The sequence below is a fragment of the Saimiri boliviensis genome, chromosome 2 (assembly GCF_048565385.1).
Source record: "Saimiri boliviensis isolate mSaiBol1 chromosome 2, mSaiBol1.pri, whole genome shotgun sequence".
Taxonomy (NCBI): Eukaryota; Metazoa; Chordata; class Mammalia; order Primates; family Cebidae; genus Saimiri; species Saimiri boliviensis.
In genome coordinates this window covers 61,004,459-61,076,547 of record NC_133450.1, presented here as the reverse complement: position 1 = coordinate 61,076,547, position 72,089 = coordinate 61,004,459, and the positions used below count along the sequence as shown (strand labels likewise).

Here is a 72,089-nt window from a genome sequence, read left to right as displayed (position 1 = left end):
TTTTAGGGATTCTGCTGCCTGATTTTCTGATACTATGCCCATATTAAAAAGTCCTACTTCTGGAGAAATGACAGTTGAAGTCTTTTCAGTTATGTAAACTATAAATCAAAGGAAATTCTTTTCTGAGAAGAACTTTATTGGGAGAAGTTGGGAAAATCAGACAACATGAGGTCCTGAACTGGGGAAAGAAGGGGTGGAAATGGGACTTAAAAAGGGAAAAGGGAAAAAAAGACAGTCTTGAAGTTCTATTTCACCAATGCCTAAGAAGTTCCTTTTGTTTAATTAGTGTGTGTGTGTGTGTGTGTGTGTGTGTGTGTGTGTGTTTGTGAATTTTAGGTACCAGAGTTTATATATAGGGAGACTTGAAAGTCTTTTGAAAAAGACATACAGACATCATTTTGGTTTGTTAGTTACAGTGGCTCATTGGACATAAAAGAGAATGTTTAACTTAATTATTGACTTTGAATAGACATTTTGCCACTGCTAATAAGATTAGCTAGATTAATAAGTTGTTAAGGGTTGTAGAGACAGAAAGAACAGAGAGCTATTATTCATCAATATTTGAACATCCTTTCCCAGAATAGCTAAGTGATGCGTGCTGTTGTAAAATATCCTGCTTGCCTATCATGTCTTGTTTTTTTTGTTTTTTGTTTTTTGTTTTTTCTATTTTTAAATTTAAGTGAAGTATTAGTTGTCTTTAAAAATAGGTATTATTTTTTGAAAGTCAGAACTGTTTTTGTACATGGTATTCTACAGTGACCTGCTCTATATAACATGTCTTCCTTTAAGTAGAATCTAGCATTTAGTAAGTCTTTGTATTCTTAAATTTGTAAAGCTGGGAATACTTGAAATCTTCCTTGTTAACATTTCCAAGGGTGTGCCAGAGTTAAAACTTCAATGAAGAGTTAATATGGTAGCTGACAGCATTTCCCGTTTTTCATTTCCTTTGCTATTTCTTATCCACTCAAAATTGAAGACTTAGATTAACCTGGCTTAAAGAGGTGTTTATTTTTAAAGTTTTAAGTTCTTTATTACTCCAGAGTTCTGGTAACATGCCTGTAGTCTCAGTCTTAAATGAGTATAGTATTTCTGGCTTTTGGCTAATCAGATTGAGCTTAAGTTATGTGTATTATAAAGTGAACACTCTACCAAATTCAATGATTTTATTTAAAATTCTATCTTTTCTTTGATGATGCTCCTGTCTCCCCAACAGTATGATAAGCAGGCATTTTGATATTTTAATTCTAACTGGCTCATTCAGTTCATAGGCCTCCTCAACTTCATCATACCTGCAAAGCCCCTTCCTTTCTAGTTTATATCAGAAGCTAGGCTGTATTTGATCATTTCTAAGACAGTCCTTTTATAAGTATGCTCACTATAATATGCAGTCTCCAGATATTTACAAAATAATAAATGATCACTTACACTATCTCTGTACCTGCCTTCCCCTTGGGAAACCATGTCACTTCAACAATGTTGAAACTGTCTGCCTTCTTTTGAAGCCAACAAACTGAAATTTTTTAAATGAAAAGCAAGATATCCATCTGAGTATGTGAAAGAGGTTCTCATTAGCTCTAAGTTGTGTGGTCCAATAAGAGAGAAACATAGACTTTGCAATACTGTGTTTTGTAAGCACCCACCACTGTTACGTGTGTTACAAGCAAAAGGTAAATGAACATCTATCAATTAGTTTAATACCACACTCTGATGTGGTATGTTGGAATAAAAACAGGTATGAGCAAAATTTTCAAAACAGAATCCCATTGCTAAAGTGTTTTTCAAAGCAGTATAAATATGACATCTCTATTATTTGTTTAAAATAGTTTGGAAATATATTATCATTTTCAAAGTGAATCATCTATACTGTTCTCCAATGAAACTCTTGCCGTTTTTCTCAGGTCAAAATTACATGTTCAACATTGTTGTACATGGTCAGAGTTAAAATAGATAAGAAATCAAAGGTTTTCAAATGTCATCCTTTTCTGTGGGTATTACATAAGAAGATGGCCTGGGAAATGCTACTCTTGGAACACAACGTCACTTATAAGAAAGATAATAATTCACAGACACTAATGCATTTTAACTTTTTCTATAAATCATGTTTCATTTTAGTCTCTCTCCCTGAGGAGGGGCTCATTACATTAGGATAGGAGAGGACCTGACTCCAACTTCTAGGTAATACAAACATGCTTAGAAATCAGGTAGGTGTGTGTTCAGGGGAGGAGCAGGAGGGATTGCTAAATACTTTTTTCCTGCTACAGCACACCGAGGGCTAAGATTGAAGGACTCAAATACTGTGATGTTCCTCTAGTATAAAGGTGAGGTGGGAGAGTAGAATTTTTTTTTTTTTTTTTTTTTTGAGACGGAGTTTCACTCTTGTTACCCAGGCTGGAGTGCAATGGCGCGATCTCGGCTCACCGCAACCTCCACCTCCTGGGCTCAGGCAATTCTCCTGCCTCAGCCTCCTGAGTAGCTGGGATTACAGGCACGAGCCACCATGCCCAGCTAAGTTTTTGTATTTTTAGTAGAGACGGGGTTTCACCATGTTGGCCAGGATGGTCTCGATCTCTTGACCTCGTGATCCACCCGCCTCGGCCTCCCAAAGTGCTGGGATTACAGGCTTGAGCCAAGAGTAGAATATTTTAATAAGTAAGGTCGACAAAAGTAAAGACGGATGAAGAAGACCTGAAATCCACAGAAAAAAGAGAGGCACAATCAGACCAAGCAGATTCTAAGGGTTGCTAGTGTACAGCCACTGAGGTCCCCTGTAGTCACTGAGCCAAGAGTTTCACCATGCGGCCTCTGTGGCAGGGTGAGATCACTCCTCAGCAGAGGCTGGGGGACACCACTGAACTGGTATCGGAGTCTTAGAAGACTTGTGAAAGCCGCAGTCCACAGGAACTGCAGTACAGGCTTCCCCAAGCTGAGAGGTTGATTCACAGGCTCTGATAGCTGCAGATTTCAACAAACTGCAGCCAGGAAGCAGACAGGTAGACAAAGGACCTGGGCCCAGTGAGCAAAAGGAAGAGAGGGCCCCTTTCCCAAGGACTTGACCTTATTCCTTCCTCCACTAGCATGCATAAAGCCTCCTCTTCATATTCATTCTAAAGCCATTTTAGAGATATCAGAAGAGAAGGAGGAGGCTGGTTGAGGGACTGTCTAAACTTACTTAAACGAAATTTTTAATTTTTTAATGGCCATTTAAATTATCCAGCTCAACTAGATGCCTGACTATCTGTTTAATTTTTCACTCAGCTAATGTGTTGGAAGGGGCTTGGAATACCAAATGACAAAATGTGTTTTCTCTGCACATCTAAGTTATGAGTTTAATTTGCCACCTTGCTGCAGCTTTTAAAAATAATAAAACAGACTTGCATAGTGAGAGAAAAAAATAATAAAAATGACAAAAGTCCAGCTATCCCTAATCCTATTGTGATGATGTGTAGAACCATATAAAGCACAGAGTCACAGGGTATTTGAAGGCATTGAACTCTCCATCCCCAACTCTGCTTCTGGAATCACTGCTATTACCTGCTTGGAAAATATTCCTTTTTGTTCATTTTGATATGAAAATAAAACTGCTCTAAAAAGATCAAATCTGTTAAAAACAAACAAACTTCCCTAGTGATTTCCTACATTCTCTAGGGATGGATATGGCCATCACTGAACAAAGCAGAAAATAAGTCCTTCTCTTATGTCAAAATCTGATTTTTCTGTTTTTTTTTACTCACTGCCTTCTGGGACATGTTTAAGAGCTAGTTTTCTCTTCCCATTATCTTTCCTCATGATATAAATCAGCAGTTACCTAGCTCTCAAAACAAAGTCTGAGTTTATAAGTGAGAGTAGACGTAATTTAATCTGTGAGAGATTAAGGTATCATCCAGTTAGTTTGCTGACAACAGAGTGTAAATGAGTGCACTGGTTTCTATTCATCCTGGCTTAACTTTTTCTTCTTTCTCTCTGTTCCCCCCTCTTTCCTTTTTTGAACTAGTAGAGTTTTCTTTTTAAGAAAATAATTCAGGATATAACCACAAACTTGGTAAAATTCCCAAAAGTATTCTGAAAACTTTCTTCTTCAAATCTAAGTGAAACATAAGGCAACTAAGCATGTGTGTGTGTGTGTGTGTGTGTGTGTGTGTCTGTTTCCAAGTAATCCATTGAAATAGTGAAATTCAAATAGCAAAGGCAACTTGGAACAGCATAATACATCTGTTTATTTAGTTAATATTACAATGGTAACAGGTTAAGAGCACTAAATTTATATCCTCTTAGAAGGATAATGATGAAGATTTTGATTTGTAAATTTCACAGTTCTTAATAATCAAATATCTATTTTCCAAAGGAGTAATAATATATATATATTAAGGGATAGATCTAAACTTTCTGACTTAGGACCCAAAGCCTATTTGTTCATTAGTTTAAACAAAACATTAGGGATATCTTAACTCTTGGTTACCGCTTTCAGGAAAGCACAAAGTTGTTGAAGCAAATATACACAAAACACATTTTTCAATAGTGATTTCAACCATTGTATATCATGTCAATGAGTGAACCTGAGAACCTCAGATTTAGTATCTCCAGATCATTGTAAAACACTCTGGCTTACAAATCAACCAACAAACATGTATTTAGTGCCTACGATGTACAAGCCAGCATACTAAAGCAATGCAGGAAATACAGAGAATTAAAATTACTGGTCCTCACCCTGCTCAGGCTTCCAATGTAGTTGATAAGATTAAACACAGACACAAATTATTCTACTTTCAATGTCCTCAAAAAAAAGTGATGATGTTAACTGGATCATATGTAAGAATCCCCTCTGCTGGAACCTAGAGGAAGCAGGGGCATCTTCAGCAGTGATTGAAGTCTCTGTCTGAATTAGATTCCTCTGCTCCAGGTTCGAGTGCTGCTTGAACTCCTGAAACTGAAAGTGTTCAGCCAGACTCACACCTGTCACCACTAGTGGCTATACTTAGACTCATGGACTTATGACAATGGAGCAGATAAACAAGTATATATATGTCCACATCATATATGTATTAATATATATACACTCAAATAATATATAGGGTGATGTTCCCTTATATATGTCTCCTGGAAAGCCAGGAGTTCAGAACTTTCCATTGTGCATTGAGAAGAGGATAACCCACATTATCATTTATTATTCTAACGAGACAAAGAAGAGACTATAATAAGAAAAGTATGAAAAATCTCCAAATTTCACTCAACACAATCAAAAATAGAAAAGCTGGAATAAAGGATAAGACAAAAGGGCCCAGCGAAGAAGAGTGGCTTTGAAAAGCCCAGGAAGTGTGGGAGAGATTGCCCCGACTTCCACTTCCGTGCCCACCCCAGGGTCCCAAAGAAAAGACCTGGGCCTAGGCAAGCAGAGAAAAGGAAAGCAGAGACACATTTTCCAACATCACAAATAAATTAATAAATACGTATGTTAAACAAGAAAATAACTTCTTAGGCACCGCTTGAAAGGCAGCAACCCTCAGAGGCCAGACAGGCGGCACTCTGGAGCCTGCAGGTTGCGGCGTCACAGCCAACACTGGCGGACTCTGAAGACGTTGCCCCTAGGTCCCCCTTCCCGGGTGCCGGGCGCCGGGTCTTTTGAGATACACCAGAGCAGGAAACCCGTTTCTTGTTACTTTTAAGTCTGCTCCTCCAGAAGCTTGGGTGAGAGAGAAAGCCAAGCCGAGCTGCAGCCCCCGCAGCCAAACCCCGGGGAAGGGGAAGGTGCGCCCTGCACTTCCCTGCCTCGCAGGTAGCAGAACAGGCACGCCCCCAGAGCGCAGGTCTTTGAAAACGCCCAGCAGGAGGGTGATTCCTATTACAAGCCCCCAATCCGATCCCGCAGACTAATAAAAACTCCTCCTGCGACTTGCTCTCAGCTCCTTTTTGCTCCAAAGGAGGGCTTGGATGGGGATTCCAGAAAGTCTGGGGTTCAAAGCGCGGGACCTATTTACGAAGCACCTGGCTCCACTCTGGGTGGAGTGAGAGTGGTGGGGAGCGGGCAGGGAAGGGTGCGCCTTCACTCAAGAGTAGGAGAAATGACCAGCTGCCTAGATCTTTCTCAAGTACGACTTTCCTTAAGGTAGGGCTGCGCGGTCATTCCCGAGACTCCAGTAGGGGAACCAGGCAGAACCCGGACGCGGCCCAGCATGGCTAGGCGGGGCTGAAGGAGAGCTAGGGACTAACCCCGAGGGAAACCCATGGCGGTATTCCTGGCCCAGCTTAAACAAGCAAATAACGTCTGGAGGAGCCGAGGATCGGACTGAGTTGGTAATGAGTTCGTGATCTGCACTGGCGGGACGGTGCGAAGAAAGGATCGAAGTTGCAGGGTGGGGAAAATAGAGTGTCAGAGGAGTAAGCGCAGTGGAGGAAGGAACCGAAAGAGGGAGATCCAGAAAAAGGTAGCCTGAAAGTCTTCCCAGTTTATAAGTAAAACTCTCACTTATACCATTGTTGCGCGCCTTTCCTGGGTCCTTCCGCCAGAGGCACCCGGCCTTCCCTGCTCTTCGGGCGCAGGGCCCCTGCGTGGCCCTGGCTCAGAGTGTCGTGATCCGGGACGTGCAAGTACCATTACGGAAGACGCCGCCGGACTCCAGGTTCTCAGGTTGGAAGTCTTCCACGCTGTAGGCACGGCTCTTGAGTGCGGTGGCATAATAGTCAACCGGCTCCTCCGCGGCGTTGTCCATCCAGCTGAGGCACAGGATGCGTTGGAAAGAGCGCTTGAAGTTGTCTGAGAGAAAGCCGTAGAGGATGGGGTTGGCGCAGCTGTTGGCATAGCCGAGGATAACCGACAGCTGGCTCACCGTGGCGTCGTCCTGCTCAGCAAACACGTTAACCAGCTGCACCACATAGAAAGGCATCCAGCAGATGACAAACACCATCACCACCATCATCACCATTAAGGTGATCTTGCGCTCCGAGCGCTTGCGCTGCTGCCATCCGGCCTTGAGGGCCACCATGCGCATCTTGGCAATGATGAGCACGTAGCACAGGCAGATAGCCCCGACGGGCAGCAGGAAGCCCATGAGAAAGGTGTACAACACGAAGCCCACCAGCCAGCGTTGAGCGGGCTCTGGCATGAGCATGTTACAGGCCACCGTGCCGTCGCTGTTGGCCGCGGTGCGAGAGAAGACCACGATGGGCAGGATGACGAGCAGCGATAGCACCCACACACCCAAGTTCACTACCTTGGCTACGGTGGGCCGGCGGTAGCGGGCCGCTTTGATGGGATGCACCACGGCCACGTAGCGGTCCACGCTAAGCACAGTCAGACAGTAGATGCTAGTGAACATGTTGACCGCGTCCACGCTGAGCACGAGGCGGCAGAGCAGCGCACCGAAGGGCCAGTGGTGCAACAGCGTGGATGTGACCAGGAAGGGCACGCTGAGCATGAGCAGCTCGTCAGCAATGGCCAGATTTAGGATGTAGATGTTGGTGGCCGTCTTCATCTTGGCATAGCGCAGGATCACATAGATGACCATAGAGTTCCCACACAGTCCCACCAGGCACACCACAGAGTAGATGAAAGAGATGAGGATGGCGCTGCCCTGGCCCTCGCTCAAAGTCCCATTCTGGGACGCATTTCGCCCCGGCTCCTCCATGCCGTCCGCAGCGCCAGCCCCGGGACCCCTGCTGCCGCTGCCTTCGCTGCAGCTGCCGGGGCTGGGGCTAGGAGAGGAGGAAGGAGAGGAGGCGGTGCCATTGGGGAACATCCCAGCTGAGGGGGGCCAGTGGGGCTGCCAGGGCTGGGGCGCTCTCCTTGCGCCCCCGCTGCCTGCACCCTCCCTCCGCACCCAGCGGAGCCTGCAGCCCACAGCCGCCCAGCGCCTATGGATAGAGCGCAACTGCTGCAGGCAGCGCGGCTCCTACCGGCGCCAGCGGGGCGCGCAGCCCAGCGGTTGCCTGGGCGCTGCCGTTTGCCGCTCTGGTTGCCTGGGCACACAGGACGGTGGAGAGGGGAGGCCAGGATGCAGGAGCCCCTCGCGGCACAGCCATTAACTGGCGCGGCTCTGGGCTGGTGAATGATTAATAGGCACCACCAGCACGTCAGCAGCTACGAAAAAAGGGGGTGGGGTGGAGAAAGAGAGGGAGGAGAGCACCTAGGTGGCATGTCCCTCCTCCTCCCTTTTTTTTCCTTCCCAGTCCTGCACACTGCTCAACTAAAGTGGCTGCTTCCGGGGCTCCTTCACAGCACCGTCTGCCTTTCTCTCAGAGGAACCAGGGGGTTCCTCGGCCTTACTGGAGGGTGGGCGGGAACCAAAGGTATAGATTCTGTCCCATCCCACTCCTCTCCTACTGAAAGCAAAGACTCAAAGGGACCCATGAACATGGATGTCTGGAGTTCATCTCAGTTTTCTTCCGTTGCTGCCCTTTTCTCTGGAGACCCCAGCTCCTTTCCAGTCCCTCAGTCCAGAACCTTAAACTCCCGTCGCCGCTTGCCCTGCAGCTCAGACCCGCCGGGGAAGCTCTGGTTCCTCCTTACCGGGAGCGCGCAACCTCCAGACTGAGGCTTAGATGGCTGGTGCAAAGGGCATGTGCAGTCTGGTAGCAGGCTGACGTTCTTCGTACAGTCCAGCTCCCCTCTTGGGGTCTGGCCCCAGAACTGGTACCCACGCAATTACTCTCAGAGTCGCGGAAAGTGACCCTAAGCCTCGAGCCTTAAGGGAAGAAGCGGCAACCACCCTGCTTTACGGGCTTCTGCGCTGTAACACCGCAGGCAGCTTAGGGTGTTGGGAGTATTCAGGGACCCGAGTGAACCACTGCAAATCTCTTAATAAAGCTCGTAGCGCTCAGAGCCCCCCCGCGTCTCCCACAGGAATATCGACTGCAGAAATGAGGACGCCCGGCAGGGAGCTCTGGAGGAGCTTGAGACTCCCTCCAGAACATGCCAGGTGCGGTGTTGGAAATCCACCTAGGTATTCACTCGAGAAAGATAAGGCTTTCCCGCTTAGAAGGGCTCCGCCCGCGTCCCTGCTGTACTTTGTACCCTGGAGAGTTGGCAGGCTCAGGGAGAGGAGAGTTAAAGTCTCGGGCGGGCGGGACAACAGCTCTTCTAATGGGGGTTGGGGAGTGGCGCCTTGCATTGATCAGACCTGTCACCAACCCCAGGTAGCAGGGCGACATGCGAATTTTTCCAGGAAGTGCTAGGATGTCAGCTTTCTCTGAAGCTTGGTGTGTGACCTGGCGCTGGTTGTCATGCCCAAATCATTAAGATGGATCAGTGTAGGCAAGCCTGAAGCTCGCTGACTTCATTTAGTAATCAAAATGGTAAGAAAGAATGGATGTTCGATTATCAGGATTTTAAACAATCCCTGGGACTTCTCATCATTCCTACCCTAGGCTCGCTATGGCTTTCCAACTGTTCCTGTGGAAGGAGGAATCACACTTCTTGCAACTCCCTTGTTCCTTTTCAAAAACGCTGCTTTGCTGGGTAAGATCCCTGCAAATCTTTACCTGAAACTTGCCTGTTCACAGGAAGACTGACCCGCAGGAGCTTACTGCTCTGCCTCCTTCCAGCTTTGCCTTCTCGGCTTCTCCTTTTCCTCAACCAGGCTGAGCCTGCCCGCTGTACTATGAGTCTCTCTTTCCCTCCTCTCAGTAGCTTTACTGCAAGGAGAGGTTAAACTCCTCATGAAGGCTATTTGTACCAGTCTAGAATGAAGAAATGGATGCAGAAATTAAAAACAAAAAAGTATAATTCCTAATGCCCTAGTGCTTTATCCGGGTAATCACTTACATATAATGTATGTGTTCTAGTTCTTGAAACTGTCTTGAAAAGGAAATAATAACTTCTGTAGTGTGTTGATGATAGCAATCAAATATTAAAATAAATGACGACAGACATAGGAATGTCTGCAAGGGACACTTAATTATTAATGAGAAATGTACTAGGACGGAATTTGAAGTTTCATAAGGCTCAAACTGTTTTAACCCATTGTGTTACCTGAACAAATTGCCTTCTTTAAAGTAGAATGTAGAGTTGGTGTTTAGTTATATTTATTTTTCCTTTACAAACTCACCACATAAGTAGAGAAAATAAATGTTCATTATTTTCAAAAAAGGACGTGAGTATTGCCCCAGAATCCCAGAAGAGCAGTTTACTAGCCAAACCTCATATAATGGTTTAGATGCCTCTGCCAGTCACTGACTGAAGACAACTATCTGTACCTCTGGGAGCTTGCATTTCAAAAGTCATTATTTAGATGTCTTGGCTTTGATCATGGTTGCTCTTTGGCGAGTCTGATGGGAGTCATTGAAAAGTAGCTCTGTTGTTCAGAATTTCATTAAGTTCACTTGTAGCTCATCTTAGGGAAAACTTCTCTCAATTTTGCGGCCTCATATACAAAACATATACAAAACATATACAAAACCTTAAGAAAACTTAAGACCTGAGGTGAGAATGCTTTTTTTGTCTTTCCTTTTGCAGTGGTTTCTATGATGGATTATTTACCCGTACAAAGATACTAACAATGAGATGCTACATTTCACCCATTAGCATGGCTATAATAAAATTTTTAAAAGCAGAAATTAAATGTTAGTGTGAAAGTGGGGAAATTAGAACACTCATACGTTGTTAATGGGAATAAGAAAATGATGCAGCAAAAAAAAAAATTTGGTGATTCCTCAAAAAATTTAAACTAGAATGACTATAAGAGTCAGCAATTCCACCTCTATTTGCTCCTCAAAATTGAAAACATATTTAAACCAAAGATTGTGCATGAACATTTGTAGCAGCACTATTTACAATAGCCAAAAATTAGAAACAACCCAAATATCCCTCAATTGCTGAATTAATAAAATGTGGTATATCCATGCAATGGAATAGTATTCAACCATAAATAATGAAGCACTAATACATGCTTCAACATAGATGAACCTTAAAAACATTATGCAAAGGAAAGAAGCCAGACACAAAGGGCCATGTACGGAATGATTCCATTTATATGACATGCCCAGGGTAGACAAATAACATAGAGACAAGGTAAATTAGTGGTTACCAGGGGCTGGGGTCAGAGGGGAATGAGGAAGGACTGCTAATGGGTATGAGGTTTCTTTTTTGGGTGATGAAAATGTTCTTAAATTAGATAGTGGTTTTGATTGTGTAACACTGTGAATATGCTGAAAATCCCTGAATTGTATACTTTAAAAATGATTAAAATTATGAATTGCATATTATGGAGTTTTACTTCAATCTTAAAAAGCACAAGAGAAAGACAGAAAGAGGGACCGAGATGGATATAAGCTATGCAGCATTATTACATTTTTCAGTCATATATTTATTTTTTTATTAAAAAATTTTTTTTGAGACAGGGTTTTGCATTGCCACCCAGGCTGGAATGTAGTGGCACTATAACAGCTCACTGTAGCATTGATGTCTCAGGCTCAAATGATCCTCTCACTTTCGCCTCTGGAGTAGCTGGGGACTACAGGTGTGCACCACAATGCCTGGATAATTTTTAAGGTTTTTGTAGAAATGGGGTCTTCCTATGTTGCCCAGGCTGGTTTGGAATTCCTGGGCTCAGCCTCACAAAGTGCTCATATTACCAGTGTGAGCCACTGTGCTCAGCCCAGTCATGTATTTCTAATCATTGTATATGTGAACTAATCTATGAACAACAAAACCAACCAAACAAAAACGGTGGCATTTCTGAACCACCAAGAGGGTGGATTGGGTTGCAGCTATTTTCAAATTATATTAAAAGCAGAAGGGCAGTTAGAGAGCTCTTTTCCCCTCGGATCTAAATTTTTAATTTTTTTATTATCCTTTAAGTTCTGGGGTACACGTGCAGATCGTGCAGGTTTGTTACATAGGTATACACGTGCCTTGGTGGTTTGCTGCATAGATCCCCCCCCCATCTACATTAGGTATTTCTTCTAATGTTAGCCCTCCCCAATACCCCTATCCCCGTGCTATCCCTCTCCTAGTTCCCCCCAACCCCCAACAGGCCCCAGTGTGTGATGTTCCCTTCCCTGTGTCCATGTGTTCTCATTGTTCAACATCCACTTATGAGTGACAACATGCGGTGTTTGGTTTTCTGTTCTTGTGTCAGTTTGCTGAGAATGATGGTTTCCAGCTTCATTCATATCCCTGCAAAGGACATGAACTCATCCTTTTTTAAGGCTACATGGTATTACATGGTGTAAATGTGCCACATTTTCTTTCTCCAGTCTGACATTGATGGGCATTTGGGTTGGTTCCAAGTGTCTGCTATTGTAAACAGTGCCACAGTAAACATACGTGTGCATGTGTCTTTATAATTAAATGTTTTATAATCCTTTGGTATATACCCAGTAATGGGATTGCTGGGTCAAAGGCTTTTTCTAGTTCTATATCCTTGAGGAATCGCCACATTATCATCCACAATGGTTGAACTAATTTACACTCCCACCAACAGTGTAAAAGTGTTCCTATTTCTCCACATCCTCTCCAGCATCTGTTGTCTCCTGATTTTTTAATGATTGCCATTCTAACTGATTTTGTATCCTGAGACTGTGCTGAAGTTGCTTATCAGCTTAAGGAGATTCTGGGATGAGGTGATGGGGTCTTCTAAATATATAATCATGTTAGCTGCAGATAGAGACGATTTGACTTCCTCTTTTCCAAATTGAATACTTTATTTCTTTTTCTTGCCTGACTGCTCTGGCCATAACTTCCAATACTATGTTGAATACAAGTGGTGAGAGGCGGCATCCTTGTCGTGTGCCAGTTTTCAAAGGGAATGCTTCCAGCTTTTGCCCATTCATTATGATATTGGTTGTGGGTTTGTTCTAAATAGCTTTATTATGTTGAGGCATGTTCCATCGATAGTACCTAGTTTATTGAGACGTGTTTTTTTTTTTTTTTTTTTTTTTTTTTTTTTTTTGAGCCTCAGTCTTGCTCTGTTGCCCAGGCTGGAGTGCAATGGAGCGATTTCAACTCACTGCAACCTCTGCCTCCTGGGTTCAAGTGATTCTCCTGCCTCAGCCTGCCATGCAGCTGGGACTGCTACCTGCTTTAGCCTCCCAAAGTTCTGGGATTATAGGCATGAGCCACCATGCCCAGCCTGTTGAGTTTTTAGCATAAAGCCCTGTTGAATTTTGTCGAAGGCCTTCTCCACATCTATTGAGATAATCATGTGTTTTTGTATTTGGTTCTGTTTATGTGATGGATTACATTTATAAATTTGCATATGTTGAACCAGCCTTGCATCCTAGGGATGAAGCTGACTTGATCATGATAGATAAGCTTTTTGATGTGCCATTGGACTCGGTTTGCTAGTATTTTATTGAAGATTTTTGCATCAATGTTCATCCATTACCAATATTGGCCTGATATTTTTTTTAGTTGTGTCTCTGCTAGGTTTTGGTATCCGGATGATGTTGGTCTCATAAAATGATTTAGGGAGGATTCCCTCCTTTTATATTGTTTGGAATAGTTTCAGAAGGAATGGTATGGTACCAGCTTATCTTTGTACCTCTGGTAGAATTCGGCTGTGAACCCATCTGGTCCTGGACTTCTTTTGATTTGGTAGGCTATTCATTGCTTCCCCAACTTCAGACCTTGTTATTGGTCTATTCAGGGGTTAAACTTCTTCCTTATTTAGTCTTGGGAGGGTGTAAGTGTCCAGGAGTTTATCCATTTCTTCTTGATCTACTGGTTTATGTGCATAGAGGTATTTGTAGTAACCTCTGATGGTAGTTTGTATTTCTGTGGAATCAGTGGTGATATCCCCTTTATCACTTTTTATTGCATCTATTCGATTCTTCTCTCTCTTCTTTTTTATTAGTCTGGCTAGTGGTCTATCTATTTTGTTGATCTTTTCAAAAAACCAGCTCCTGGATTTATTGATTTTTGAAGGTTTTTTTTGTGTCTCTATCTCCTTCAGTTCTGCTCTGATCTTAGTTATTTCTTGTTTTCTGTTAGCTTTCGAATTTGATCTTGCTCCTCTAGTTCTTTTAATCATGATGGTAGGGTATTGATTTTAGATCTTTCCTCACTTCTCATATGGGCATTTAGTGCTATAAGTTTCCCTCTAGACACTGTTTTACATGTGTCCTAGAGATTTTGGTAAGTTGTGTCTTCGTTCTCATTGGTTTCAAAGAACATCTTTATTTCTGCCTTCATTTCATTATTTATCCAGTAGTCATTCAGGAGCAGGTTGTTCAGTTTCTATGATGTTATGTGGTTTTGAATGAGTTTCTTAATCCTGAGTTCTATTTTGATTGCCGAGAGACTGTTTGTTATGATTTCTGTTCTTTTGCATTTGCTGAGGAGTGATTTACTTTTGATTATGTGGTCGATTTTAGAGTAAGTCCAACGTGGTGCTAAGAAGAATGTATATTCTTTGGATTTGGGATTAAAAAAAAAAAAAAAAAAAAAAAAAAAAAACAGGAAAACTGATACATGCATGAGATCACTTAAATTTGCAAAAACCACAGCCAGTGAGTAGTCTGGATTCAACAATCTTCCTGTCTTATTAAAAACTTTTTTTTTTTTTAAGTTGACATATCTCAAACCTTGAAAAGATTAGGAAGAGCTTGTTTGCTCAGTCCTCTTTGGTTACCATCTTTCCTATGCCTCTGTGATATCAAAAGAAGAAAGGAAATGTTTTCCTGAGAGGAAGAATGAAATGTTCCAATTTAGGAAGTTGGAGATTCTTAAGCCAACTGATTTTCTTCCCTCATTGTAACTTTCTCCTACAAGCTATACTCCCCTGTGCTATCATGTACCAGGTGCACACTTTGATTATTATATTCATCACACTGTACTGTGACTTTTTGTGTACTTGTCTGTACCCTCTTATAAATTTGTAAGCTTGCAGAGACCAGGGGCTTATATTTTATTTATTTTTCTATCTCCAACATCTAGTGCAATACCTGCAAAATTGCCCCAAATCACCCTGTTGTATTTTGTCAAGGCATCCCATGGATAGTACTTTCCTCTTTTCTGGATCATAAAATGTAGATGCAGAGAAATGAACTGTGGGCTCCTTATAAGTAGAGCTTTAATAACTGAGGAATATTGTCATGTATAAGAATTCCTTATACAGTTAAATTATTCTATATAATTTCCATTTGCATGTCCTGTATCAACAATTATCGTGCTGATGACTCATTCATTGATCATTCTTGGTCTTAAATTTCTTGGCAGAGAAAGGGCTCTGGAAAATGCGTAGTACATGCGTTAGTAGCTAATGATGGTTATTTAATAGTATCATACAGTGTGAAAGTCATCCAACGTGGAAGATCATTTCTTTTTAATCGTAATTTTGAGTCTCTGTTGGTTTCCTGGAATAGTAATTATCAGGAGCTCAACTTCTGCTTATGTCAAAATTGTTACAAATGTGGTTTCTCCAATCAGAGCCTATGTTGATCCTCAGATGAGCTCCTCTATTCCATGCCAGTGATAAAGGACTTGCTAGGGCCAGGGATTAAAGGATACATTTCCTGGAACATTCTCTGCAGCAGTAGAATCAGAATCAGGTTTACAAACACCTGTTTGGACAGATGGGACCAAGCTGAGTGTAAGGGGCTCGCACCACTCAGCAATATGGCCCACAGCAAAGGTTGTGTCACTTAAGGACCATCTGCAACTAAGCAGTTAACATGATGGCGATCTAATGAGAAAGTTACCAGAGCACAAAAGTGGCTATAGGGCTAAGAAACAATCCTGGACTTCAATTCTCAGGGATACCCAATCACAGCAGCCTTGGTAACCTGAGGCTTCGTTCATAAGCAGCTTCAGCAAACTCACCCTGGCCCACCGATTTTCCTGTTGCCTTCTCTAAGAAACGGCATGACAGAGTCTTTTTTGTGCTTTTAGGAAAGACCCATATGATGTAACAATTCATATTCTTCCCTATGTGTTCTCTACTATTAAATAATATTTCTAAAAACAAGAATTCAGCACATGCAGGAAAGTATTCATTATAAATAATAGATACATAAAAACAGAACAAGAGCACATTCATATTATCTGTATTATTTTAAATAGTCCTTATCAATAATACATTTTTCTGTAATAAGGTCTATTAATTAAGGATTTTAAGATGGATTACATTAGTTTAAAACTATTCTCAACTTTTTTTTTTTTTTTTTTTTGAGAGTGAGTCTCATTCTGTTACCCAGGCTGGAGTGCAGTAACATGATCTCAGCTCACTGCAACCTCCATCTCCTGGGTTCAAGCGATTCTCCTGTCTCAGCCGCCTGAGTAGCTGGGATTATAGGCACCTGGCACCACTCCTGGCTAATTTTTGTATTTTTAGTAGAGATAGGGTTTCACCTTGTTGGTCAGGCTGGTCTCAAATGCCCAACCTCAAGTGATACCCCCACCTTGGCCTCCCCAGGTGCTGGGATTCCAGGCGTGAGCCACCGTGCCTGGCAATTGTCTCAAAGTCTTTTAAAACATTTTTTGGCATTTTTCTTTTTAGCAAAAATCACAAAGAAATGCTTTTAAAACCACAAACCATATTTTTGATTCTTTTGATACTTCAATTTATGTTTGATTTTAGAGGATTTAAACAGCAAATCATTCATTCCTCGAGAAAGGGCTGTTCCTTTGGAGTGAGCTGTATCTGTCAATAAGCTCCATCAGGCCAGCTAAGAGCTTGGGTGTGGAAGGAAAGCCAGTTTTGTAGATGAAAACAATGTAGGCATCTAAACGCCCATCACCATGATACTGCCATTTTGTTCCCATATTAAATATATTGAGACAGGGGTTTAGGTTCACGTTTCATCAACCGAAACACTATTTTATTTAGACAATGAAGCAACTTAAATGATTGATCTTTTCTCCCTTTCTGCAATTAAATTAAAACTGGTCATTAGTGGTTCTATGTTGACAGCCTCTTCATCTTCTTGTCTTCTCCTGTGGGAGGCAAAATTGGGGGCTGTGTCTGTGAGCTGTCAGAATGGAGGTCAGAACTACTAAGAGTGGTACAAAAAGAGGTCCTGGATCCTCAGCTCACTCTCCCCTCTTGAAAGTAGACTGCCTCTCCTGACCAGCACCTGGACCTGCCCCTGTCTCCTTTAGCCCACAGTGTGGAATGATACTTTACTTAGTGCTTGAGGAAGTAGCCTGTACTACTCCTTTCCTACAGCCTGACATCTCCTTTCCTGCCAGAAGAAGAAAGTAAGAAGATAGCATAGACCAGGGTGGGACACCTGGCTACACTTCCTCTTTGTTGACTGTTTAGTTGAGCCAAGATTTTGCTGCTTATGTGATTAGCCAATGCATTGGTTTCTAATATATTATATCCTAATTTTAAAAATTTTATGTGTTTTATGAAACTAAAATTCAGACTGCAGTAGAACAGACTTAATCCCACAGTTATTTGCCCCCATTTCTTAATTAAAAGAAAGTAGAAATTAATATCGGAATTCTACTATGTATGAGTAATGTGTGTTTTTAATTGTAACTTAGTAATTTACTTATTAATTTAGCAGATACTTAAAGAATGCACCCACTGGGTGGCAGGCACTTTGCTAGGCACAATAGACATAGTGACAAACAAGATTAACTAATTTTCCATGGAATTCTAGTGGGCCAGAAAGACAGTAAACAAGTACAGGTACTGTAATTTTATTTAGTGGCAAGTTCTAAGAAGTAAAGTAGGGATGAGAGGCTACACAGTGCTGGAGAGGTGGGTGTACTAGGCATAGGTTAGATTGAAAGGAAAGGATGGATGATGTCTGAGCAGCTCTGAATAGAGCGAAAGTTAAAGGGCACATGTCTGATGAAGGTTGTTCCAGTTAAAGGCAAGAGCGTACATAAAACATGCTGACTCTGCAGATGTAGGTGTTGGCATACTAAAGCTATACAGTTCCAGTTTTAATTTACTTTCTATAGTCATAATTTAGAGAACATCTCTAGGTGTACATACTTAATAATTTATTTTGATCAGCACCTCATATAGAGAACACATGAAGATCTTGATCTTTCTCGCTTCTAGCCACATCTTTCCTGGCAGGGGACGGAGTTCCCACAGCCAACAACAAGTGACCAGTCTGAGCCTTCAAGCCCCATCTAGACCATATGCTGGATCACAATCTTCGGACTCCATGACTCCCTGCCCAAAAGCTCCAAACCCACTTCCAGGGCCAGTGTGAGCCACATACATGGCCAAGAAGAGGCCCAGAGGTGACTAGGGGAGGATGTGGGAGATGAGGAATGAGCTTGGCCGTGGGGGTTCAGGTATCTATCCTAATGTACACAAGGCTACTCACTGGGCAGGACAACGCCAGGAATGGAAATTGAAGTAGGACAGGCTGCTGGTGGTGGCAAGTTTCAGGGTAGAGCGTGTGAAGAGGGTTGGGAGTCTAAATTGGACTCTGTCCTTCCAGGTCATAATAAAGATAGATGAAAGGCTATATCTTATTTAACAGATTCTGAGCTTGATTAATAACTCTCTCAAGGTAAGCAAACAAGCAAACCAAACAAAACAGTTGGGTCTTTGGAAGAACTTGTAGCACAGATGTTTAACCCAGGCCATTGAGAAGGTGGAGAGAGGATGCCACACCACTCACTTTATTCTTTTCTGACTGTCCCCTTGGCATTTCTCATTCCAAAATGAAATTTTGCTCTTTCCCCAGTCAAAAATAAAAATGTTACATAAATAATGATGCACACACATCAAATGAACATATATATGCATAGGATTGGAAGGAGAGTTGCTAAGATATTAACAGTGATTATCATCAGGTAGTTGGGTTATGAATGCTTTCTTCCCCCTTTTGCAGAGATTCTCTGATTTTTCAAGCATAAGCATGCATTGCATTTTAAGTAAGATAAAAGCAATAAAAGCTTTTTATACCTTAAGAATGAAAAGACTCTAGGCCGTGTCTATTATATTTAATGCGACATTTGCTGATTTTCTCCTCAATTATGTTTACTTTTAGAAAAATGGTAATAAATTTTTCTTGAAATTAACATATTGCGATGCAAATTAAATAGCAAACAAAACATACCCAGCAGAAGGTGGCAAAAGGAACTGGAACAGGAGCTACAATAGTCTATTATTTTCTAGGCAGCCCTTATCACCTCATAGCCAAGTGATTCATTGAGTATGCTTGAGTCTGATATGCCCACCTTTTGGAATTACTTTATAATTGTTTTTTAATGTGATTTATTTGTAACATAAATCACAAGATAATGTTTATGAAAGCATAGCGTAGTCTTGCATCAAACATCAGGGCTTAAATCTCCTATTTTCCATATCTTTAACCTTGTGCTGGTTTGATCTCTCTGTGCTTCATTTTCCACATTTGTTAAATGAAGTAATAGTGCATGTATTTGTAGAATTGTTAAAAGTGTTAAATACATTAAAAGTGTTTAAAGCAGTGTCTGGCATGTAGTAGGCATTATGTAAATATTTAGCTGTTATAAAATTATTTCCAAGGTATAGGTTACAATGTAACACTGTCTTTGAATTAGCCCCAAGACTTGACAAATCCATTTTTGTCTCTTGCTTAAAGAGCTTAATACATTAGATCTGACATTTACTTATTAAGTCTAAAAGACACTGATAGTTCCTATGTGCATGATACTTCTTTCATTTTCCTCCTGCCTATCCAGGTGAATCCCATAATTCCCACACTGTGAGCTATGTTCCATTTACTGGTTTTTGGTACATGACACACCCTTAGCTGAAATAATTCTAAGGTATTAATCACATCTATTAACATCATACTGGAGTCAATCTAGTCTACCACATGGTAATGATTCATACTAATCACTGAAATTGATTAGTATGACTAATCAACCATTGACTCAAATAACCCAAATGCCTGAATGTTACATAAGCCCAGTCTAAGTTTGACTCAATTTTTATTTTTTATCTCCATTTCCGATGAGGCCCCAGGCTCCCAACCTGATAACTGCAGTTGGAAAATGTATTGACTTCCTAAAGAGAGGTTCACCCGCTTAGCCCACTGCCTACCTCCATGTATGAGAATAGAAAGGAAGATTGACAGTGATTAATTCCTTAGAGACAGTTCTCAGAGTGCTGTGCATTTTTCTTCCACAGAAAGTGGAAAGCAGATGCTTACCCCATCAGTAAACTGTGGAGGCTTGCACTCAGAATGCTTGGTAGTATCCCTGAACATTCGACAAGACACAGAGGGTCATGCCTGATTCTTACTAGGAAACTTAAAGGTGAGAAAGAGGCCCAGTAGAATTGCTTCAGGTAGTAGAGTGAAGAGAAAAGGCTATGTATGGGTGGGGGTGGAAAAAGTGGGTTCCCACTGAAAGTGGAGCAGAGGTGATGTTTCTTAGGCCCTGGCATGGACAGCACAGCAGGCAAGCAGGTGGGAGCCCCGTGATGGGCCTGCTCCACCCCGGGGTGAGAGGACCCTCAACAGGAAGTGTGTGAAGCACAACAAGTAGGAGCTGCCAGCAAGCAGGATATTGAGCATGCCATGTAAGGGCACAGTGGGTGGTCCCAGCAACAGGGTTGGCGATGCTGAAGAACCCACTGAAGAATTTCAAAAGAGAAAGAAGCACTCACAAAGGGCACAGTGCACAGTTATAACTGCACTGCTCAAGGAAGAATCTGGCTGTCTCCAGATAATTTTCCTTCTGCCTATAGGAACTAAAGGCAGAGAAAGTAGTGAGGGAGCGGGGGTGAAAAAATACTACAAAGACATCATAAAGAACCATCCACCTCCCTCTTCCCTGCTGCAGGATTCAAGCACAGATCGTGCTGGACAAAGAGCTTTAAGTTCAATGAGAAATGAAAGTTTCAATTTAAAAAGGATTTTTAAAATAATGTCTGAAAATGAGACTGTTAATATCTGAAAGTGAACAAAAAAGCTGTGGGATCTGTGTGTACTAAGTACTTTCCATTTACAGTTTCAGCATATTTAACCCTTTCAACTATACTGTGAGGAAATTTCTATTTACTACTCTCATTCTGTACATGAAGAAACCAAGGCACAGAGAGGTTAAATAACTGGCTCAAAGTCACACAGCTAAAAACAGAGCTTGAATTTGACTCTAGCTATCTATCCCAAGGCCTGTGCTCCTAAACATTGTGCCACACTGCTGTGGTCTTACCTCTTACTAAAGTCAACTCAGTTAAAGGGTGGTTTTGAGACCATGAAATTACGTAAATAGCAAACTTAAGACATGTTGGTGTTTTATGCTTTCCAACAACTGCCTCAGTCTTCTCCTCTATTCATGTTGCCTAATTATTTAAAAGTAGCTCTCATTAGAAATTTGTAGTGACATGTTTTGAAAAAATTCAACCTTAACAAAATATTATTATAAAAATATTAAGATTCATGAGCCATTGGTATTTTGGTACCAAAGAAAATACATTTTCTCTTAACAACTGACCACCATTTCCAGTTTTAAACATGTGAGGATCAGTACTGCAGGCAGCTTTGTGCTATCTTCTGCATGAGTATTTCTCTGTAGTTTTTACCTACTCCACTCCTGTGATCTTGTCATGCCTCACCTTTGCTCCGTCTCAGGAAAATGGGTATCCAAGTGGCGGGTCAGCAATGCCACTAGGTAGAGGATAAAGGAGCAGTAGCTGCTTTGAAGTGATTTGTATTGATGCCACAAAACCCCAGCCAAAATGTATTCCCAGGAAAGGGAGAGGGATTGCTGCTGAAACAAAATCAACTAAAAAAAAAAAAAAAAATTCCCTTCCGTAGAGCAAGTGTGTGCACATTTCAAGTGGTTTAGGGGCTTTGCGCTTGGACTTTTGTTGATTTGACTGACAGTTTTAACAGAGATGAGAATACACAGATGGCAGATTCAGTCATTTGGGGGAACATTCTTTCCTAATTGAAACATTATGCCTCTATTCACTAAACAATTAAGTAGGATATTAGCATGTTTAGTCCATTAAAATCCCTTAACTTAATAGAGGATAATGACATACAAGAAAAACTTGTAAAAATATTCACACTTGCACATAAGACTAGAAAACTATTCTGCTTTAGTTTTAGAAATGTTTTTTGAGGTCAAGATTTTAAATAATGGCATTTTTCTCCTCTTTGATATTAATAGGAACTTTGATATTAATAGGTCTTATTTTTCACAGGCATGAATTTTTTGGCATCTTTATTTAAAAAAAAAAAAAAAAAAATCTATTCAATTTTACTTGTGAAAATACATGCTCTGAAAATCCACCAGGGGGAGATTTTAACATTGAGAACTTTAAAAAGGAAAGTTTGATTTTATACAGTTGTGTTTCCGTTGACAGCTGGAACAACTTAAATTTTGAACTAAGCCTTGATTATAAGGTTTACATCTTGATAAAGCTACCTAAGATATTCCAGCTATATTAAAACCTGAACTGAGTGGCTAGGGAAAACTGATGAAATATTACTCAATCTTGTCAGAGAATGCATGTGGTAACTGTGTGTTTGGGGAAGAAGGGGGATTTGGGTGTGAACGGGATGAGTCCTTGTGTCTCTAGGGTTTGAACCAGATGAAAGAGTAATCTCTGGCCACTGCCACTGTGTACACTGTTAGTAATTTCTGGTTTCCACTGATGCATAAAAGCTTGATTTTGTTCCTTGGGGAGGCTTCGAGTCTTAGAATACCACTGAAATTCTCTGTAACATGATGAAAGAAATAAAAATATATATGAGATATTTTTGAGATGACGTGCCTTATTTGAGAAGGCATGGCATTTTTGCAAAAATCTTTAGATAACCGACACCACTATGGTCCAAGCAATAACAACTTGATGTCATCAAAATTCCAATAAAATTTAAAATAGATAATCTCTCTAAAGCATCCTGTGATAAGATTTGGCATGTGATGTCTTCTCCAAAGTTTGATTAACCTGTTAACAAATGAAGGGTTTTTTTTTTACTATCAGCACAACACCTGTAGTTTTGTAGAGTCTTTTCCCCTAAAACTGAGAAATAGGATAAAAGAGTCATCCATGCTGATTCTAGCACAATCACTCCTCTTTCAGCAACATATCGTTTTGAGGGGTGATTTTCTACATACAAATGACATCATCCTTTCTGCCAACAAATGAATGTTTTCATTCTCTTGGGTCATGTACCTATATCTTTTTCCCCATATAGTATAATATATGAACCAAGCATATCCTTTAACATATTGTATAAGGGTATTTTCTTTTGAGATTCAAACTAATGTTTCTTCCTCTATTTCCCCCTTTCTTCCTCCTTAGCTGATGTAGAAAACAGATAATTCCTTGCCCCTGTGAGGTGTGCAGCTGGCTCCCTGGCTTTTGTTGTGTGCAGCCTGTGAACCCAAACGTATCTGAGACAGATCTCAGTCAACTTAGAAAGTTTATTTTGCCCATTACACAGCCTCAGGAGGCCCTGGCAACATGTGCTCAAGGTGGTAGCCAGGGTACAGTTTGCTTTTATACATTTTAGGAAGACACAATACATCAATCAATATATGTAACATTTACACTGGTTTGATCTAGAAGAGTGAGACAACTTGAAGCAGGAGGCTCCCAGGTCATAGGTAGATTTAAAATTTTTCTGATTAGCAATTGGGTGAAAGAATTGTTATCAATAGGAAGGCATGTCTGAGTTATAATAAGGGGTCTCTGGATACCAAAGTTTTATTATGTAGCTGAAACCCCCAGGTAGCAGTCTTCTGCGATGATGGATTATAAATGTTTCTTATCAGACTTTAAGGTCTGTATTGAAATTAATGCTGGTTGGTTTTTCCAGAATTCTAAAAGGGAGAAAGATATTATGAGGCATGTTTGACGTCCCACTCCCCATCATGTCCTGAACTAGTTTTTCAGGTTAACTTTGGAATGCCCTTGGCTTAGAGAAGGGGTCCATTCAGATGATTGGGGGATCTTATAATCTTATTTTTGGTTTATAAGCCTAAGCCTACTGAGAGAGTATGGTTTGAGAATATTTACCTCAGAATGAAAAGAAATCCCTGGAGACATTATGGGATTGGGGCAAGGGAGAAAGAAGTTTGGGGGTCTCAAGGAGAGAGGGCATCTGCACATTTTCCTCCTGCCACTCTTAGAATGTGGAAGAATACTGAAATTAATGGCCAGGGAGCCTTGATTTTAGGCTGAGAGTGCCCAGTCTCTTGGTGGAAACCAACAGATAGGTAGTCCATGATAGCTGTCACATAGATGATACAGCTGTAATAAATGTGGATCAATAACCCATATCCAGAAGAGTCTCCAGATACTTTGGTGCTGGGTAAGAAATACCCTTGAAGATTGGCGAATACAACTCTGGAGAAAAGGGAGCACCAGGAGAGAATTTCTCCCTAACTTCAGAAAAGTCATGCTTTCAACACAAGCATCAGTTCTTCCACATAGCTCCATATTCTACCACACTTGTTCTTCTGGCCCCAGGACTCTCAAACATCAGCCCCTTCATGATTTCAGTACTCTCTCTCTGCTGACTATGCCTAAGATTCATGGCTTTGGATACTTTCTTGCTAGTGTCCTCAGCTTCCTTACCTCCTTGCCCAGCAAAATCCCCGTGGCTGATCAATCCACCACAGCATTCTCCGTTTGTAAACCCAAGCTGCGAAATGGCAGCCAGAGAAAATCCATAACTCCGTGGGATCACTATTACCAAGATTGTTCCTCATCTCAAAATAGGTCCATGACCTTGCCTGGTCCGTCTTTGATCTGTCCCTACACAGATCTTTATTCCCCACAACTGCTATTTCAATGAGTGCTACTCTTTTCAAGTACCCTACTTCATTCTGGCTCTTTCCTTAACTCACAGTGGTCAGGCCTCTGATCTTGCTTCTAAAATACAGTTGATTGATAAGGTAGAAATTCCCTCATTTTGATTTCCTGTACTACTTAAATTTATTAGGATCCTAACTCTCTTTCCCTTCTTCCCTCTCATCTTGATAGAAAACTATTCCTTTCTAAGGTGAATTGCCATACGCTTTGCCTTGAATCTCTTAACTTCCAAACTTCTTAGGGCCCTTTCTTCCCAAAGGCCCTTCCCTGTACATCCTCTGCAATTGACTACTCCTTTCTATTTTTGTTTTTTCTTTTTAATTTTTTTTTTTAATACAGAGTCCCACTCTGTTACCCAGGCTGGAGTGCAGTGGCATGATCTTGGCTCACTGCAAACTCTACCTCCTGGGTACAAGCGATTTTCCTGCCTCAGCCTCCCATGTAGCTGTGATTACAGGTGAATGCCACCATGCCTGGCTAATTTTTAAAAAATTTTAGTGGAGACAGGGTTTCACCATGTTGTCTGGGCTGGTCTCAAACTCCTCACCTCAAGTGATCTGTCCACCTCAGCCTCCCAAAGTGCTAGGATTACAGCACTTATAGAAAGATTTGTTGTTGTTGTTAACTTGACCAAGATCTCACAGCTAGTAAGTGACAGATTTCAGTTCACTTGTCTAGGTTCCATTATGTTACGTTAATTACAACTAATACACAAAAATGTGTGTGTATGTGTGTGTGTATGAGTTTTTCAGTGTTGTCCTTTTCATCTTTAAAAAAAACTTTATTGGCCCTATGTGTCTTTATTTACCACCTTATTTCCTTCTTTCCATTTAGTGCCAATTGTCTTGAAAGCTCTGTCAACACTTACTATCTCACTTTTTATCATAAAGCTGCTCTTGCTAAGGTCATTCTGTTCCCTTTGTTACCAAATACAATGAAAGCATTTCAGAACTTGCCTACTTTTAATTATCATTTAAAAATGTTGACACACTCTCTCTCTCCTTCTTAATGATCTCATCTACTGTCATTTCCTTAACATTCTCTTACCTCATTTTCCCCTTATGTTTAAGTGTTGATACCCCAGATGTCTACCCTCACTTTGGCCCCTCTCCAAGTGAAATCTCATGCATTATCACAGGTGCTACTCTACCTTGAGGACTCATGTTCCTGTACCTATACCCCAGCTCTCTCCTAAGTACCAGCTGCATACAGGATGCCTGCACTTAGATAATATAAATTAACCCAAATTCAACATTTTGAAAACAGCATCACCATCTTCTTCTCAAATCTGTTTCTTAACTGTTCATTTATTCAATTAATATTATTTAATATATATTAGACAGTGTTCTAGGATCAAAGCAGTGAATGAAAAAGACCAAAAAAAAAAAAAAAACTGCCTTATTGAATTTACATTCTATCAGGAAATGTTGTCTATTTATATTAGGGTTTGGTTAGAGAAACAGAACTGCTATAAATATAATGGACAAAAAACTTACTGCAGGAATAATACCTTACATAATTGTTGGAGAAGCTGAGAATATCCAGGTCTGAAAGAGGAAGTTGGAGGTTCAGAGAAAAGTTAAAAAGCAGGTCTCCTGAAATAGCCTATCTGGCTGCCAGAGTGGAAATGTAAGGAGAGCTGGTGGAAAAGTGTAGAGACAGTTGTTGTCTCATTTCTCCCTCTGTTTAAGCTCCAGAACCTTCAGAAAATAATGGCTGCTACTTCATTTCCACACACTTTAGCCTGAAAACATACAGAAGGTGTCCCGGCTTAGTGAAATTGATGCAAGACGAAACCACCATACTCTCATAAATAACATGTAGCTAACGTTGTGATTGGTGTTTTAAATCTAGTCTTGAACTCTCTGTCTTTTATCAGATGAGGAAGAGGAGAAATGAGCTATTCAGGATAAAAATCTTAAAAGAGGTTGTGTTTTCTCATACAGACGGGGGAATAAAGAGAAGAGTAGCAGGGGGAGCCAAGAAAGAATGTGGTGCGCTGGAAAGAAAGGCAGGGTCCTCAGCATAGAGCCACATTTTTGTTATGGCAAGGGGAATGGGAGGAGTGCTGTCCCCTAGAAATTCATGTACATCAAGAACCTCAGAATGTGACCTTATTTGAAAATATGGTCTTTGTAGATTTAATTAGCTAAGGATCTTAAGATGAAATCCTTCAGGATTTAGGAAGGACTCTAAGTCCAATGACTAGTATCCCTGAAAGAAAAGAAGAGGACACAGGGAGACACATGGGCCAGAAGACCATGTGAAGACAGAGGCAGAGATTGGAATTACACTGTCACAAATCAAGGGCCACCAGGAGCCACCCAGTAGAGGCTGGAAAAGGCAAAGAAATCTTCAGAAAGAGAATGGCCCCGTAACACCCAGGGCTCAGAATTCTGGCTTCCATTTCTGTGGTTTTTAACCATGACACTTGTGGTAATATTTTATAGCAGTTATAGGAAACTAATACAAGTAAGAATATTCTGCAAACAATATTGCATCCTTGTGATGAGAGTGAGGTTTCTTAAAAAAAAAAAAAAAACTTGTATTTTTCTCTATTTTATATAAAATACCTGCTTATACCATTTTTTAAAAATTCACTTTCTCCTTAGACTAGCCGGAGAGGATTCTGTTGTCTGCACCTAGAACTGGCAATACAGAAAAGGTACCAAGTGAATAGGGGAGGGTGAGAAGGGAGAGCCTCCAAGAGGCTGTTTAATTCTTTAAATTCCTGCCATGCTAATTAAATAATGTTAGATTATGAGCTTAAAATCTACCTACTCTATCTTACTTATGCTGACATTTTCTTCCACTGTACAAAAATAACTCTACATCTTAAATTCACTGATTGCATACACTCTGTGCAGATTAGAGAAGAAATGCCACAGAGGAAAGATAAGCAGCAAAGGCCAAGCAACCCAAGTGTCACCTCTGGAAAGGCAGTATTTCTCACACTCATTTCTTTTTCTGGGCTTTGCCAGATGACAGGGAGCCAGGAGAGGCACAGAAGTATAGAACCTTAGAAAGAGAGCTGTTTTAAACCATGTGGTCCTGTCAATGAATGTTGATTTGGTCTTCTCTACAACATCTCTGGAAAGATGTGTCCAAACTCTTCTTGAGCCTCTCTAGTAACAGAACTCATTACCTTCTGAAGCAAACATTGCATTTTAGTCATTCTACTTGAGAGGAAAATTCTCCAGCTGATTCGAAATCTAGTACTTTTGATACCTTCTGAATGTTTTGGCTTTCCTGAATGACAGCAAGTCTCACACTTGAATCCAGCTATCATGTCCATCCATGTCTTCTTCTTCTCAGACTTAAGGCTCCACTTCCTTTGGCTAACATGATTTTACTTCATTTCCTCCACTTTCAGGTTCCTCTCTTCTGGCTGTGCTCCAATTAGTGGGACTAAATTTTCTCTTAAAGCTGAAGGTCACACCCTTATCTTTCCTCCATTTTTCTTAGTGACTCCTTGCAGGATTTTGTCTGTTCCACTGCCAGACATCAATTAAAGGTTCCATCAACACTTTCTTCTTTGTGCCTTCATAGCCTTAGTCTAGTTTGTGTCATATTGTCCTCTGATATATACTTAAGTTTCTGCCCCATTCCCCAATTGGACAGTGATCTGAGGATAGGAATTATGTCTTTTATCTCTGAATTACAAGCCACAAGCATCTCTCTGTGCATGCAGCAGGGTTTAATTTGAAACTATGTAAAATATAACCATCAAAATGAATGGATCACTGCTTTCCCAGGATTGATGTCTGTTGATAGGCTCAGTATTGTCAGCCAGGAAGCTCGTGGGGGTGTTGGTGTTCAGAGTTTTCACTGGAGCTCCATCATGTAAGCACAGTTGATTGCCCACATGTTAGGTCTCCATCTCCAGCCTCTCAAGAGATCAAGCTTACACTATGTGACCCAAAACCCCCTCTGCAAATCACATTGTTATGTATCTGGTTTATCCAAGGCCAGCAGGCAAACAAAGACACTCCTATCAGGCATGACATTCTGAGGGTTTACAGGCTGCCTCCAGAAGTCAAGGGCAAAGGCCAGCTCTCTCTTTCCTTAGGCAAGACTACATTTTTTAGTACATAGGGGATTATAATGATGGTTGACTTTTCACATTGCATTGAAGTATCTGTTCACGTGTCCATCTCCTACAATGATGGTGAGATCGCTGAGGTCAGAATCCATGCAGCATGCATTGTCTGCATACTAGATGAGAAAAATGGTAAATGAATCTGTTTGGTGTGGTTCTATACAATAGAGTAGCCTAACCAAAAGCTGAGCAGATGTTGCTGCCATGCTTGTAAAGCCTGCAGAACTGTGAGCCAAATAAACTTCATTTCTTTTTTTAAAATTAAAATTTTTATTGCATTTCAGGTTTTGGGGTACATGTGAAAAAACATACAAGATTGTTGCATAGATACACACATGGAAACTTCATTTCTTTATAAATTACCCAGTCTCTGATATTCCTTTATAACAATGCAAAACGGATGAACACAGATGACAAATGCATTCGAGGGTTTATTGGACTGCAGAAAGACGTAGTTTAACTCTAAAGAGAGGGCTTCTTGCCTAGACCAATGTACATTATATTGGGGAAAAAATGAATGAACTGTAAAACATTTAATGGCTTAACAAGCTTCTGATTTACCTCAGCACAAGGGAAAATTAAAAGTACTCTCAAAGGCAAATGCCATCTTATTTGTCTGACTAACAGACTTATTCTAACTACTCATCTCTCTCATTACCACTGAAAAATGAAAGACTAGCTGCAAATGGAAACATGAAAGAATGTGAATAAAAGACCAGAATTAAATAGAAATATCAGAACTTCTTTTGATGTTACAGGTCCCCAGGCTTGAATTATGTCAGTAAGCACAGCATTTCAGAAAGCGAATCTTGTGGATACTAAAAATAGCTAATAGATAGGTCCTAGCGTGATGGCTCCTGCCTGTAATCCCAGCACTTCAGGAGGATGAGGAGAATGGATCACGAGGTCAGGAGATCAAGACCATCCTGGCTAGCACAGTGAAACCTCGTCTCTACCAAAAATACAAAAAAATTTGCTGGGTGTGATGGCATGTGCATGTAATCCCAGCTACTTGGGAGGCTGAGGCAGGAGAATCGCTTGAACCTGGGAGGCGGAGGTTGTAGTGAGCTGAGATCATGCCACTGCACTCCAGCCTGGGTGACAGAGCGAGACTTCATATCAAAAAAAAAAAAAAAAAAAAAAAAAGCTGAAGAATATGAACAACATTGTGCAACCAAAGTATGCAGTATTTGAAGCTTTTAGAAAAAACATCATTATAAGAGAAAGGCTTACCATTCCCCCAAATCCTCTAAAAATAGTGTTAAATCTATATAGCCACTACAACATAGTATTCAGTCTATTAATCTATATGAAATCATTGTTTTAGTCTTCTTCCCTGAAGACTTGATATAAAGTCTTTCCTGAGACCTTGGTATAAAGATTAAACGAATAGTTTGTCAATACTTTTTTTTTCTCCAAAGAAAACGACCCTTTGGCTCTCATTCTAAGTTGTTTTGGACAGTTTTCACTCTCAGGAAGCAATTAGAAGGGCAGTTAGTTGAAATAATAATACTGCAACCATTTTTTTTTTTTAACATGGGAGTAGGCCACACACAATTTGAGGCCAGAAACCCACATCAAAATTTCATGCAAAATTACTACAGTGATGGCCCTTGATCATTTGGTGAAGTCATCTCATTTGACCTGCCAGAGTGTATCTTCAAGACAATCTTGAGGCAGCTTTCTTAGGTCTTAGTTGTCATTCTTACTGAAGCACTTGTATTACTTTTAGTCATTTCACGAGGGGCTATGCATTCTTAAATTATTATAGTTTCCTAGAACTACTGTTGTCCCACCTGGTGTAATAGGTGAGACTCTTACCAGGGTGCAATTCTATTTACTCCACAGTTCCTAATGCAATTGTTACCATCTGTTTTATTGCTTCACACATTATAAATCTCACCAAGTAAAAGGTTTTACTTTTATTTTTAGCAGTTAGTAATCTTTTAAAGTAATTAAAAGGAGAGAGATGTCATTTATATTCATCCACATATTTACCATTTTTAGTGCTTTTCATTTCTTCTTGTTGATTCATGGCTCCACATGGAATCATTTCCATTAGCCCCTCTTGTTGTGCAGGTGTGCTGGAGATGGATTTTCTCTTTTCACTAATCCGCAAATGTATTTAATTTACCTTCATTGTGTAGGATATTTTTCACTGTGAATAAAATTTTGGCAAATGATTTCTCTTTCCTTTTCATTCTTTGAAGATATAATTTCACATTCTTCAAGCCTGCATTTTTATTTTTGAATTAGATTGTATTTTTCAATTTTTTTATTAATATATATGTTATAAATATTTGGGCGTATGTGTGATATTCCAACACCTGTATACATTGTGTAATGATTAAATCAGAGTAATTGGGATATCCATCACCTCAAACATTTATCTTTTCTTTTTGTTGGGAACATTATAATTTTTCTCTTCTAGCTATTTTGAAATATACAATAAGTAATTAACTGTAATTTCTCTACTATACTGTCAAACACTAGAAATTATGTTTTCTATCTAACTATATCGGCCTGCACTTTTCTGATGAGAACTCAGCCATTACTTGTATCTCCGTATGTAATGAGTATTTTTAATGACTGCTTTATATATGTTTTCTCTTTATCTTCAGTTATCGCAATTTGATTATGTTGTACCTAGGTGTGATTAGCCTTATGTTTATCCTGCTTGAAGTTTCCTATGTTTTTTGGATCTATAACTTAATGTTTTCACTAGTTTTAGAAACACATGGTCGCTGTTCATTTTTTTTTTTTTTCTGCTGCATTCACTTTTTCCTTTTCTTATGGATCTCCTGTTGTACATTGGTCAGATTGCTTGCTGTTGCTCCTAGAAGTCCCTAAGACTCTAGTAATATTTTTGTGTGTGTTTTTTTCTGCTATTTTTCAGACTGGATAATTTTTAATTGATCTGTCATTGAGTTCATTGACCTATTCATTACAGTCTCCAATCTGCTATTAAGCCAATAAATACATTTTTATTTGAGATTGTATTAGTTCACTTTCATGCTGCTGATAGAGACATAACTAAACCTGGGAACAAAAGATATTTAATAGGACTTACAGTTCCACATGGCTGGGCAGGCCTCAAAATCATGGTGGGAGGCAAAGTTGCTTCTTACATGGTGGCAAGATAAAAATGAAAAAGAAACAAAAGCAGAAACCCCTGATAAACCCATCAGATATAATGAAACTTATTCACAATCACAAGAATAGCATGGGAAAGACCAGCCCCCATTATTCAATTACCTCCCCCTGGGTTCCCCCCTACAACACATGGAAATTCTGGGAGGTAAAATTGCAGTTGAGATTTGAGTGGGGACACAGGCAAACCATATCAGAGATATATACTTAACATGTTCTGGAAATTGAATACTTTAGAGTCTCCATCTCTCTGAAGACATTTCTTATCTGTTTATTATTTATACCCACGTTTTTTGGTGTGTCTTTGTACATTTTTAATAGCCCTTTAGAGTTCTTCTCTGCTTATTACAAACTGAAAATCATTTGGAATTCTGTTTCTATTGGCAGCGTTTTTCTCAATTTTAGTTCACATTTTCCTCCTGCTCACAGATTTAGTATTTTTTCAAATTTTATGCTGGACATTGTGGTGGTTATTTTGTCTTCATTATGTTGTCTATTTTTTTTTTTTTTTTTTTTTTTTTTTTTTTTTTTGGAGATGAGTCTTGCTCTGTCGCCAGGCACCAGGCTAGAGTGCAGTGGCACAATCTTGGCTCACTGCCAACCTCCGTCTCCCAGGTTCAAGCAATTCTCCTGCCTCAGCCTCCTGAGTAGCTGGGACTATAGGCGAGTGCCAACACACCCAGCTAATTTTTGTATTTTAGTAGAGATGGCATTTCACTGTGTTAGCCAAGATAGTCTCGATTCTCTTGACCTTGTGATCCACCCTCCTCAGCCTCCCAAATTGCTGGGATTACAGGTGTGAGCCATCACACCCGGCCTATGTTGTCTATTTTTTTACAAAAAGAAAAAAAAAAAAAGACTAATTTTGTTTTGTTGGGTTGTTAATAGCAAATCCATTTGTTTATTTCAGGCTTGGTTTTTTGTTGTTGTTGTTGTTGTTGTTGTTGTTGTTGTTGTTGTTCTTATTTTAGAGCTGCTCTATTTTTTCCTTAGTCTTAGGGCATATTCCTACTTTAAAGTGGTTCTTATTCTTTAGACATGTCCTTTCTGGAGTTCCAACTGAATGACTGAAGTACACAGTGAGGGTGTAATAGTGGTCAAATGTCTCCCAGCATTGGAAGACCTGTTGCATCTCTCTTGTGGGACAGCTCTGAGCCCCACAACCTCCACCCTCTGTTAGGCTTTGTGTTATCTCTTTCTACATATCTGCTGCCAATCTTTTAGCCAAGGACCTCCCCATTTCTGCACATCTTCCTCCTCTCTTGTACTCTATCCCAGAACTTCTTGTTGCTTTTGCAGTTCCAAACTCTTATGTTTCTCCCTTTTGCTTAGTGAGACCACTGGCCATTCCTTGGGCTTCACCTGCCTCAGAAGTAGTCTGAAAAATGCCCCCAAATAGGAAGCTAGTCAAAAGTGGTTATCATCTTGTGCTTTGTTTTTTCCCTCAATGATTACAGTTCGAAGCTGTCTGTTACAAATACCTGAAAATAGTTGTCTCATATATTTATGTCCAGTTTTACAGTTTCTTTTGTCAGCAGGCAGATTTGCTACCATTTACTTATAATCTGAGGTAGAATTCTGATTTTCTTTTATGCATGCAGACACAGGTCAAGAAAGACTGTAAGTTCCAAAAACACTGGAGACCATAGATTGATGGTAATATATTTAACAAATAATCATTGTTCAGTGAATATAAATAGAATATATTATATTAAATTGAACTTAAGATCTTTGATAGGACTGAATTTTCTATTGCTAAGATCTCTAAAGACTTCCATTTTCCCTTGCTAGATATAGAGCATATCAGGGTTAAAATGCATTGATCTCAAGAGAATAAATATTATATAGGATTCAATTAAAAGTGAAACCTCACTATTATTTCAAGAGTTCTCAGGCTAAGTTTTAATGTTACCAACACTTATGGATAAAGCATAAAAATGTAATTGTTTAAATAAAATTCAGTCTTCCCAATGCCCCAGATACCCAATTATGTAATATATTACCTTTTACTCACATACAGCAACATTTTTACACAGGCCTCATGAAAATTGCTAAAGCTAGAATACTTCCACGAATAGATCATGCTTAAAGGGAAATTTTTGTTTATAAAGGTGGAGAACCAGGGGAAAATCATTAACTAATACATATATATTAGTTGTTGAACTGAGATGAGTTGTGAAGTCATTCTGCTTTTATGTAATCAGAAGATATTGAGGCTTTGATAACATTTCCATTGATCCAGTGTGAAACATTACAGTGAATATTTGAGTTCTGTTGAAATTTTACTTTTATAAGTCTTATAATGGATGTTTTCAGAATACATTTTTTGTTTTTGTTTTTGTCATAGCTTTGTTCCAGGATGAGAGTTTAAACATGAATAAAATAAAAGAAAGGTTTCTCTTATGAAGTCTGAGAGTAGGAATATAGGGGAGAGAAGAGGCCACCCCTAAAATCTACTATTTGTGATTGTGTTTTGTTTTTAAAAGAAAATTTAAAAATCAAAGAATGTAGAGTTGTGCTTAGAAGTCTGCTAGTGTAGGCCAGATGCAGCAGCTCATGCCTATAATCCCAGCATTTTGGGAGGCCAAGGCGAATGGATCATCCGAAGTCAGGAGTTCCAGACCAGCCTGACCAATATGGTGAAACCCTGTCCCTACTAAAAATACAAAAAATAGCCAGGCATGGTGGTGCATGCCTGTAATCCCAGTTACTTAGGAGGCTGAGACAGGAGAATTGCTTGAACGCCGGAGGCAGAGGTTGCAGTGAGCCGAGATTGTGCCACTGCATTACATCATGGGTGACAGAGAGAGACTCTGTCTCCAATATATATAGTATGTATCTTAGTTACTCACTACATTTCTCCCTGAGTCCAGGAAGTGATATCAAACTCTTTTACTGAGGAGTCATTATTTTCTTCTCAGGCTACGAACATCTATTGAGCATCTACTAAATGAGCCACATAGTATGGGTCACTTTGCTTTCTTTAAGTCAGTTATAAAGAGTCATAAAAGAGGTGAGGATCTGCCCTGTGGGGACAGTTCTAGCCTTGTATTAACTACATTTACAGAAACTTTTCCTCTAAGGGGCAAAATAATACACTGAGTGCTTTTTACTTCTCCAACCAAAATGAACTTCCTGCTGGTTAAAATCAGTAATCTGCAAACATTTTTTTTTTCATCCTGTCATTAAGTTTTTCAGTATTTAGGAAATCAGTATTTCTTTCTTTGTCATTGCTTTTGCTTGACATCTTTTTCATGTTTTGTGCAACAAATATTTGCTAATCATCTACTACAAGCCTGTCCCTGTTCAAGGTGCTCAGTGACAAAACACACATCAATCTCTTGACCTCATGAAGCTTACATTTTAGGATAACAGAGACAAAAAAATGAATAAGAAAATTATGTGGAATATTTATTAGATGGTGATAAATAATATAGAGGGAAGAGGAGTAGAGAGAATGGAGATTGTAATTCATCTAAGGAAGCCAGGTAAGACAAATGAGAAGAAGACCTGGAAGGAATGAGAGACTGAGCCATGCAGAGCTACATGGAGAAGAAAATTCTTAGATGTAGGAACTCCACAAGTGTAGGTCCTAAGACTGAAAAGTCTGCTGTGTCCCAGAAAGAGCACGGAAGTTACTGTGGCTGGTGAGATGTGAACATGAGAGAAGGTAGTATATGAGGTCTACTGGGGGTAAGAAATGGGGTAGATGATATAGAGCCTTGTAAGCCATTATAAGGGCTGTAGCCTTCATTCTGGGAGACACAAAACCACGACATTTTAAAGAATTATTTTGGCTGCTGTGCTGAAAATTTTCTGAAGCAGGGAAGGAACGGCAGCAGAAGGAACAGTTAGGAGGCTATTTCCATAATCCAGGCAATCCATTATGGCTGCCTGGACCACAGTGCTAGGAGGGGAGATAGCAAAAAGTGATCATGTTCTGTATATGTTTTGAAGGCATAGTTGACAGAATTTGCTGACATAATGGAAACAATATGACAAAGAGAGAAGAGTTGGAATGATTTCGACATCTTGTGCTGGAGAAACTGGAAAAAAATGGTCTCTATTGCATGACATGGGAAAGACTGCAGGTTGTGTAGGTTTGGCTAGAGGGAGGATCATACATTCTGTTGGACAGGTTGTTTTGTGATGTTTATTAGACAAATTTAGATGTCAGTAGGAATTATACACAGATGGTCCCTGACTTATGGTTCAACTTAAACAATTTTTCAGCTTAACAGCAGTGTGAAAGTGATACACATTCAGTAAGAACGATACTTCAAGTACTTATATAATCATTTTGTTTTTTGCTTTGAGTATGGTACTCAATAAATTATTTGAGATATTGAACACTTTATTATAAGATAGACACTGCATGTGATAGATTTTATTTCTTAAAGTTTGCCCAACTGTAAGCAAAAGTAAATGTTCTGAGTATGTTTAAGGTAGGCTAGGCTAAGCTATGATGTTCCATGGGCTTTGTGTAACAAACTGGGATATTTTCAACTTATTTTCTTTTTTTTCTTTTTCTTTTTTTTTTTTTTTTTTGAGACGGAGTTTCGCCCTTGTTACCCAGGCTGGAGTGCAATGGCGAGATCTCGGCTCACCGCAACCTCCGCCTCCGGGGGTCAGGCAATTCTCCTGCCTCAGCCTCCTGAGTAGCTGGGATTACAGGCACGTGCCACCATGCCCAGCTAATTTTTTGCACTTTTAGTAGAGACGGGGTTTCACCATGTTGACCAGGATGGTCTCGATCTCTTGACCTCGTGATCCACCAGCCTCGGCCTCCCAAAGTGCTGGGATTACAGGCTTGAGCCACCGCGCCCGGCTCAACTTATTTTCAATGCATTTTCCACTCAGGACATTTTAGATTACAATGGGCTTATTGGGACATAACCCTGTCATCATAAATTGAGGAGCATCGGTATAGGCATTCGGTGTTCAGAGGAGAGAGGCAGGAGGTGGAGATGTGAGTTTGAGTGTCATTAGTCTATTTAAAGCCATTAGACTGGATAAGATCACTAAGGAACTGAGTAAAGTTAAGAGTCAGAAATGAGGCAGAACCAGAAAAGGTGAGACAATAGGAGTGGCCAGTATCATAGGAGGAAAACCAAGAAAGTGTGGGTTCTTGGAAGCCAAGTGAAAAATGTGTTTCAAACCTAATGCTGCTGATGGATCAAGTAAAACAGAAACTAAGAATTCACCCATATCATGGAGATCAGCTGGGACATTGACAAGATTATTTGTAGTGGAGTGGTAAAGGCAGAAACCTGATTGATATGGTTCAAGAGAGTAGGGAAAGAGTTAAACTACGGTAACAAACTTGCACTAATATCTCCAGACTACAGTTCTTTTTTTCTTTTTTTTTTAAAGCAGCAGAGAAATGGGGAATAGCTAGAGGAAGTAGAATCAAGAAGTTATTTCTTAAATGGGAAAAATAATAGCTTATTTGCATGCTGATGTGAATGATATTTGAGAATAAAATGAGAGAATAAAAGACAACTTTTTTTGAATGAGTGGTAAAAGACTGAGCAAAGTCTGGGTTTTAGTAACAGGAATTAATTTACCCACAGTAAAAGAAGGAAGAGTAAATAGTCTCAGATGGTGGATGAGAATAAATGTGTTGGAGTTTGTGAAAGTTCTTTCTTGAATGTTTTGTTTTTTTTTCAGGAAGTTGTTAATATAGTCTTCAGTGGTGATCAAGTACTGGGGGGAGTTGTTTGAAGTTTTAAGGAAAAGAAGAAAAGGAAAATGTCGAAAGTGAATGCCATGAGCAAGAATATGAATGTCAGGGCCTGTGAATGACCTCATGAACTGAACAACTAGGCATTTTAAAATAAATTAATTTCTGTAATTTTGTATATTATTCCAATTAGATTTAATGGTATAGGCAGAGGCATGGAGTGGGCAAGAAGATGAATTCAGGCAGACTTGTGGTTTAATCAAGCAAGTGAAACAAAGAGGAGGTAACGAAATTGAGGAAGTTTGAAAGGGTGTGATTATAACGATTGCCCATGGAATCTGAGCGTGGAAAGGAGGGACAAAGGCTATGAAGAGGGTGAAGGAGAGTGAGCAGACAGGATAATCAAGGGACTGCAGGTTCCAGAGAGTTGGAGATTTGTCTACATTTTTGGCATTTCAGTAGATGTTTAGATGTTTTCAGATTGTTGTACTTGCTCACACATGAACATGTCATATCAGCATAGCTATGACAATATGACCTAGCTTTTAGAAAGAAAGATTCCATTTAAATGGCCAGGCATTCTAAGAATTTATTCAGCCTCAAATAACATTTTTGAAAAGCCATGGGGTGCCAAACACTTGAAGTAAGTACAGAGGATGTATAGATGAAAAGACACAGTTATTACTCTGGAGCTTACAGTCTAGAGGAAATACAGGCATGTAAACAGGCAAGTACACACAGCCTTCATTAGTCTTGGGGCCCCACGATACAGTCTACTGCAGAAACTCTGAACCAAAACGTGTCTTTTCTTTAGCTATTCTTATACCCAGGAAGTTTACACAGTATGCTAAAGGGTCTCATTTACAGAAGTCCTATCTAGATATTGGTCACTTTCTCCAAAGTGTCTCACTTCTCTGGCTACACAATTTCTTCATGGCTGTGTTGTTTTCTTCCTCAGCTCAGCTCTTTCTGCTCAGCTAGAAGTGACTGACCAATTTCTGCTTGTAATCTAGAAGAGATTGACCATTAACCAATTAGCCACCATAAAGGAAGATTATAATAAGTAATCTAAGAGCCAGACACTCAATGCTGGAGGAATACAGAATTGAGAGTAGGTACTATACTAGATATAAATGTAAATAAAGCAATTCTTATCTTCAAAGAGTTTATACTCCATAAGTGATTATGATTAAGTACTTATTGCTACTACTAATAGGTAACAGAGTAAATCATTAAGATTTTTTATTACCAATAAAATAATAAAGCATTTGTAAGGATGATTGTGGTGTTGTAATAAATCAATGTATGGCTGTCATAATTATTTTAGACCTAAATTATTTAGATTTTACCTTATTATTTCTTTCAAACCATTCATAATTATTTTAGACCTAAATTATTTAGATTTTACCTTATTATTTCTTTCAAACCATATCTCCAAACTCTATTTGTTACTCTGAGATCTTGAAAATGCTACTTTTGTGCTTTAAGGAACTAAAAAGGCTTAAGTGTAATTGTTATGAAATAAAAACAGTACCAACAGATTAGTGCAACAAAACAACACAATTTCTTTATTTTACTTATTATTATTTTCTTGTACTATACTTTAAGTTCTGGAGTATCTGTGCAGATTATGCAGTTTTGTTACGTAGGTTTACACATGCCATGGTGGTTTGCTGTATTCATTACCCTGTCATCTACATTTGGTATTTCTCCTAATATTAGCCCTCCCCAGTCCCCTTACACCCTGCTATTTCTCCTCTAGCCCCAACAGCCCCCCAACAAGCCCTGGTGTGTGATATTCCCTTCCCTGTGTCCATGTGTTCTCATTATTCAGCACCTCCCTATGAGTGAGAACTTGCAATGTTTGGTTTTCTATACTCGTGTCAGTTTGCTGAGAATGATGGTTTCCAGCTTCATCCATGTCCCTGAAAAGGACACAAATTCATCCTTTTTATGGCTGCATAGTATTTCATGGCATAGATGTGCCACATTTTCTTTGTCCAGTCTATCACTGATGGGCATTTCAGGTTGGTTCCAAGTCTTTGCTTATAAACAGTGCCCCAATAAACATGTGTGCATGTGTCTTTATAATAAAATGATTTATAATCTTTTGAGTATATATACAGTAATGGGATGGCTAGGTTAAATGGTATTTCTAGTTCTAGTTCCTTGAGGAATCACCACATTGTCTTCCATAATGGTTGAACTAATTTATATTCCCACCAACAATGTAAAAGCATTCCTATTTCTCCACATCCTCTCCAGCATCTTTTGTCTCCTGATTTTTTAATGATTGCCATTCTATCTGGTATGAGGTGGTATCTCAATGTGGTTTTGATTTGCATTTCTCCAATGACCAGTGATGATGAGCACTTTTTCATGTTTGTTGGCTGCATTAATGTCTTCTTTTGAGAAGTGTCTGTTCATATCCTTTGCCCACTTTTTAATGGGATTGTGTGTTTTTTCTTTTAAATTTAAGTTCTTTGTAGATTCTGGATACTAGCCCTTTGTTAGATGGATAGATTGCAAAAAATTTTTCCCATTCTGTTGGTTGCTGGTTCACTCTAATGATTTTCTCTTGCTGTGCAGAAGCTCTTAAGTGTAATTAGATCCCGTTTGTCTATTTTGGCTTTTGTTGCTATTGCTTTTGGTGTTTTGGTTATGCCTATGTCCTGAATGGTATTGCCTAGGTTTTCTTCAAGAGTTTTTATGGTGTTAGGTCTTATGTTTAATTCTTTAATATATCTGGAGTTAATTTTTGTATAAAGTATAAGAAAGGGATCCAGTTATATCTTTCTGCATATGTCTAAGCCCTTTTCCCAAACCATTTATTAAATAGGGAATCCTTTCCCCATTGCTTGTCAGGTTTGTCAAAGATCAGATGGTTGTAGATGTGTGGCGTTACTTCTGAGGCCTCTGTTCTGTTCCATTGGTCTGTTCCATAGGACTGTTCTGGTACCAGTACTATGCTGTTTAAATTACTGGGGCCTTGTAGTATAGTTTGAAGTCAGGTAGCATGATGCCTCCAGCTTTGTTGTTTTTGCTTAGGATTGTCTTGGCAAGGCTGGCTCTCTTTTGGTTCCATATGAAGTTTAAGGTGGATTTTTCCAATTCTCTAAAGAAAGTCAATGGTAGCTTGATGGGGATAGCATTGAATCTATAAATTGCTTTGGGCAGTATGGCCATTTTCACAATATTGATTCTATCTAACCATGAGCGTGGAATGTTTTTCCATCTGTTTGTGTCCTCTCTTAAATCCTTGAGCAGTGGTTTGTAGTTCTCCTTGAAGAAGTCCTTGACATCCATTGTTAGTTTTATTCTCTTTGTACAATTTTGAATGGGAGTTCATGCATGATTTGGCTCTCTGTTTGTCTGTTGTTGTTATGTAGAAATGCTTGTGATTTTTGCACATTGATATTTTTGTCCTGAGACTTTGCTTAAGTTGCTTATCAGCTTAAGAAGATTTTGGGCTGAGACAACAGGGTCTTCTAAATATACAGTCATGTCATCTGCAAATAGAAACAATTTGACTTCCTCTTTTCCTAATTGAATACCCTTTATTTCCTTTTCTTGCCTGATTGCCCTGGTCAGAACTTCCAATACTATGGAGTGGTAAGAAGGACATCCTTGTCCTGTGGCAGTTTTCAAAGGGAAATGCTTTCAACTTTTGCCCATTCAGTATGATGTTGGCTGTGGGTTTGTCATAAATAGCTTTTATTATTTTGAGATATATTTCATATTTAATTTATTGAGAGTTTTTAGCATAAAGCGCTGTTGAATTTTGTCAAAGGCCTTCTCTGCATCTGTTGAGATAATCAAGTGATTTTTGTTTTTGGTTCTGTTTATATGATGGAGTACATTGATAGATTTGCATATGTTGAATCATTCTTGCCTCCCAGGGATGAAGGTGACTTGATCGTTATGGATAAAATTTTTGATAGGCTGTTGGATTTCGTTTGCCAGTATTTTATTGAAGGTTTGCACATCAATGTTCATTATGGATATTGGCCTGAAATTTTCTTTTCTAGTTTTGTCTTAACCTGGTTTTTGTATGGTTGATGTTGGTCTTATAAAATCAGTTAGGGAGGATTTCCTCTTTTGTTGTATTTTTTGGAGTAGTTTCAGAAGATATGGTACCAGCTCGTCTTTGTACCTCTGGTAGAATTTGGCTGTGAACCGATCTGGTCCTGGACTTTTTATTGTTGGTATGCTACTAATTGCTGCATCAACTTCAGACCTTGTTATTGGTCTATTCAGGGATTCAACTTCTTTCTGATTTTGTCTTGGGAGGGTCTAAGTGTCTAGAAATTTATCAATTTCTTCTTGATTTACTGGTTTATATCCATAGAGGTGTTTGTAATAATCTCTCATGGTAGTTTGTATTTCTGTGAAATCAGTGTTGATATCCCCTTTGTCACTTTTTATTATATCTATTCAAATATTCTCTCTTCTTTTTATTAGTTTGGGTAGTGGTCCATCTATTTTGTTGATCTTTTCAAAAAACCAGCTCCTGGATTCATTGACTTTTGGAAAGGTTTTTGTGTCTATGTCCTTCAGTTCTGCTCTTATCTTAGTTACTTCCTGTCTTCTGCTAGCTTTTGCGTTTGATATTGCTCCTCTAGTTCTTTTAAGTGTGATATTAAGGTGTCAATTTTAGATCTTTCCTCACTTCTCATGTGGGCATTTAGTGCTATAAATTTCCCTCTACACACTGCTTTAAATGTATCCCAGAGATGCTGGTAAACTGTCTTCATTCTCATTGGCTTCAAAGAACATCTTTATTTTTGCCTTCATTTCATTATTTATCCAGTAGTCATCCAGGAACCCAGGAACAGGTTATTCAGTTTCCATGTAGTTGTGCAGTTTTGAGTGAGTTTCTTAATCCCGAGTTCTAATTTGATTGCACTGTGGTCTGAGAGACTGTTAAGATTTCTGTTCTTTTGCATTTGCTGAGGAGTGATTTACTTCCAATTATGTGGTCAATTTTAGAGTAAGTATAATGTGGTCCTGAGAAGAAGGTATATTCTGTGGATTTGGGGGTGGAGAGTTCTGCAAATGTCTATTAGGTCAGCTTCATCCATATCTGAGTTCAAGTCCTGGATTTCCTTGTTAATTTTCTGTCTCATTGATCTAATATTGACAGTGGAGTGTTAAAGTCTCCTACTATTATTTTGTGGGAGTTTAAGCTTTATGTATCTGTGTGCTCCTGTATTGGGTGGATATGTATTTAGAATAGTTAACTCTTCTTGTTGTATCGATCCCTTTACTATTATGAAATGCCCTCTTTGTCTCCTTTGATCTTTGTTGGTTTAGAGTCTGTTTTATCAGAGACTAGGATTACAACCCCCCTTTTTTATATTTGCTTGGTAAATCTTCCTCCATTCCTTTATTTTGAGCCTATGTGTGTCTTTGCACATGAGATGAGTCTCCTGATTACAGCACACCCATGAGTCTTGACTCTTTATCCAGTTTTCCAATGTATGTCTTTTAATTTGAGCATTTAGCCCATTTATATTTAAGGTTAACATTGTTATGTGTGAATTTGGTCCTGCATTTTGATGCTAGCTGGTTTTTTTGCCCATTAGTTGATGTAGTTTCCTCATAGTGTCAGTGGTCTTTACAAATTGGTATGCTTTTGCAGTGGCTGGTACTGGTTGTTCCTTTCCATGATTAGTGCTTCCTTCAGGAGCTCTTGTAAGGCAGGCCTGGTGGTTACAAAATCTCTCAGCAGTTGCTTGTCTGTAAAGGATTTTATTTCTCCCTCACTATGAAGCTTAGTTTGGCTGGATATGAAAATCTGAGTTGAAAGTTCTTTTTTTTAAGGATGTTGAAAATTGGCCCCCACTGTCTTCTGGCTTGCAGGGTTTCTGTCGAGAGATCTGCTTTGAGTCTGATGGTTTTCCCTTTGCGGGTAACCTGACCTTTCTCTCTGGCTGCCTTTAGCATTTTTTCCTTCATTTCAACCCTGCTGAATCTAACAATTATGTGCCTTGGGGTTGCTCTCCTCAAGGAATATCTTTGTGGTGTTCTGTGTATTTCCTGAATTTAAATGTTGGCCTGCCTTGCTAGATTGGGGAAGTTCTCCCAGACAATATCATGAATAGTCTTTTCCAACTTGTTTTCATTTTCCCTGTCACAATCAGATACACGGATCAAACATAAATTTGGTCTTTTCACATAGTCCCATTTTTCTTAGAGGTTTTGTTCATTTCTTTTCATTCTTTTTCCTCTAATCTTACCTTTATTTCATTGAGTTGAACTTCAAAATCTGATATTCTTTCTTCCGCTTGGTCGATTTGGCTACTGAAACTTGTCTATGTGGAAGAATCCAAGATGGCCAAGTAGGAGTAGCTCTGGATGGCAGCTCCTAGAGAGAGCACGAAGGGTGAGTAGTTGCCACATTTCCAGATGGATTATTGCCCACAGAACAGGAGATTCATGGCAGGGGAGCACCATGGGTCTCCAGCATGGCTATTTTGGCCTGCACAGCAGGTATCGGCACAAAATCTCACACGGGACTGGGTGTCATTTGAGCTGGTTACTGGACCACCTGGGAGACAGAGTCGCCCATTCAACTGATAAAAAGGGGACTGAAACAGGGAGCCAGGCCAGGAGATTACTGGGCAAAAAAGTGCCACAAGTCTCTGGTGTGGCTGTTTCAACCAGCGCAGTGGGTCTCTGCACAAAACTCACACAAATCCGGGCACCTTTTCAACTGGCAACTGGAACACATGGGAGACACACTTGCCTGTTCAACTAAAAAAAAAAAAAAAAAAAAAAAAAGGGATTCTGATGCAAGGAGCCAAGTGATCAGGCTCAGCCAGTCCCACCCCCACAAAGACCAGTAATCTGAAATGCTCTGGATTGAGAGTTTCACAGCAAGCACAGCTGAACCTGGGATGGTCTAGCTCTGTGGGGGAGGGACATCTGCCATTGCCGAGGCAGTTCTAACTATTTGACTAGGCTACCTCCTTGCTGGGCAGGGCATCCCTGAAAAAAGGCAGCAGAATAACAGAAACTTATAAATAAAGCCCTACCTTCCTGGGTCAGAGCACCTGGGAAAGAAAAGGTGGTTATGAGTTCTGCTGCAGCAGACTTAAATATACCTGCCCAGCAGCTCTGAAGGGAATAATGGAGCTCACAGCTCAGCACTTGAGCTCCTATAAAGGACAAACTGTCTCCTCAAGCAGCTGCCTGACCCCATATATCCAAAGAGTAACCTCATAAAGGAGAGCTCAGACTGACATCTGGTGGGTATCCTGGGACAAAGAGAGCAGAAGAAGAAACTGGCAGCAACACTTACTGTTACACAGCTGCTACAGGTGATGCCCAGGCAAGCAGGGTCTGGAGTGGACATCCAGCAGTCCTGCAGCAGAGGGGCCTGTTAGAAGGAAAACTAAGAAACAGAAAGAAATAACGTCATCATTAACAAACTGGACATCCAGTCAGAGACCCCATCTGAAAGTCATTAACTACAAAGACCACAGGTAGATAAATCCACAAAGATGGGAAGGAACCAGTGCAAAAAGGATGAAAACACCCAAAACCAGAATGCCTGTCTTCCTCCAAGGGATCACAACTCCTCACCACCAAGGGAACAAGACTGGATGGAGAATGAGTCTGATGAACTGACAGAAACAGGCTTCAGAAGGTGGCTAATAAGAAACTTCTCTGAGCTAAAAGAACATGTTCTAACCCAATGCAAAGAAACTAAGAACATTGAAAAAGGTTTGATGAAATGCTAATGAGAATAAACAGCTTTGAGAGGAATATAAATAAATTGATGGAGTTGAAAAAAACAACACAAGAACTTCATGAAGCACAAGTTTCAATAGCCAAACTGACCAAGCAGAAGAACGGATATCAGAGGTTGAATATCAACTCAATGAAATAAAATGAGAAGGCAAGATGAGAGAAAAATGAGTAAAAATAAATGAACAAAGCCTCCAAGAAATATGGGATTATGTGAAAAGACCTAATCTACATTTGATAGGTGTATCTGAATGTGACAGAGAGAATGAATCCAAGCTGGAAAACACTATTCAGGATATTATTCAGGAAAACTTCCCCAACCTAGCAAGGCAGGCCAATATTCAAGTCCAAGAAATACAGAGAATACCACAAAGATATTCCTCAAGAAAAGCAACCCCAAGGCACATAATCGTCAGATTCACCAGAGTTGAAATGAAGGAGAAAATGCTAAGGGCAGCCAGAAAGAAAGGTTGGGTCACCCACAAAGGGAAGCCCATCAGACACAGCAGATCTCTCAGCAGAAATCCTACAAGCCAGAAGAGAGTGGGGGCCAATATTCAACATCCTTAAAGAAAAGATGACCTACAATTTCATATCCAGCCAAACTAAGTTTCATAATCAAAGGAGAAATAAAATCCTTTATGAACAAGCAATTACCCAGAGATTTCATCACCACCAGACCTGCTGCTTTCCAAGAGCTTCTGAAAGAAGCACTAAACATTGAAAGGAACAACCAGTACCAGCCACTCCAAAAATGTACCAAATGGCAAAGAGCATCAACACAATGAAGAAACTGAATCAACCAACAGGCAAAACAACCAGCTAGCAGCAAAATGGCAGGATCAAATTCACACATAACAATATTAACTCTCAATGTAAATGGGCTAAATACTCCAATCAAAAGACACAGACTGGCAAATTGGATAAAAAGACAAAAACTATTGGTGTGCTGTATCCAGGAAACTTATCTCACATGCAAGGATATACATAGGCTCAAAATGAAGGTATGAAGGAAGATTTACCAAGCAAATGGAGAGCAAAAAAACAACAACAACAAAAAAAGGAGTTGCAATCCTAGTCTCTGATAAAATAGACTTTAAACCAACAAAGATCAAAAGAGACAAAGGATATTACATAATGGTAAAAGGATCAATGCAACAAGAAGAACTAACAATTCTAAATATATATGCACCCAATACAGGAGCACCAAGATACATAAAGCACGTTCTTATTTACCTACAAAGAGACTTAGACTACCACACAATAATAGTGGGAGACTTTAACACCACATTGTCAGTATTAGACAGATCAATGAGACAGAAAATTAACAAGTATATCCAGGATTTGAACTTAGACCTGGACCAAGCAAACCTAACAGACATTTACAGAACTCTCCACCCCAAATCCACAGAATATACATTCTTCTCAGCACCACATCATACCTACTCTAAAATTGAACACATAATTGTAAATAACTCCTTAGCAAATGCAAAAGAATGGAAATCATAACAGTCTCTCAGACTGCAGTGCAATCAAATTAGAACTCAGATTTCAGAAACTAACTCTGAACCACACAGCTTCATGAAAACTGAACAACTGGTTCTTGAATGTTGACTGAATAAACAATGAAATGAAGGCAGAAATAAAGATGCTCTTTGAAACCAACAATGTACCATAATCTCTGGGACACATTTAAAGCAGTGTCTAGAGGAAAATATATAGCAATAAATACCCACATGAGAAACAAGGTGAGATCTAAAATTGACACCCTGTCATCAAAATTGAAAGAGCTAGAGGAGCAAGATCACAAACACTCAAAAGCTAGCAGAAGACAAGAAACAACTAAGATCAGTGCAGAACTGAAGGAGATAGAGACACAAAAATCCCTTCAAAAAATCAATATATCAAGGAGCTGGTTTTTTGAAAAGATCAACAAAATAGACCACTAGCCAGATTAATAAAAAAGAAAAGAATAATCAAATAGATGCAATAAAAACAATAAAGGGTTACCACAGATTCCACAGAAATACAAACTACCATCAGAGATTACTATAAACAACTCTATGCACATAAACCAGTAAACCTGGAAGAAATGCATAAATTCCTGGACACTTGCACCCTCCCAAGACTAAACCAGGAAGAAGTTGAAACCATGAATAGACCAATAACAAAGGTTGAAGTTGAGGCAGCAACTAAGAGCCTACCAACCAAAAAAAAGGCCAGGACCAGATGGGTTCACAGCCAAATTCTACCAGACATATAAAGAGGAGCTGGTGCTATTCCTTCTGAAACTATTCCAAACAATACAGAAAGCGGGAATCCTTCCCAAATCACTTTATGAGACCAATACCATCCTGATACCAAAACCTGGCAGATACTCAACAAAAAAAGAAAACTTCAGGCCAATATCCATGATGAACCTAGATGCAAAAATCTTCAATAAAATACTGGCAAACTGATTGCAACAGTACATCAAAAAGCTTATCCATTGTGATCAAGTAGGTTTCATCCCAGGGATGCAAGGCTGATTCAGCATATGCAAATCTATAAACTTAATTCACCACATAAACAGAACCAAAGACAAAAACCACATGATTATCTCAATTGATGCAGAGAAGGCCTTTGACAAAATTCAACAGCCCTTTATGCTAAAACCCCTCCATTAACTAGGTATTGATGGAACGTATCTCAAAATAATAAATGCTATTTATTTCAAACCCACAGCCAATATCATAGTGAACGGGCAAAAAGTGGAAGCATTCCCTTTGAAATCTGGCACAAGACAAGGATGCCCTCGCTCACCACTCCCATGCAATATAGTACTGGAAGTTCCAGCCAGAGCAGTCAGGGAAGAAAAAGAAATAAAGGGTGTTCAATTAGGAAAAGACAAAGTCAAATTGTCTTTATTTGCTGACAACATGATTGTATGTTTAGAAGACCCCATTGTCTCAGCCCAAAATCTCCTGAAACTGACAAGCAACTTCAGCAAAGTCTCAGGATACAAAATCAATGTGCAAAAATCACATGCATTCCTATACACCAATAACAGACTTAAGGAGAGCCAAATCAAGCAGGAACTGCCATTCACAATTGCTACAAAGAAAATAAAATAGCTAGGAATACAACTAACGAAGAATGTAAAGGACCTCTTCAAGAACTACAAACCCACTGTTCAATGAAATAAGAGAGGACACAAATAGATGGAGAAACATTCCATGCTCATGGTTAGGAAGAATCAGTATCGTGAAAATGGCCATATTGCCCAAAGCAATTTATAGATTCAATGCTATCCCCATTAAGCTACCGTTGATCTTCTTCACAGAACTGGAAAAAACCACCTTAAACATTATATGGAATCAAAAGAGAGCCCACATAGCCAAGTCGATTCTAAGCAAAAAGAACAAAGCTGGAGGCATCACACTACCTGATTTCAAACTATAGTACAAGGCTATAGTAATCAAAACAGCATGGTACTGGTACCAAAACAGATATATAGACCAATGGAACAGAACAGAGGCCTTGGAGGCAATGCCACACATCTACAATCATCTGATCTTTGACAAACCCCACAAAATCAAGCAATGGGGAAAGGATTCACTGTTTCATAAATTGTGTTGGGAAAACTGGCTAGCTATGTGCAGAAAGCCGAAACTGGACCCCTTCCTGACACCTTACACTAAAATTAACTCCAGATGGATTAAACACTTAAACATAAGACCTAACACCATAAAAACCCTAGAAGAAAACTTAGGAAAAACCATTCAGGAGATAGGCATAGGCAAGAACTTCATGACTAAAACACCAAGAGCATTCGCAACAAAAGCAAAAATAGACAGGAGGGATGTAATTAAACTCCAGAGCTTCTGCACAGCAAAAGGAACAATTATTATAGTGAACTGGCAACCAACAGAATGGGAAAAACTTTCTGCAATCTGTCCTTCTGACAAAGGGCTAATATCCAGAATCTACAAAGAACTAAAACAAATTTACAAGGAAAAAAACAAACAAGCTCACTCAAAAATGGGCAAAAAATATGAACAGACACTTTTCAAAAGAAGACATTTATGAGGCCAACAAACATGAAAAAATACTCATCATCACTGGTGATTAGAGAAATGCAAATCAAAACCACATTGAGATACCATCTCACACCAGTTAGAATGGCAATCATTAAAAAATCAGGAGACAAAAGATGCTGGCGAGGAAGTGGAGAAATAGGAACACTTTTACACTGTTGGTGGGAGTGTAAATTAGTTCAACCATTGTGGAAGACAGTGTGGCGATTTCTCAAGGACCTAGAAATAGAAATTCCATTTGACCCAGCCCTCCCATTATAAATCTTGCTATTATAAGGACACATGCACACGAATGTTCACTGCAGCACTGTTTACAATAGCAAAGACTTGGAACCAACCCAAATACCCATTGATGATAGACTGGACAGGGAAAATGTGGTACATATACACCACAGAATACTATGCAGCCATAAAAAGTGATGAGTTCGTGTCCTTTGTATGGACATGGATGAACCTGGAAACCATCATTCTCAGCAAACTGACACAAGAACAGAAAAATACTGCATGTTCTCACTCATAGGCGAGTGTTGAACAATGAGAACACATGGTCACACAGAGGGGAACATCACACACTGGGGTCTATGTGGGGGGAACTAGGGGAGGAACAGCCCTAGGGGAGTTGGGGAGGGATAACATGGGGAGAAATGCCAGATATAGGTGCTAGGGAGGAAGGCAGCAAACCACATTGCCATGTATGTACCTATGCAACAATCTTGCATATTCTTCACATGTACCCCAAACCTAAGATGCAATAAAATATATATATTTTTTTTTTAAAAAAAGAAACTTGTGTATGCTTCACGAAATTCTCATGCTGTGTTTTTCAGCTCCATCAAGTCATTTATGTTCTTCTCTATGCTGGTTATTGTGATTAGCAATTTGTCTAACCTTTGTTCAAGGTTCTTAGTTTCCTTGTATTGGGTTATAACATGCTCCTTTAGCTTGGAGAACTTTGTTATTACCCACCTTCTGAAGCCTGCTTCTGTCAGTTCATCAAACTCATTCTCCATTCAGTTTTGTTCCCTTGCTGGTGAGGAGTTGTAATCCCTAGGAGGAGAAAAGGCATTCTGGTTTTTGGTGATTTCAGCTTTTTTTTGCTGGTTTCTTCTTATCTTCATGGATTTATCTACCTTTGGTCTTTGAAGTTGGTGACTTTTGGTTGGGGTCTCTGAGTGGCCATCCTTTCTATTGCTATTGAAGCTATTTCTTTCTGTTTTTTAGTTTTCCTTCTAATAGGCCCCTCTGCTGCCAGTCTGCTGGAGGTCCACTCCAGACCCTGCTTGCCTGGAAATCACCCATAGTGGTGGCTGCAGAACAGCAAAGATTGCTGCCTATTCCTTCCTCTGGTAGCTTCATCCCAGAAGGGTACCTGCCAGATGTCAGCCAGAGCTCTCCTGTATGAGGTAACTCTTTGTCAGGATAAGTGGGGGTCAGGGAGCCAATTGAGCAAGCAGTCTGTCCCTTATCAGAGTTCAAGTGCTGTACTGGGAGCTCCATTGCTCCCTTCAGAGCTGCTGGGCAGGGACGTTTAAGTCTGCTGAAGTGGAACCCACAACTGCCCCTTTTTCCAGGTGCTGCTTTATTTATAAGTCCCTGATGTGGGCTGCTGCCCTTTTTAAAGATGCCCTGCCCAGCAAGAAGGAAGTCTTCTTACAGCATGCCTGCAGAGACCTTGCTGAGAGCTGCCATGGGCGCCACCCAGTTGCTCTGTAAACTGCCCAGTGACTTCATTTACACAGGTGAGTTTAGAACTGCCTACCCAAGCATCAATAATGGCAGTTGCCGCCCACCGCCCCCACCACCACCACCACCCTGCCACCACCGCGCACAGAATGTCCCAGGTTGAGCTCAGATGCTGTGCTGGCTGTGAGAATTTCAAGCCAGTGGATCTTAGCTTGCTGGTTTTTGTGGGGGTGGGACCCGCCCACCCCACTGTCTAACCAGTCCCAATAAGATCAGCCTGGTACCTTGGTTGGAAATGTAGAGATCAATCACCTTCTGGATCACTCTCACTGGGAACTGCAGACCGGAGCTTTTTCTATTTGGCCATCTTGGTGGAAGTGTCAAAACAACACAATTTCTAATAGAAAAAATATTTTGGGACAATATCTAAATTAATAAAGATTTTGCCACAATTAAATGAGAGCATAATAAAGAATATCAGGTTTTTAAATTATAGGAAAGATAGTTGTTTATATGCAATGCCATTAATAGTTGGATTAAATATTCCTTATATTCATCCCAATCAAGGTAACTTGAAGCTACATTTTTGCTGCTTAAGTGTTTCATAGTAGGTTACAGCCTTTCACCACCAAATTCTTAATGAATATTTTTGTAGTAATGTCAGGAAGAAAATGAATGTAGGAAACAGAACTTCTCTCCTGAACATAGTGGGAAAAGTAGCTGGTACACACATTTAAAAAAAAAAAAAAAAAAAAAAAAAAAAAAAAAAAAAAAAAAAAACAACTTCAAATATAAGAAATTAGCAATTGATTGACTCCCTCTTTCTCTTGTCTCCTAAATATTGCAAGGTATGCTGCCATGTAGATTGCAGTCGAGACCAGCATCCTTTGTCTTGGTTTTATGGTATTGTGAAAGAATATGTGACCAGAGGGAAGAGGCTTGTCTTGTCATGACCGCTCACTGAGGGGACTCTGGTAAGCCAAAACCTTTTGGAGCCTGGCTTTACATCTCAAAAAAACTTACTTACTGAGCTCTGAAGTTATGTTGTTTTGTTTTATTTAATAAACAATTTACAAATAAGTAAGTTAACTTTGGTTCAGAGTAAGTTAACTTTGGTTCATATAATACAAAACAGTATCCCAATGGCAGACTTTTGGTTCCAGGAACAGATTTATTAGCTTCATCCACATTTATTGTTTGTTTTCTTTGAGTCATTACTACATTATTTCATTTCTTATAAGAAAGCACTTATTAAGCACTTACTAAACACCTGTTTGTACAGAAAATAAAATTAATTTGAGACATTGTTACTAAATTTGAGGAGGTAGATGCTTTAATGGCGAGTTAGAATTTAAATATCTGAAGCATTTAGAAAACATGGGGCAATAAATGATTAAGCTTGGATTGAATGTAGCCACTGTAAACTGAAGAACCTTGACACTAAGTATGAAAAGAGTTTAGAGACTGGAGAGAAATGTGGACTCCAGTTTTCTAGTAAACTGGATTTCCTATAAGAAACAGGATTTTATTAATCCAGTCAATCAGCTAGTCATCTGGTTATAGGAAATATTAAAAGAATCAGTATAGGGATGGTTGTATGTTTCATTTTGAACACAGAAGTACTTTGGGGACATTACAAAAAAGCTATCTAGTAGATGGGTTGATATATAGATCTGTAGATTAGAAGGGAGGTATATATTCGTTGGTGAAATGCTAAACTCTCAGTGTGTTATTGATGCCTACTATTTCACATGTGAAACTGGAAACAATAGGTTCTGCTGAAATTAAAAGAGAAGTGGTAGAACAAAAGCACAAGGAGAGAGAGTCAGAGGCTCAGCTTAGCTGTTGCAAGTCCAATCAGTCAGGCTAGGGGCACAATTATGAAGAAGTTTATGTAACTGTCTAAAGTTGGAACCTACAGATTTTTAATGAAATCAATCCACCTTCTTGTATAACTTGTTTTGTAGAGTCATCTAGGTGTAAGAGTAGAAAAAGTATAATGGTAAATTGAACCAGGGTTATAGTATGACCAAATGAAAGAACAAGGAATAAGGTATTTGAGAGTGCAGTATATAAAATACTAAGTTTATGGTTGATGAAGTCTTGACTTTATTTCACATCAATAAGTGAAGCCTGTAGGAAAGAAATTAATTGGGAGAAAAAGAAGTAGTGAAAAGGCAGGAAGTGTCAATGAAGTAAAAATATAGGTTCAGCGAGAGTAAGAACGTGAAAGAAATGGAAGCGTTCAAGGATACTGATTGAGAGAAGAATGTATCCATGTGTTCACTAAAAATGTACGTGAATCGGGTAACAAGAACACAGGCAGCCCAATTCTGCCATCTAAAACCTCTGGCCACATAGACACACTGTGTGTCTGTGTAGCTATAAATGAGACATACAGCATGTGTATCTCATTTCTGATAGTTAGTTGATACTTATTTCCTTTAACCCAAGACTACAAGTCTCTAATCCAGAGCACTTCTGATTAAAGACTATTGACAGGGTTTCTGTGTCCAAATTTGTTTGGACACAGAACTTACGTCTCTCATTGTTTTATGTCTCTAAACTTCATTCTTTTCTACCTGGACATTTTGGCTGTTTCATACCTTCAGGCATTAGTGACTGAGAAGTCCCAGTAATCCCTGTCTCCCCCAGGAACTGGCACTGCTGTTGCAGATATGCCTCAGTGGTGGTTTTGCATTCAAAATGTTAGCCCAAGTTTATTTCAAAGCAGCCTTAGAAGCGTGTTGTGGAAACAGTAAACCTCTGCAATGTGTTCCTTTTGTTTCTCTTTCATTCCATTTTAGTTAACAAGTTAAATTCCCTGCAGGTTTTTCACAATCTAGTCTGTCGTTGCTTCAATCCAGACTACACCACCACCGTATCAATCTTTTGAAAGGAATGTTTCTTCAGATGTGTCCTTGGCTCTAAATTTTTCTAAGGCTCAAGATGACTAATGAGGGGAAAAATCCTTCTTATTTTTAGGCAAGCTTCCCACAATACCTACAATGGCCCTGTGCCTGATCTCTAGTCCGGCCATGCAGCCACACGTATTGCCACATGTCTCTCCTCCATGACTTTGTTTATCCTATTCTTTCTGCCTGGAGCATAATGCACATCTCCAAGTGCCAAGGTCTACTCATCCTTCAATGTCATCTTCCAGTGCTACCACTTCCAGGAAGCTTTTCTGGGTCACCCCAGATGACAATAGCCTTTCTCAGACCTGTATCATTTTACTCAAACCTCCATTATAGCACCTACCAGTTTTTAGATTCATATGTACAAATAACATTTCCTTTGCTGATTGTAAAATCATGAGGGTAAAATTTGGGTTTGATTTATCTACATGCATTCCAAAGTGTCTTACACATATTTGGTGTTTTGGAAGTTTGTTGAATGAAGTAAGTGACTAATAGAAAATGTTCATCCCCAGCAGATCTCGGGTCTGCCCTTGGTCTTCATTCTTTTCTCTTTTGTTTTCTAGTTTGTCATTCATAAGCATTCATTTCTGGGTTTGCTTTTCTCTGACTCCTGAAACCCTTTTCAGTTGTTACCTGGAGAAAACATTAGAGACTTTGATAAACATGTCAGAAAAAGGGTTTCAAAACTAAAATTGATACAAACTTATGTGAGTGTGCACATGTATGTGTGGTATATGTGTATGTATGTGTTCATGATAAGAGGTTCCAGAGCTGTTGACAAGGACTGAGATTTCCCAAGTTTAGAGCCATTACTCTAATGATACTTCAAGTTCCTAGTGCAGGACGAATATGCCTTTTCAGGGAAAGCAAATTCTAGTGAATTATGTGCCCCCAAATAGCTGAAAAAGTGACAGGACTTGGATGCACCCCAGAAACAAGCATTTTCCCTGACAGGAAAGCAAATATAAAAATCACAAAATATGAAACTTCTCTGTAAGACATGTTATAATAGAAATAAATACTGATAATACTAATCTGCTACCAATAAATAATACTTTTACTTTCCCACAGAAATTATCTTAATGTATTCTCCAGATTATCCAGAGTTCTCCAAAGAAAAAGATCCAGTAGGATATATACATATATGTGTGTCTCTCTCTCTCTCTATGTATATATATAATCAGATGTATGTATACATACTTTATATATGTATGTGTATATATGCATTATATATGTGTATGTGCATACACACACACACACACACACACATATATATATATATATATATATATATATATACATATATATATATATCTTAGCTTCAAATTGACTTCATATACATATGAATTGATATGTGACAAGGAGTTGGCTCATGTGATTATGGAGGGGGAGAAGTTCCAAGATCTGTAGCTGGCACGCTGGAGACCAGGAAAGCTAATATTGTAGTTCTTGTCTAAGTTCAAAGACCTGAGAACCAGAAGAGACCATGGTATATGTTCAGTCTTGAGCAGGCAGTCTCAAGACTCAAAAGAGCCAGTATTTTCATTTGAGGTCAAAGACAGCAAAGGACTGACGTCTCAGCTCAAAGTGGTCAGAGGCAGGAGGAATTCTTCGTTGCTTAAGGCTTTTGTTCTGTCAGTTCTTCGGTTAATTGGGTGAGAGCCACCCACATTAAGAAAGACGATCTACTTTACTCAATCTATTGATTCACATCCAGAAATGTGTTCTCAGACACACCCAGGATAATGTTTGATCAAATGTCTGGGCACCCAATGGCCCAGTCAAGTTGACATGTAAGATAACCATCACAAATAAGGACACATGAGTCCCTAGTTTAATATCAATAGTGTTACTTGAGGATCACATGGAAAATTACATTTTTGCTAACTAATTTTTTAATTCACTTGAAAACTTACTATATTTTTAAATATTATGAAAAAGATCCTGTTAAGCAAAATCCTAAGGTTGGTGCACCACCACTAGTGCTGGAAAAGATGTGAACTTTGAAACTCAACAAATCTGGTTTCACAATCCTGACTCTGTCCAGACATAATGGCTTGTAATCTCGAGCATTTTACTTCTGATCTGTAAGCCACAAATTTATTTGTAAAAGTGGGATATTAATAAGCCCTCCATTGCATTGATGTTAGAATTAAACAAGAGAGCACATCTACTCAACATATATAGGAAATGAATGTAACTTCCTTCCCTCTCAACAGTTCCCACTTTCGTCCTCTCCTAAAATTAAATGGCATACATCTCAAAGTTTGGAACAAATTCAAAGGCCATGTACATCAAAACTACTTAGCTTAGATTGTGAGTAGAAGCTAGAGACATAATGCTCTTGCACCAAATCAAGTAAATCACTCATAATTTTTAAATAACATGATTTTCTCATAAATGTCTTAGCTTCAAATTGACTTTGTATAATTGTATAATGTAAGAGAACGATGGCTAAATCAAATATTATTATTTCAAAGTCTTTCTTGTAAGTCACTTTCTTTAGCTAGTGCTGATAGATCCCATGGGTCTTAATGGCTAACGTATGTCCACTGATTATTTTTGTCTGGTAGATAAGAGTGTCTTATTACTAAGTTATTTTACCAGTTTTTCATCTAAGGTGGACGCATGTCATGCTCACTGTATCACAGTCACTAAATAACAAGTAGCATTTAGTGAGATTGTAGGCCCATACTCAATATGTATTCTGAAGCAAATTTAACAAAGAAATCTTCATTTTTCAAAGATAATTGGAGAAGGGATCAAATGGACATTCATGTGTATCTACAATGTGGCAAGCACCATTTAAGGCATTCAAATGTTATTTCAAGTTCATGTATTTCCCATAGCATCACATTTCCTTAGGGAATGCTTTAGAGTCTCCAATTCAACTGGGAAGATTATGATTATTTCCTTTTCTGGTAGCAGGAAAATGTGGGACACAAGTTTCAAAGCATAAGATGTGGAACTCAGTGAAAGGAATCAGAGATCTTAGGGACAGAAACATGCAATTTTCCCATGGGTTCCATCTGAGACATAGTAAAGACATAGAAAAGTTTCTTAAGTAGGTTCTATGGAATGCTAAGTTCCAGAAGATACTCCATGAAAAAAAGAATTAGGTACCAAATTTGTAAACATGTCATCATCCCATATCCACCTCATGGTTGAGATTAGCATATTGAATCTGAATTAGCATATTGAAGGCTTTGAGTAGCACTAGATGGGGAAAAAATCTGCTAGGCTTAAAAAAACTTTATAGTCCCTAAACTCTTTGCTCTTGGAAAACTTTCTTCATGTAACTTATATTTTCTGCAGACAAAATAGACCATCTTACACAGTAAAATTCCTCACACAAAGAAAGCTTGGGGCATTCTATGTTTTAAATTCACACAAGTCAATTATTTGCATTGATTGCCTCTTGAAGTGTCTAATTAATTGAAACTATTAAAACATTCCAAATATTTTAAGGTATGTTTTTGCTAGGTGACCATTACAAAAATAAGCAATTAGCTGAAAACTGCAGACTTTTCAAACATACAAATTCTTCAGTTATTAACCTACTTCAAAGAAAAGCTTGAAAAGGTCTTTTTTTTTTTTTTTTTCAAAGTATCAGAGTAAGAGCTATATTCCAATGTCTAATGCACTGGTAGAAATTCTGGTTTTGCCCAGTACCAGCCACTCCAAAAACACACCAAATGGTAAAAAAGCAGCAACACAATCAAGAATCTGCATCAACTAACCAACAAAACAGCCAGGTAGCATCAAAATGACAGCATCAAATTCACACATAACAATACTATCCCTAAATGTCAATGGACTAAATGCCCCAATCAAAAGACACAGACTGGCAAATTGGATAAAAAGCCAAAACCCATCAGTGTGCTGTATCCAGGAAACCCATCTTACATGCAAGGATACACAAAGGCTCAAAATAAAGGGATGGAGGAAGATCTACCAAGCAAATGGAGAGCAAAAAAAGGCAGGAGTTGCAATTCTCATCTCTGATAAAATAGACTTTAAAGCAACAAAGATCAAAAGAGACAAAGAAGGACATTACATAATGGTAAAAGGATCACTGCAACAAGAAGAGCTAACGATCCTAAATATATATGCACCCAATACAGGAGCACCCAGATACATAAGGCAAGTTCTTAATGACTTACAAAGAGACCTAGACTCCCACACAATAATAGTGGGAGACTTTAACACCCCATTGTCAATATTAGACAGATCAACCAGACAGAAAATCAACAAGGATATCCAGGACCTGAACACAGACCTGGAACGAGCAAACCTAATAGACATTTACAGAACTCTCCACCCCAAATCCACAGAATATACATTCTTCTCAGCACCACATCACACCTACTCTAAAATTGACCACATAATTGGCAATAAATCACTCCTCAGCAAATGCAAAAGAACAGAAATCATAACAAACAGTCTCTCAGACCACAGTGCAATCGAGTTAGAACTCAGAATGCAGAAACTAACTCAGAACCGCACAGCTTCATGGAAACTGAACAACTTGCTCTTGAATGTTGACTGGATAAACAATGAAATGAAGGCAGAAATAAAGATGTTCTTCGAAACCAATGAGAACGAAGACACAACATACCAGAATCTCTGGGACACATTTAAAGCAGTCTCTAGAGGAAAATATATAGCAATGAGTGCCCACATGAGAAGAAAGGAGAGATCTAAAATTGACACCCTATCATCAAAATTGAAAGAGCTAGAGGAGCAAGATCAAAAAAACTCAAAACCTAGCAGAAGACAGGAAATAACTAAGATCAGAGCAGAACTGAAGGAAATAGAGACACAAAAAACACTTCAAAAAATCAATAAATCCAGGAGCTGGTTTTTTGAAAAGATCAACAAAATAGACAGACCACTAGCCAGATTAATAAAAAAGAAAAGAGAGAATAACCAAATTGATGCAATAAAAAACGATAAAGGGGATATCACCACAGATTCCACAGAAATCCAAACCATCATCAGAGATTATTACAAACAACTCTATGCACATAAACTAGTAAACCTGGAAGAAATGGATAAATTCCTGGACACCTGCAACCTCCCAAGCCTAAACCTGGAAGAAGCCGAAACCCTGAATAGACCAATAACATGGTCTGAAGTCGAGGCAGCAATAAAGAGCCTACCACCCAAAAAAAGCCCAGGTCCAGATGGGTTCACAGCTGAATTCTACCAGACATACAAGGAGGAGCTGATACCATTCCTTCTGAAACTATTCCAGACAATCCAAAAAGAGGGAATCCTTCCCAAATCATTTTACGAGACAAACATCATCCTGATACCAAAACCCGGCAGAGACTCAACAAGAAAAGAAAATTTCAGGCCAATATCCATGATGAACATAGATGCAAAAATCTTCAATAAAATACTGGCAAACCGATTGCAACATCATATCAAAAAGCTCATCCACCATGATCAAGTAGGATTCATCCCGGGGATGCAAGGCTGGTTCAACATACGCAAGTCCATAAACGTAATTCACCACATAAACAGAACCAAAGACAAAAACCACATGATTATCTCGATTGATGCAGAGAAGGCTTTTGACAAAATTCAACAACCCTTTATGCTAAAAACCCTCAATAAACTAGGTATTGACGGAACGTATCTCAAAACAATAAAAGCTATTTACGACAAACCAACAGCCAATATCATACTGAATGGGCAAAAACTGGAAGCATTCCCTTTGAAATCTGGCACTAGACAAGGATGCCCTCTCTCACCACTCCTATTCAATATAGTACTGGAAGTTCTAGCCAGAGCAATCAGGCAAGAAAAAGAAATAAAGGGTATCCAAATTGGAAAGGAGGAAATCAAATTGTCTCTATTTGCAGATGACATGATTGTATATCTGGAAGACCCCATCATCTCAGCCCAAAATCTCCTGAAACTGATAAACAACTTCAGCAAAGTCTCAGGATACAAAATCAACGTGCAAAAATCACAAGCATTCCTATACACCAGTAATAGACTTCAAGAGAGCCAAATCAAGAACGAACTGCCATTCACAATTGCTACAAAGAGAATAAAGTACCTAGGAATACAACTAACAAGGAACGTAAAGGACCTCTTCAAGGAGAACTACAAGCCATTGCTCAACGAAATAAGAGAGGATACAAACAGATGGAGAAACATTCCATGTTCATGGTTAGGAAGAATCAACATCGTGAAAATGGCCATACTGCCCAAAGTAATTTACAGATTCAATGCTATTCCCATCAAGCTACCAATGACCTTCTTCACAGAACTGGAAAAAAACACCTTAAACTTCATATGGAACCAAAAGAGAGCCCGCATAGCCAAGTCAATTCTAAGCAAAAAGAACAAAGCGGGAGGCATCACACTACCGGACTTCAAACTATACTACAAGGCTACAGTAATCAAAACAGCATGGTACTGGTACCAAAACAGAGATATAGACCAATAGAACAGAACAGAGGCCTCACAGGAAATACAACATACCCACAACCATCTGATCTTCGACAAACCTGACAAAAACAAGCAATGGGGAAAGGACTCCCTGTTTAATAAATGGTGTTGGGAAAACTGGCTAGCCATGTGCAGAAAGCAGAAACAGGACACCTTCCTGACACCTTACACCAAAATTAACTCCAGATGGATTAAAGACTTAAACATCAGACCTAATACCATAAAAACCTTAGAAGAAAATCTAGGCAAAACCATTCAGGACATAGGTGTAGGCAAGGACTTCATGACCAAAACGCCAAAAGCAATGGCAACAAAAGCCAAAATAGACAAATGGGACCTAATCAAACTCCACAGCTTCTGCACGGCAAAAGAAACAGTCAGTAGAGTGAATCGGCAACCAACAGAATGGGAAAAAATTTTCGCAGTCTACCCATCTGACAAGGGGCTGATATCCGGAATTTACAAATAACTAAAGCAGATCTACAAGAAAAAAACAAACAAGCCCATTCAAAAATGGGCAAAGGATATGAACAGATACTTTACAAAAGAAGACATACAGGAGGCCAACAAACATATGAAAAAATGCTCATCATCACTGGTCATCAGAGAAATGCAAATCAAAACCACATTGAGATACCATCTCACACCAGTTAGAATGGCGATCATTAAAAAATCGGGAAACAACAGATGCTGGAGAGGATGTGGACAAATAGGAACACTTTTACACTGTTGGTGGGAATGTAAATTAATTCAACCATTGTGGAAGGCAGTGTGGCGATTCCTCAAGGACCTAAAAATAGAAATCCCATTTGACCCAGCAATCCCATTACTGGGTATATATCCAAAGGATTATAAATCATTCTACTACAAGGACACGTGCACACGAATGTTCATTGCAGCACTGTTTACAATAGCAAAGACCTGGAACCAACCCAAATGCCCAACGATGATAGACTGGATAGGGAAAATGTGGTACATATACACCATGGAATATTATGCAGCCATCAAAAACGATGAGTTCACGTCCTTTATAGGGACATGGATGAACCTGGAAACCATCATTCTCAGCAAACTGACACAAGAGCAGAAAATCAAACACCGTATATTCTCGCTCATAGGCGGGTGTTGAACAATGAGAACACATGGACACAGGGAGGGGAGCACTACACACTGGGGTCTGTTGGGGGTAATGGGGGAGGGGCGGGGGGTGGGGAGGTGGGAAGAGATAGCATGGGGAGAAATGACAGATACAGGTGAGGGGACGGAAGGCAGCAAAGCACACGGCCATGTGTGTACCTATGCAACAATCTTGCATGTTTATCACATGTACCCCAAAACCTAAAATGCAATAAAAAAAAAGAAAAAAAAAAAAAAAAAGAAATTCTGGTTTTGCAGGAGATATTGGTGTGGGCAGAGGCAAAACTATCTTAGCACAAATCATGATAATATATTTTGGCTTAAATGCTGGAGCAATACTAAATTACTTAACACAAACTTAATGAAAACAAAGCTAATGTCAGATTGTACAGTTTCCATTAAAGAAGCTGTTCTCTGCTGCCTTTAAACTCTAGTGCCTGGACTGTTCCCCTTCCCTCATCTTCTCACCTAATCTTCTGCATTGAGCCAACTCAGCGGAACAGAAGAGAGTGTTCAGGACTGGATGCATTTTTTACTTTAACTTTACTCCCAAAAGGTAATGACAAAAAGCATAATTTTCTTTCTACTGCTACAGATGTTGTGACTTAGAGAAACTACAGGGATAGTGATTGGCATAGTTTGACTTCCATCTGATATCTTCCCAAACAGAAGGAATTTATCATTTGCAGCAAAAATCAGCCAATTTAATATCTTAGAGGTTGTTCACCGTATAGTCATTGGAAACAGGTAGAATGCTTTTCATAGATAATGTTTTTGGAAAAGTCATCCTAAAGCTAGCCTCCTGGACAGCAAAAAGGTGGTCTGGTAACAGAATTGATCGTATATTCCTTTTTTAAGGGTGAAAAAAATCTTTTATTTTGAAAAACTAAAAGTGATTTATTCGTCCTACTCCAATGGCATACCAAGGTCAGACAGTGGTCCATACTGGGTGTAGACACTAATTACTGAATTTTAAAACAATAATAGAGCCAGCTAAAAGTGGGTCTGTTTTTTAATGATCACCAGGCATCATCAATGCTAAGCATTGTCAGTGATAAAATAACTGCAGTGAAAAAAAATTGTTTTTTGGTTTATATTCAAACAATTGTTATAGTTACAATTGAGTATACTAATGTATCTAATAGAACTTTAATACTAATATATCAAAGTTCAAATGAGCACACTTTATTATTTATAATTTAATAAAAACTGTATTCTACATGGTAGTTAATTCAGAGGACTCCTAATTAATACACTGTTCCTCCAAGACTCAGCTACACTTCTAATTCAAGACTAAGTTCGTCAGGGCTCTAATTACTCAAATTTACTTCAGACTTAGTTTATGTCTCCAACCCCTGTGCCGTTACTTATTTCTGCATTTAAACAGTAGATTGGAAATGATCAATGATATCATAGGGATTTTAAAGCTGAAAAAAATAGAACGTGCCTTTCTTCAGTTCTGTCATTTTGCATGCAAATTCTTCTCTGATCCTTGTGGATTTCACTCTTTTTGAAGTATTTTTCTTGTCACTCCCTCTTTTCTTTCAAAAAAGACATTAACATAAGTAATATTAATCCATCACTTACTTTTTTAGGACTTAATATTTAATTAGGATTTTTTGCTGTTGTAGATAAATATTTTCTGGCCATTATTGTTAATATTTGTTTCATTTCATAATACTTACAGAAATTATTTTGCCATACAGATCAGTGTTTGTTTAAAAATGATTTGCTGTGGTTTTCAGACATGCTAGGTATGCCACTTTTCCATTTTGGATGTTGGAGGTTGCACTCATCAGTTAAGTCTTTTTTTTTTTTTTTTTTTTCAGTGAGGTGGAGTCTCACTCTGTTGCCCAGGCTGGAGTGCAGTGGTGCCATCTTGGCTCACTGCAACATCTGCCTCCCAGGTTCAAGCAATTCTCCTGCCTCATTCCCCTGAGTAGCTGACATTACAGGCTCCCACCATAATGCCTGGATAATTTTTGTAGTTTTAGTAGATATGGGGTTTTGTCATGTTGGCCAGGCTTGTTTTGAACTCCTGACCTCAGGTGATGCACCCACCTCCGCCTCCCAAAGTGTTGAGCCACCACACTGCAGCCAATAAGTCTTTTTAGAAAATGTAATCCTAGCACTCTGGGAGGCGGAGGTGGGCAGATTGCCTTAAGTTCAGGAGTTCATGACCAGCCTGGGCAACATGGTAAAATACCTGTCTCTACATCTCTACTAAAAATACAAACATTAGCCGGATATGGTGGTGCTCTCCTATAAGCCCAGTTCCTCAGGGGGCTGAGGCACAAGAATCTTTTGCAGACAGAGGCTGCAATGAGCCAAGATAAGGCCACTGCACTCCAGCCTGGGTAACAGCATGAAACTTCATCTCAAAAAAAAAAAAGGTTGTCGGGAAGATGGCCAAATAGGAACAGCTCCAGTGTGCAGCTTCCAGCAAGATCAATGCAGAAGGCAGGTGATCTACACATTTCCAGCTGAGATACCTGCCTCATATCATTGGGACTGGTTGGACAGTGGGTGCAGCCCAGGAAGGGAAAGCTGACGCAGGGGAGGGTGTTGCCTCACCCAGGAAGTGCAAGGGGCCTGGAACTCCCACTCCTAGCTAAGGGAAGCCATTAGGGACTGTCCCCTGCACTCTGGCCCAGATACTGTGCTTTTCCCATGCTCTTTACAACCTGCAGACCAGGAGATTCCCTCTGGTACTTACAACACCAGGGCCCCGGGTTTCCAACATAAAACTGGATGGCCATTTGGGAAGAAACTGAGCTAGATGCAGCAGTTTTTTTGTTGTTGTTGTTATTGTTGTTGTTTTTTCTCATACCCCAGTGGTGCCTGGAACACCAGTGAGATTGGACCCTTCACTCTCCTGGAAAGGTGGCTGAAGCCAGGGAGCCAAGTGATCTGGCTTGGTGGGTCCCATCCAATGAAGACCAGCAACCTAAGATCCACAGGCTTGAAATTCTCACAGCCAGCACAGCAGTCTGAGCTCAATCTGGGAGGTTTGAGCTCGGTGTGGGAAGGGGCGCCTGCTCTTCCTGAGGCTCCAGTAAGTAAACAAAATCACTGGGAAGTTCAAAATGGGTGGAGCCCACAGCAGCTCAGCAAGGCCTCTGCAGGCAGACTGTGTTACTAGACTCCCTCCTTGCTGGGCAAGGAATCTCTGAAAAAAGGTGGCAGCCTGACAGAGACCTAAATAAAGCCTCCACCCTCCTGGGACAGAGCACCTGGAAAAAGGGGCTATTATAAGTACAGCTTCAGCAGATTTAAACATCCCTGCCTGGCAGCTCTGAAAACAGCAGTGGATCTCCCAGCACTATGTTCCAGCTCTGATAAGGGACAGACTGCATCCTCAAGTGGCTCCCTGACTCTTCTGTATCCTGACTGGAAGACATCTCCCAGTAGGGGGCTGACAGACACCTCATACAGGAGAACTCTGGCTGGCATCTTGTGGGTACCCTTCTGGGGTGAAGCTACCCAGGGAAAGAACGGGCAGCAATCTTTGCTGTTCTGAAGCCCACCCTGGTGATTTCCAGGCAAGCAGGGTCTGGAGTGGACCTCCAGCTAACTCAAGCAGAACTGCTGCAGATGGGCCTGACTGTTAGAAGGAAAACTAACAAACAGAAAGAAATAATCTCAACATCAAAAGAAAGGACGTCCACTCAGAGACCCATTCTGAAGGTCACCAACTTCAAAGACCAAAGGTAGATAAATCCACAAAGATGGGAAGAAACCAGCACAAAAAGGCTGAAACACCTCTTCTCCTCCAAAAGATCACAACTCCCCATCAGCAAGGGAACAAAACTGGATGGAGAATGAGTTTGAAGAACTCACAGAAGTAGGTTTCAGAAGGTGGGTAATAAACTTCTCCAAGCTAAAGGAGCATATTCTAACTCAGTGCAAGGAAGCTAAGAACCTTGAAAAAAGGTTAGATGAAATGCTAACTTAGAGAAGATAAATGATCTGATGGAGCTGAAAAACACAGCTCAAGAACTTTGTGAAGCACAAACAAGTTTCAATAGCTAAACTGATCAAGCAGAAGAAAGGATATCAGAGATTTAAGATCAACTCAATGAAATAAAGTGAGAAGACAAAATTAGAGAAAAAAAGAGTGAAAAGAAATAAAGCCTTCAAGAAATATGGGGTTATAAGAAAAGACCAAATCTACATTTGAGTGGTGTACCTGATAGCAAAGAGTAGAATAAAACTAAGTTGGAAAACACTCTTCAGGATATTATCCAGGAGAACTTCCTCAACCTAGCAAGGCAAGTCACTGTTCAAATTCACGAAATACAGAGAACACCAAGATACTCCTCAAGAAGAGCAACCCCAAGACACATAATCGTCAGATTCACCAGGGTTGAAATGAAGGAAAAAATGCAAAGGGCGGCCAGAAAGAAAGGTCAGGTTACCCACAAAGGGAAGCCCATTGACTCACAGTGAATCTCTTAGCAGAAACCCTACAAGCCAGAAGACAGTAAGGACAATATTCAGCATTCTTAAAGAAATAAATATTCAACACAGAATGTCATACCCAGCCAAATTAAGCTTAATAAGCAAAGGAGAAATAAAATCTTCTATGGACAAGCAACTACTGAGAGATTTTGTCACTACCAGGACTGCCTTACAAGAGCTCCTGAAGGAAGCATGAAACAAGGAAAGGAACGATCAGTACCAGCCACTGCAAAAACATACCAAATAGTAAAGGCCATCGATTCTATGAAGAAACTGCATCAACTAATGGTCAAAACAACCAGCTAGCATTATAATGGCAGGATCAAATTCAGACATAACAATATTAACCTTAAATGTAAATGGGCTAAATGGCCCAATTAAAAAACACAGATGGCAAATTGGATAGAGTCAAGACCCTTTGGTGTGCTGTATTCAGGAGACCCATCTCATGTGCAAAGACACACATAGGCTCAAAATAGAGGGATGGAAGAAGATTTACAAGCAAATGGAAAGCCAAAAAATAAAATATAAAGCAGGGGTTACAATCCTAGTCTCTGATAAAACAGACTTTAAACCAACAAAGATCAAAAGAGACAAAGAAGGGCATTTCATGATGATAAAGGGATCAATGCAACAAGGAAAGCTAACTATCCTAAATATATATGCACCTAATACAGGAGCACCCAGATTCATAAATCAAGTTCTTAAAGACCTACAAAGAGACTTAGATTCCCACACAATAATAGTGGGAGACTTTAACACCCCGCTGTCAATATTAGACAGATCAAAGTGACAGAAAATTAATAAGGATGCCCAGTACTTAAACTTAGATCTGGATCAAGTGGACCTAATAGACATCTACAGAACTCTCCACTCCTAATGCACAGAATATATATTCTTTTCAGGACCATTCCACACTTATTCTAAAATGAACCACATAATTTCAAGTAAAACACTCCTCAGCAAGTGCAAAAGAATAGAAATCATAACCAATAGTATCCCAGACTACAGTGCAATCAAATTAGAACTCAGGATTAAGAAACTCACTGAAAATCACATAACTACATGGAAACTGAATAACCTGCTCCTGAATGACTACTGGATAAATAATAAAATGAAGGCAGAAATAAATAAGTTCGTTGAAACCAATGAGAATTTAAAAAATGTACCAGAATCTCTGAGACATGTTTAAAGCAGTGTCTAGAGGGAAATTTATAGCACTAAATGCCCACAAGAAAAACAAAGATCTAAAACTGATACCCTAATGTCACAATTAAAAGAACTGGAGGAGCAAGATCAAACAAATTAAAAAGCTAGCAGATGACAAGAAATGACTAAGAACAGAGCAGAAGTGAAGGAGACAGAGACATGAAAAACCCTTCAAAATGTCAATGAATCCAGGAGCTGTTTTTTTTTTTTTTTTTTTTTAAAGATCAATAAAGTAGATGGACAGCTAGCCAGACTAATAAAGAAGAGAGAAGAATCAAATAGATGCAATAAAACATGATAAAGGGGATATCATCACTGATTCCACAGAAATACAAACTACCATCAGAGAATACTATAAAAACCTCTATGCAAATAAACCAGAAAATCTAGAAGAAATGGATAAATTCCTAGACAATTACACCCTCCTAAGACTAAACCAGGAAGAAGTCAAATCCCTGAATAGACCAATAACAAGGTCTGAAATTGAGGCAGCAATTAATACCCTATCAACCAAAAGAGGTCCAGGACCAGACAAGTTCATAGCTGAATTCTACCACAGGTACAAAGAGGAGGTCGTACCATTCCTTCTGAAAATATTCCAAACAATAGAAAAAGAGGGAATCCTCCCTAACTCATTTTATGAGGCAAACATTATCCTGATACCAAAACATGGCAGAGATACAACTAAAAAAGAATTTCAGGTCAACATCCCTGAACATTGATGTGAAAATCCTCAATAAAATACTGGCAAACTGAATCAAACAGCATATCAAAAAGCTTATCCATCATGATCAGGTCAGCCTCATCCCTGGGATGCAAGGCTGTTCAATATATGCAAATCAATGAACATAATCCATCACGTAAACATAACCAAAGACAAACACCACATGATTATTTCAATAGATGTAGAGAAAGCCTTCAACAGAATTCAACTGCCCTTATACTAAAAACTCTCAATAAACTAGGTATTGATGCAACATATCTCAAAATAATAATAGCTATTTATGACAAACCCACAGCCCACATCATACTGAATGGGCAAAAACCAGAAGCATTCCCTTTGAAAACTGGCACAAGACAAAGATGCCCTCTCTCACCACTCCTATTCAATATAACATTGAAAGTTCTGGCCAGGGCAATCAGGCAAGAAAAAGAAATAAAGTATAATCAGTTATACTGAAAAGTGGAAGTGAAATTGTCTCTATTTGTAGATGACATGATTGTATATTTAGAAGACTCCATTGTCTCAGCCCAAAATCTCCTTAAGATGACAAGGAATTCAACGAAGTCTCAGGATACAAAATCAATGTGGAAAAATCACAAACATTCCTGTACACCAAAACAGACAAACAGAGCCAAATCATGAGTGAACTCCAATTCACAGTTGCTACAAATAGAATAAAATACCTAAGAATACAACTAACAAGGGATGTGAAGGACCTCTTCAAGGACAACTACAAACCACTGGTCAAGGAAATAACAGAGGACACAAACAAATGGAAAAATATTCCATGCTCATAATTAGGAAGAATCAATATCATGAAAATGGCCATGCTGCCCAAAGTAATTTATAGATTCAATACTATCCCCATTGTGCTACCATTAACTTTGTTCACAGAATTGGAAAAAAACGCCTTACGTTTCATATGGAACCAAAACAAAAGAGCCTGCATAATGAATAGCCAAGACAATCCTAAGCAATAAAAAAGAACAACAACAACAACAACAACAACAACAACAACAACTGGAGCCATCATGCTACCTGACTTCAAACTATACTACAATACCATGGTATTGGTAACAAAACAGAGATATAGACCAATGGAACCTAACAGAGGCCTCAGAAATAATGCTACACATCTACAATCATCTGAACTTTGACAAACACGACACAATTGAAAAAGAAAATTTCAGACCAATATCTCTAATAAACATTGATGCAAAAATCCTCAATAAAATGCTGGTAATAAAATACTGGACACAAACGAATCGAAAAACATTCCATGCTCATGATTAGGAAGAAACAATATCATGAAAATGGCCATACTACCCAAAGTTTGATTAGGATGGATTAGCGACTGAGAAAGGATTCCCTTATTTAATAAATGTTGTTGGGAAAACTGGCTAGCCATATGGAGAAAGCTGAAACTGGATCTCTTCTTACACCTTACACAAAAATTCACTCAAGATGGGTTAAAAAATTCACTCACTTGAAATTCTAACTTAAATGTTAGACCCCAAACCACAAAAACCCTAGAATAAAATCTAGGCAATACCATTCAGAACATAGGCATGGGCAAGGACTTCATAACTAAAACACCAAAAGCAATGGCAACAAAAGCCAAAATAGACAAATGGGATCTCATTAAACTAAAGAGCTTCTGTACAGCAAAAGAAACTATCATTACAGTGAGCAGACAACTTATACAATGGGAGAAAATTTTTCCAATCTATCCATCTGACAAAGGACTAGTATCCAGAATCTACAGAGAACTTAAATCTTCAAGAAAAAAAAAAAACAATCCCATCAAAAAGTAGGTGAAGGACATGAACAGACACTTCTCAAAAGAAGACATTAATGCAGCCAACAAACATGGAAAAAGCTCATTATCACTGGTCATTCAAGAAATGCAAATCAAAACCACATTGAGATACCATGTCATGCCAGTTAGAATGGTGATCATTAAAAAATCAGGAGACAACAGATGCTGGAGAGGATGTGGAGAAATAGGAATGCTTTTCCACTGTTGGTGGGAGTGTAAATTAGTTCAACCATTGTGGAAGACAGTGTGGCAATTCCTCAAGGATCTAGAACTAGAAATGCCATTTGACCCATCAATCTCATTACTGGGTATATACCCAAAGGATTACAAATCATTTTATTATAAAGACACATGCACACGTATGTTTACTGAGACACTGTTCACAACAGCAAAGACTTGGAACCAACCCAAATGCCGTCAATGATAGACTGGATAAGAAAAATGTGGCACATATACACCATGGAATACTATGTAGCCATAAAAAGGATGAGTTCATGTTTTTTGCAGGCACATGGATAAAGCTGGAAACCATTATTCTCAGCAAACTGACACAAGAACAGAAATCCAAAGACTGCGTGTTCTCACTCATAAGTGGAAACTGAACAATGAGACCACATGGACACAGGGAGGGGAACATCACACAACGTGGTCTGTTGTGGGGTAGGGGACTAGTGGAGGGATAGCAGGGTGGTCAGGGGGCTAGGGGAGGAATAGTACTAGGAGAAATACTTAATGTAGATGACAGGGTGATGGACGCAGCAAACCACCATGGCATGTGTATGCTTACAACAAACTTGCATGTTCTGCACATGTATCCCAGAACTTAAAGTATAATAATAAAAACAGAGTGGGTAATACATACGCTTACACATATGACAAAATGTTTAAAAACTGAAATGTATTATTTAAATTTGTGGTTTTAAAATTCTTTATTCTGTACATAAAAGAGCAATGATGATAAATAAAAAAGTATTGCATGTTATATTTGATTAAAATGTAAACATTGACACTACTACAAATACAGTGATGTTCCAGCTCACCAACTCATATTCCTTTGAACAGGGTGCATTTTTTCATCAGTCTGAAACTCTTAAATAAATGAACAATTTTTTTTCTTTTGTGTAATTCAGTTTAACAGTCTTCTCCCTTACATGTGTGTATTCATGTTACTTCAGCATTCAAGCACAGCCTCCTGTGGGAAGGTGCTGCTTTTTCTAATTTTTTATTGTACAGTACTTTGCCTATTATAGTTTAAATCCTATACTAATACAGATGTGGTGACTGTATATCTTGCCACATAAAGCCTAGGGACCCAATTCCCCAACTACTACTCTTTCCACTTTTCATTGTCAAATTGCTGAACAAAATGCTTTTGTGTAAGAGGCAATACACTGTACTTTAATAACTCCTCCTTGATAATAATGATATGGCCATTTAATTATTTTTCCTGTTATAAAAATCCTCTCAAGGATCCAGGCTTCTATTTATTACCAGACAAGCAGTCACAATGCTAATATAAATCACCCTTTATTCATTTTATGCATAATTAAAATTTTATTTGAAAGTCTCAAATTGTAAAGACAAAAAACGTTGAAGCCAGAATGAATTTGAAGGTGGTAATAATTACGCTGCTATTTTCATCTGGATTGCATTAGAAAACTAACTACCCTTTTTAAGATTTCATTAAATCAAGCTGTAAATGAAAAGTGAACAAAACTGAAAAATAATCTGCTATAATAGTAGCAAGGAAGAGGGAAACCCAAGGAGAGTTTGCCAAATAATTTTTTTCTAAATAATTTAACACTTTATGTGCCAATAGCCAATGGGAAATAAATAGGATTTATACACTTAAACATTTCCCTCTATTTCTTGGTTTCTTTTTAAATGTGGCAATAGCAAGCAGATAATTACTTTCATTGTTGGTACTGCAAAATGTAGATTGAATTTAGGAATTTTAAAATTAAATGGATTTTGCAAGAATAGATCAATAAATTTAATTTCATAATGAAAACATTTACTAACTATAGTCTTTATTGACATTTAGCTTTCACATGAGGAGTTGGTGCTGTATACTTTAGGAGAATTTGACTACTTTGGTTTCTGCGTATGGCTGATAAAAAGATAAGCTTCATATACTCATTCAGAAAGAATATTAAACTTACTGAATCTGATTATCAATCCCTAGGAGGAGGTCAGTATTAGGAAGTTGCATTACCACTTTAAAGTCAGTAAAGAGTCATTA

General features: G+C 39.2%; 1 protein-coding gene and 1 long non-coding RNA gene across 2 annotated transcripts in view; one reads left to right on the top strand and one right to left on the bottom strand.

Annotated features, from left to right (window-relative positions):
• SSTR1 (somatostatin receptor 1) overlaps nucleotides 1-7,884 on the bottom strand; it is a 14,254-nt gene extending 6,370 nt beyond the window's left edge. The window contains exon 1 of the mRNA XM_074393425.1: nucleotides 1-7,884. This exon is cut by the window's left edge and continues 6,370 nt beyond it. Within this exon, the coding sequence (XP_074249526.1) occupies nucleotides 6,555-7,730 (1,176 nt within the window). The 5' untranslated portion in view covers nucleotides 7,731-7,884 and the 3' untranslated portion in view covers nucleotides 1-6,554.
• A 42,864-nt stretch (nucleotides 7,885-50,748) lies between these two features.
• LOC141583576 (uncharacterized) lies at nucleotides 50,749-70,483 on the top strand. Its single transcript, XR_012516232.1, has 5 exons — nucleotides 50,749-50,831; nucleotides 51,000-51,167; nucleotides 51,960-52,085; nucleotides 62,069-62,190; nucleotides 64,470-70,483. It is a non-coding gene; the product is annotated as an uncharacterized LOC141583576 (long non-coding RNA).
• Nucleotides 70,484-72,089: the final 1,606 nt, after the last annotated feature.